We start from the raw sequence: 72,089 nt of genomic DNA, 5'->3' as shown, positions 1-72,089 counted from the left end.
ACAAACTGAAAGGCTAATATGCTGCTTCAGTTATTTTTCGTATCTTTTTCTTTCCCTTCTTTTCTCTTGCCTTTCATATAGTCAGTATTCTTTTCAAGTAGGACTTTTAAATTGCCCAGATTAGGGGTGGATGGTTTGAAGCAAAGAATAGATCGGTAAAGCCATAATTTCAGGTGTCATGAGAGATGAATATTGGGGTTAAGGGTATATGGAAAATATGCCTGAAAATTGACATGGGGGAATTTTTTTTTTGGTTGAAAGAGAAGTGAAAAACAAAAAGGCAGATGACAAAGGCTGGGGCACATGGAAAAGTCTAGGCAGTGACCTGATGTTGCCACTAATTCACGAAAAACACTGCTTTAATGCATTGAATCTGTCTTTGAAGAATCAGGCTCGATAGCTCCTTTCAATACCTGGGAGCTTACATCATCAGTGGCATTTTTTTCCATATATTTTTGAAAGATGCTCTCATATGGAATATAAAAGGGTTTAGAAATTCAATTTTATTTATGGGCAGCATTGTATTTTCTATACTCTTGCTGAAGAAACTTAGGGTAAATGGAGGGTCAAGTTCATCATTTTTTTTTTTTTAACCAAAAGTGCACATCACTCAGCAGAGTGCTTAGTTGTTATGAGACTGAAAAAACGTTCCTCCAGCATGAGGTGTGGGGAACTTATTGAATTAGAAAGGATAATAAGCTTTCTTCTTGAAATAGGCCTTATCAATCTACTTTATTGTACTTTATTGGGGTCATTCATCAATAATGAATCAAACACTAGGCAAAACTTTTCCTGAGAGAGTTAGAAACTCTCTGGTTGGAGCTGAACCCTGGGATCTGGGGTTGTGTCTATGAACGCTATTTATTCTGCAAAATGCTCTGAGCACTTTCCATGGGCCCAAATGCAAAGCATTACTGGGTCCTGAAAATGTACTTGCTTGGGGCCCATGTAAATATCTCTGCTGGAACAAGGGCCGCATAATCACTTTACTGTAGAGGGAGCGGGGATGCGCTCTCATGGAGTGCAGGATTGTTTCTAAGCCGAGTTTTTAAGAATAATGAAGGCTGGTTCCTCAGGTTCTAACTGCGAGTGAACAAGTTGGAGTTTGGTTGATAGTTGGTGGAGGTGGCTCGGTTAGAAGCTTGCAGAGCTCACCTGTGGTAACAAAGGATAACAAGACTATTTGGGCGTGGATGCTGGTAAGTGCGTGGATGTGCAGTGGGTGCGTGTAGAAGTCCTTTTAAATGGAATTTGTTTCAATGAAAGAAGGAGACCATTGATTAAGAACAAATGTCAGATAGTAGATGTTGAAAGTATGAGGGGGAAAATAAGGAAGACATAGTTATCCTTAAGTCTTTCAGTGGAAGAATTCTTGGATTCTTTCCATCTAAGTTATACTTATCAGTTTTCCCCACTGTACCTCGTATCTATCTCTAGCATCCCAATGATCAATATTAAATAGAAACCAGTAAAGAAAGAGCAGAGACAAGATGAACAAGAGACGGATGTCATAGGGGATTGACATGCAAGACAAACACTGATTAAGCTTAGTATTGATTCTACTAAGCGCTATGATGCTGAGAGAGAGCTCTGTTTCTGCCACTTAAAATCTTGTTAGCATCAACTCACCAATCTTTATGTCCATCCCAGTGCCCCTAGTTTCAGGGCTGAGGGTTGAGACAGAGGCTCTGTTCTTGTCTAGATAGAATGCCTGCCTGAGAGTATTCTGAACTGATTTATTGTGATAGGCATCCAGGGATTCTGGAGCTCAAAAAGACTCAGTATGGGTCCAAAGTTATTTTCCTTCTTTTCAGGGCTTCTAGTAGAGAAATGTGAGGTAGAATTTCTAGGTACTGAATTAGGAGTATAAAGAAGCAATATACTGTAACCAGAGAGAAAGCAGGGCACATTGGTTCAGTGGAGGTGTGTGGAAGTTTCTCTCATGATTCAGTTGTCTCAGTGAGGTAAAGAAGAAAGTTATTACCAGATACTGAGTTTGTGGAAACAAGTTTAGAAAAAGAAGCATGAAATAGGGTGACTAAGACCAGGCAAAGTAGTGTGATTATCATTTAGCCCTGGAGGTTCATGGTCATCAATTTAAAGTAAGACCAATCACAGGGTACAGGAGGAAAATAGGCAGAGTGAATTTAACAAGGGTTGTGATTTTGACATATATTTTAGGGATAATTGATGGGGTGGAATGGAGGCGAATTGGCAAGGGTAGTTTTGATTGTAGGAATCCAAGAATTCTTACAGTGAAAGACATGTGGATAACTGTTCCATCCGTCCAATCATAAGGACATGTATTTGTAGCTCTTATATTTGCATAAAAGAAACATTGAAAGGATACCCCAAACAAATAGAAATTGTTACTTATACAATTGCTTACTAATAGGAGGGTAAGGAGACAGAGATGGAGTCTTTCCAATCCTTCACAAACTTTTCCCAAAAATAGAAGAGGAGGGAACATGTTCCAACTCTCTCTAGGAGGCCAGTATTACTCTGATATGAAAAGCAGAGAAAGATATAACAAGAAAAGAAAGCTACAGAGTCATATCCCCTGTTAGTATAGACACAAGTTTCCTCAGGAAAATACTAGTATACTGAATCTACCAAATATAAAAAGGATTATATACCATGGCCAAGGGCTTCCCTTGTGGCTCAGCTGGTAAAGAATCCGCCTGCAATGCGGGAGACCTGGGTTCAATCCCTGGGTTAGGAAGATCTCCTGGAGAAGGGAAAGGCTACCCACTCCAGTGTTCTGGCCTGGAGAATTCCATGGACTGTATAGTCTGTGGGGTCACAAAGAGTTGGACATGACTGAGCGAATTTCACACACAAACACACACACACACACACACACACACACACACCATGGCCAAATGAGGGTTTATTCCAGGAATGCAAGGTTAATTCAACATATGGACATCAATCAAGGTAATAGATCATATTAAATGAATAAAGGACAGACAACCCACAATCTTCTCAACAGATACAGAAAAAACTTTTGAGGATGTGGAGAATCAAAACCTTCACACGTTGTTGGTGGGAATGTAAAATGATGCAGCTGTTTTTAAAAACAGTTTGGTAGTTCTTCAAAATGTTAAGCAAAGAGTTACCATATGACCCAGTAATTCTATACTTAGGAGTAGTCTCAAAAGACTTGGAGACATGTGTCCATATGAAAACTTCTATAGGAGTGTTCACAGCAACATTATTTATAACAGCCTGAAAGTGAAACAACTCAAACGTCTATCAACTGATGAATAGATAAACAAAACACATCACAGCCATAGAATATTATTCAGCTATAAAAATGAATGAAGTACTGATATATACCATAACATGGGTGAATATTAAAAACATTATGCTAAGTGAAAGTGAGATACAAAAGTCACATATTGTATGATTCTATTTATATAAAATGTCAGAAAAGTAAATCCATGGAGGCAGAAAATACATTGGTGGTTTCCAGGAGCTACAGGTTGTGGAAAATGAGAAGTGAATGCTAATGATTACAGGACTTCTAAAATAGTGGTGATGGTTTCACACACAAGTGAATATTTTTTAAACCACTGAATTATACACTTTGAAAGGGTGAGTTGTAGTTCAGATAGTAAAGAATCTGCTTGCAATGCAGAGACTCAAGTTTGATCCTTGGGTCGGGAAGATCCCGTGGAGAAGGGAATGGCTACCCACTCCAGTATTTTTGCCTGGAGAATCCCATGGACAGAGGACCCTGGCAGGCTGCAGTCCATGGGGTCGCAAAGAGTCAGACTTGACTAAGTGACTAACACTTTCAAGTGAGAATACCCAACAAGAATATGGAGTAAGAGAAATGGAGGGCTTAGCTGTACACTAACAGTAGAAAAGAATGAAGGAATGTATAACTCAGAGGTACATTCTATAGAACTTGTTGACTAATTGGGTGTGGGAGACAGTGAGAAGGAAGAAAAAGTCTAGAATGATTCAGGGGTGTCTTATCACCTTGTATTGCACTGATACGTATTTCTCAAACTATTCTGGCACCCATTAAAATATGTGTTTCTCAAACTACTCTGGCCAAAAACACAAGGTCTATTCTGGGGAAGGAGAAGTAAGGGACACACTTTAGATAAAAATCAACTGTATGCCCATTTTCATGAGTCTGTTTTATACAGTTAAAGAGTGTTGCACAATTTCCCCAGTGAACTGAGAGGTTACTTCCTGTGTTTGCAAAATGTTGAAAGGCTGCTTCCCAATTTGAGGTTTCCCCACTTTAGTCTTGGGCTTCCCTGGTGGCTCAGGTGGTAAAGAATCTTCCTGAAATGCAGGAGACCTGGGTTAGATCCAAGGGTTGGGAAGGTCCCCTGGAGGAGGGAATGGCTACCCATTCCAGCATTCTTGCCTGGAGAATCCCCTGTACAAAGGAGCAAGCTACAGTCCATGGGGTTGCAGAGTCGGACACGACTGAACACACACACACACACACACACACTTTATAGTCTTGATGGGAGAAGCCATTAACCTTTACTGACTTTATGTTAAGCGCTAAACATTCTGCCAAGTTCTTCCTGATGTTTTCTCAAATAAGGTGCCTTCTTCATTTCACCCTGCATTGAGCCACGTGTTTTGAAAAATTCTTTTGGACAATAAAAGCACTTACTAACAACTGGTTTCACTTTTTGCCTCATCAAAGTTACAATAATGCAACTGTCAAGAGGACTTTCTCATTGGGTGAGCTATACCATCACTATCGCAATGCTTGTTGCTTTAATTTCAATCTAAAGGAAAGGATCTCGACACTTGGTTAAGCCTGTACTTTCTTATTTTAAATCATATCAACTTAGACCTGTAAAATAGCACTGGGTTCCCCAATGACTATTTTCACACACCCATAAGAATCTAATGTTAGATAGCTGGTAATCTCCCTGGAAATTGTTAATCAGGTTCCTCTTGAACTGAGTGTTTCTAAGTTGATTTGATTGTTCTCAGGAAGTTTGGCACCCAAACTTGATCTTATTGGAGGAATATCTTTGGATCAACTGTTTTGCTAAAATTTCTTTGGCTCACATTTGCTTATGCGTATATTTAAGAAAGCAAAGTGTTAGCCCTGTAGTCGTGTCCAACTCTTTGTGACCCCATCAACTGCAGTCCACCAGGCTCCTCTGTCCATGGAATTCTCCAGGCAAGAATTCTGGAGTAGGTTGCCATTTCCTTCTCCATGGGAATCTTCCCTACCCAGGGATCAAACCCAGGCCTCCTGCACTGCAGGCAGATTCGTTACTATCTGAGCCACCGGGGAAGCCCGGCATATATTAAAAAAAAAACAACTCACTTATTGCCCATTGCCTGTGTGTGTTCAAGATGCTGCAGTGTGTATTTTATACATCCGGAATTTCATTGACCCTGTAAAGAAGTTTTCACTATCCTTTAAGTAAGAAAATTGAGGCCTAACAGAATAACACAGATAGCAAAGATAAAGTCTACATTTGAGACAAAATTTGTCTGATACTCTTTCTGGCGAGCCACATTTTCTCCCAAGAAGCAGGCCCATACCAGTAGAAGCTGAAAAAGGAGCAGGAAGAGAGTGAAACTGATTTATTTATGGATATGAGTAACTTATTATATCTATGTGTGTGTGTGTAAGTGTATTTGTTTATTTGGCTTGTGCTAGGTTTTAGTCGTGACCTGCAAACTCTTAGTTGTGGCTCTAGTTCCCAGAGCAAGGATTGAATCTGGGGCCCCTGCATTGGGAGCTCAGAGTCTTAGCCATTGGATCACCAGGAAAGTCCCTATATGTATATTTAAATACACACAATCACTGCCCTTCATGCATGCGCTCCCTGTTAAAGAGCATACACTGGAAACACGGTAAATATCAAGGAAATAGACCAGCAGTGCACTAACGTGAAGATCTAGAAATCACTAGATCTGCCTTGGACCCAGGTCATCCTTTTGACCCTGGTGCCCATGAACCATTTCAGTAAGATTCCTGCTTCTATCATGGCTGTGTGCATCCCCACCACATACCCCAGTTCCTTCAAATGTATGAAGAAACAAGTGTGCCACTGGTGGTAAAGAACTTGCTTACCAGTGCAGGAGACTTAAGAGACATGGCTTCATTCCCTGAGTCAGACAGAGCCCCTGAATGAGGGCATGGCAACCCACTTCAGTATTCTTGCCTGAAGAATCCCATGGACAGAGGAACTGGTGGGCTACAGTCCTCGGGGTTGCAAAGAGTTGGACACAACTGAAGTGACTTAGCATGCATGCATGAATGAAAAAGTAATACAAGCTAACAAAATAAAATTAAATACTTTAAAATTTCTTTTGTGAACAGGTAATTCATTCATCAACATAGTAAATATATATACTAATGTGAGGTATAAAGCCTCAGTCCCATCTCTTTTTCAGTCTAACCTGTTTCTGCCTTTTCACTTTGTGGATGAAAAACATTGCCTGCCATATCAGTAAAACAGGATTCTGCAGCTAGAAGCCAGCAGCCCCTGCAGTCACCCCCAACTGTACACCCTGAGGGATTCAGGATGGAGAAAAGCAAGATACTGGCTCTAGATAGCTAGGTGTATATCAAAGGAATGATTTCAATGAGCCCAGACTCTTGAATCTTCCCATACACAGAACAGAGCTAAATTCAATAACTTGAGATGTCTGGTTTTCTTTAACAGTAATCTTTGACAGTTCCAGCTACCTGGTTTGTATTGCAGGACTCCTATATATCCTCCCCTACCTCTTTGGAGCAGTTCCTCAGAGCCATCTGAGAGGCTGCCTTCCAGGCTTAAGTCCTTAGAAAATCCTGAATAGAACATAATTCTCAAATTTTAGTTTTTGTAATTTTTTTTTCAGTCGACAACTTAGTCCTTGTTTCTATGCATCCCTGGTCAGATCATAATTTTTATTAGTTTCTTGTATATCCTTTCAGAGTTTCTTCATGCAAATACAAACATGTATGTAAATATATTTTTTTAAGAAAATTATTCTTTTAAAATTAATTAGTTGTTTAAAATATCCTTTTTTCTTCTGTTTTATTAAGATATAATTGATATAAAGCACTGTATGAGTTTAGGGCTTCCCAGGTGGTAAAGAATGCTCAGTGGTAAAGAATCTGCCTGCCAATGCAAGGAGACACAGGTTCCATCTCTGGGTGGAGAAGATCCCCTGGAGGAGGAAATGGCAATCCACTCCAGTATTCTTGCCTGGAGAATGCCATGGACAGAGGAGCCTGGTGGGCTACAGTCCATGGAGTTGCAAAGAATTGGACGTGACTGAGCGTCTGAGCACACACACAGCATACAGGTTTAAGGAGTATGGCACATGATTTGATTTACATACGTCATGAAATGATTATCACAAAAAATTTCGTGAACATCCCTCATCTCATACAGATAAAAAGTAAAGAAGTAGAAAATATATTTTTTCCTAGTGATGAGAACTCTTAGGATTTACTTTCTTAACAACTCTCATATATAGCAAGCAGCAGTGATGATGATCGAAGAGGGTAACCACCCAAGGTAGATGAAAATCATCTGGGTACATAGAATAAACTGAAGCACAGCCCACGTCCACAGCGGTGCGGAGCTCTGCTCCTGACTCTTCCTGGGCGCTCAGTGAGCCTCACACACCCAGAGAACAGCATTGCTCCGGGGATGTGCAGAGACTCCCATCCCAAGATACTCTTATTCTCCTTCCTCCTTTTAACCCCAAAGTAACTTATTGTTCTGTATCTTTCTTTTTCTTCTTGTGCATTTTGTAGATCTTTCCATATCATTGCATAGGAAACTTCTTTAATAGCTGCAAAATATTTCATTTAATATGTATGCTATGAATTATTTAACAAATCCACTGCTGATGAATATTTGGCTTGTTTCTAATCTATTGTATGCTAGCTTACGTTTATTTGGACTCAGTTTACTATATTCCAGACGCAGTGCTGATTGCTTTATTTGGATTCATTTAATATAGCAACTCTTTGAGTTAGATAATATTATTTCCACTGTTTGGATAAGGAAGCAAGAGGATCAAGGAGGCTAAACAACTTGCTCAAGATTTGAACACAGACCGTCAGCCCTTAGAGCACACACTTGTACTAGTGAAACACAAATTAGTACCTTTTATTGCTTTCAGGAAAATCCCTACTTTTTAAGTCTCTAGTTACACGTTTATAACTGTTTTCCATTGGTTTCTAAGATTTTATTACAAACATTTGAAAAATTTTTACAATTCAGGATTTTATTCCTTTTCATCACTCATCCTTTTATTCTTTCTTAACCTGTGGAGTATGTAATGATGACTCTGATATAAAATTACATCTTTTTAAAGACTGTTTAAAGGACTTCCCCAGTGGTCCAGTGGTTAAGGCTCCCTGCTCCCAATGTTTGATCCCTGGTCAGGGAACTAGATCCCACATCCAGCAGGCCACAACTAAGACTCATTCTATCCAGATAAATGAATAAATATTAAAAAAATAAAGACAGTTTAAGGAAGTAATGTTTAAAATTACGGGATAGATTGACATTTTCTGAAAGTGATTGACTTTCACTTTAGGGCATAATATGCTGAACTCTTGGTCTGAAAAAAAACCTTTTTTACTTGGGCACCACAAGTTTAAAGTGAAGATCAAAAAATGACCTTGTCCTTTGATATTCACCCTTAATCTGCAGGATTTTACACAGTAGAGCCACGAAAATCTTTTTCTTCTTTTAAAAAATTTTTTGAAATTACTTTTATTGTTAAATGAAATGCATGTACAGAAAATCAGCATATGACATAATACATTTTATGAGTTGTTACCCTATAACCTCTATCCAGGCAAAAAAATTCAGTCATCCAGTAGCCACTCCATGTGTCCATCTCAGTCATACCTGCCTCACCCACCAATGCAACCTCCAACTGATTTCTTAACAATCTCACCTGCATTTCTCTATAGCTTTATCACTTAAAGGGCATCCCTGGACATTATGATTTAGTCTCATTCTTCCTGCATTGTACGATTCACAATCTGTTAAAGGTTCTGGGTGTTTTTTAAAAATTAATTTGTTTTTTATTGAAGGATAATTGCTTTACAGAATTTTGCTGTTTTCTGTCAGATCTCAACATGATTGAAACTCCCTCCCATCTCTGTTCTCATCCTACCCCTCTAGGTTGATGCAGTTGCTGTATGGCTCGGAAACTCAAATGGTCTCTGGGTCCCGGGTGTTTGACTTGTAGTTTCTTCTAGTCTGCATGTTGCTGTTTGCATATTGCGGTGCTGTTTTGCCTGCTTCTCTATCATCAGAGCTTTCTGCAAACTCGTTGAGAGGCTTGATCAGATTCAGGTTTGGTCCCTCCAGCAGGAACATGGACGGTGGTGGTATATTCCTTCATTAGGAGGCACCTCATGCCTAATTTGTCTTTTGTGATATTAGCAGCTGTATCAGCTGTGGATCACGGAGATCTTTGCATTTCATATCATCTTTCTTAGCGCTGTTTGATTTAATTCAAATTTAAACCGAATGAAATGTTTTTTAGACTTGCAGGCTCTTGCCACGTACTGCAGAGAACTGGAAACTCCAGATGACTACTAGAAGTCAGAGAAATACAGGTCCTCTTCTAAATTCAGCAAGTGCTGAAAACCATCATGACAAAATGTCTCATCACCTCCTGACTGTTATTTTGATCCTGGCCATTTGCAGTCATTGGGACCACCAGAGCAAAGATCTGTCCAGTGTTGTAGGGTCAGAACCTCTCTTCCAAAAGGGAGGTGTGAAGTCCTATTCATACTCTTAATCTACTTAAAGCTTAACATCCTTATGAAGGACTTGATACCAACAGAGGAGATTATCTCGTGACCTCACTTTTATGAACAAATCACAGTATTTAGGTGTAATGATAAAGCATTTAACAGTAAATATTTTGCTGAAATCCTCCTTTAGCTAGGGCATTGACTAGCAATCATTTTCCATTCTCAGAGTATTCACATAGTGAAACTGTAATGGAAAAACAGATTTTATTAGGCTTTATTAGATTTTATTAGGCTCCTATTAGGAGTACTTATTAGGCTTCACAAGCCGGTGACTTAGAGCCTAAGAAGATTCAGTTTCTCATTCCCTGTGAATGGTTTAACTCCGGAGCCTAATGTTATTGTTCAACTCCAGGGACTGGAGCATGCTTGCCACTAGGGGATGCTGTTGCTTCTTTATGCCCATCTCTGGCAATTTCCATTCTGACCTTATCAGGCTTAACAGAAAAAAAGGAGGCTTTATTCTTCCACAGTGAGTTTGTTCTCCAGAGTAAGTGGAATCTGTTGGAACAATACAGAACAAAACAAAATGGCTAGTAAATGAAACATGCTTGTTAAAATGTTTTCCAGTATCTCTCTGAGATGGAGCAGAACCGCTTCTTGATATCATCAGTGGTCTAATATTAATAGTTTCATGAGGATTTGGGGATAATAACAGATTTTAAAGTGCCACCTCAGAAACTGGGGGCTAGTGGGGGACAGAACACAAGCTAACTCCTGTGTTTAGCAGGAGAAGGGGAGAGATGTCTGCAAGTGTGACTTGCAGACTCTTCCATAGTCTGGCAAAAGTCTGCTTTCCCTTCTATCAATTCAGTGTTGGCTCAGACACAATTTTGCCAAAGCCTGTCACATTTACCAGCTTTGAGTGTTGTTAGAAATACATGTTCTGTGGTCACATGAATTTGGGAAATTCTAGTTTGAAAAAGTTTTAAAAAGTTTTACTTGGTGTCAGACTTTTAGAACACTTGACATTACCCTGGGCATGGCACGTTGTGAATCTAGGGCTAAGCACTTGCTAGGGGTAGACACTAACAGTGGTTCTCAGTGGAGGGTGGTGGTTTTGCCTCCTGGGGACATCTGACATTGCCTGGAGACATTTTTGATTGTCATGACTGGGGAAGGGTGTTATGACCATTGAGTGGGAAGAGACCAGGTTAGCTGTTGTCTTCCAATGCACAAGACGGATCCCTCACCTCCCTCCACTAACAAAGAATGATCAAGCTCCAAAGGTCAACAATTCAGAGATTGAGAAGCCATGCTCTATAATAGACATGTGACTGATAAGTTGCTTTAGTCATGTCTGACTCTGTGTGACTCTATGGACTGCAGACTGCCAGGCTCCTCTGTCCATGGAATTCTCCAGGCAAGAATACCGGAGCGGGTTGCCATTCCTTACTCCAGGGGATCTCCACCCAGGGATGGAACCCACATCTCTTACATCTAACCTGCATTGGCAGGTGGTTTCTTTACCACTAGCGCCACCTGGGAAGCCCATAATATACACAGCTTGTTACATTCAGCTGCAAAATTATTTTTTCTGAATGTGTTTTGTAGCACTAGAGGGTAAAATGTGTGGGGAAACTCTCCCTTCAGTTTATCCACAGTTTCCATTATGTTTTAATTGCTGAGCAGTGTGGTCTTCCCTTAATACTCCTTCTGTTTGACCTCCATATGGCACTTGTCTTCATTGACTGGCCTGACCTTGAAATCACCCTCAACTTGACAATGAGTTGTTTGGTTTTCCTTTTCCTTCTGTAACCTCTCTCCCTCTGGTTTTGGCTTTTCTCCTTCTTCTTGCTCCAGAATAGGGGCATTTCTTGTTGTTTTATTCTTCATTGGGATGAGTTTCCTATGACTTTAGTTATGTACACTCTGCCAAGACACTTTTTTCCCAAAGACATCTACATTTCCAGTTCTGTGTTGCATACGTTCTCCAAAATAAAAAAAAATGTCCTTTTTCCAAAACCACTTTTTTCTCTTCAATTTTCTATTTCCCTCCTTCCTTAATTTGTTCTTAAATTCTTCCAATTTTCTCAGTCAATCAGACACAAGATTATTTTCAATCACTAAGCCCTGTGAAACCTCTGGTCCTTTGTCTTTCTCTTCTCAAAAGAGGCCTCGATTGCCCCTTGTCTGATTACTGAAATAAATTCCAAATCACACTTTCTGCTTCTCCTGCTTATCCTTTCCATGTAGCCTGCACACTACCAGTGTTTAAATCATCCTAAAACATCACTTTTATTCTTTTCTTAAAACTTCCAAAGGGTGAGTTCCCATTATTCTTTGAATAAAGTCCATACAACTTTTGCTGGTAATCAAATTTCCCACAGTGTGGCTTCCACCTATACTTAAAACTTTTGTTCCAATGGCTCTCCACTGAAACTCTAGAAAGAAAAAACACTGTTCATATGACAGCAAAGCTGTGGAAATGGGCGAGCGCAAAGCCCTTGGTGAGAGGAAGTTTTTGTAAAGTTTTTACATTTAATTTCTGCAATACGTTGTCTGGAAACTGAACAATGCGAATTCTAGGTTATTGCAGATGCATTTGTATTTATGGACTCATCCTCTGTACTAAGGATACGCTATGAAGATAAAGAAGGATGTTACTCAAGGCTTCCATCTGTCAAAGCCCCTAGCCTGTATTATGCAGCCTTTGTAAATATTTGTTGAATTTAGAATAAACAAATGAATGAATGCATGTATGAATGAATGGAAAAGCTACTTTGGCAGGTGCGGTTGATATTCTGCAAATACCTGCAAAACTCAAGCTAAGACAGCCACTGAGCTTGGAAATGTACATTGCGTGCTTAAGGAGAGTCCACATTTGGAATTCATGCACTTGGAGCTGAATTAAAAAAAGATCTTTCAGGAATCAGCCTTCTCTTCTCTGTGGCAAAAATTTTTTTCCACACAAATCACTAATGGCTTGAACAAAAGATGGGAAAGTTTTGTCTCTCGAAGACCACCATTAATTTATAAAAGGAGAGTGTGGGGGGGGGCATTTATTATTCAGACATGTTGGATATAAAAAGAAAAAAATATTAAAACTGGAAAATAGTCACTAAAGGGATATTTAATTATAAAATTACTCTAAATTAAAATTTCCTTTCCCACTTCATGCTTATGTCTCTTCTCCCTATAATGTCCTAACAGCAAGCATCAGAATATTTGGCCAAATCATGCAAATAAAACTGTAGCTCAACTTTAAGAGAAAATCTGAAATCTTGCAAAAATGCAGCCTTTCATGAAATCTATGAAAATGATGTTGGAGAACTGCTAGAATCAATGCAAAGCCATGGAAAGTGAGGATCTGGCACAATAAGACAAGACAACTGAAGAAGACAAAGTAGACATAAATGACGACTGTGACGAGAACTTTCCAAAGGAGTGATCTGAATATCATGGGGTTAAGGGGAATTCTTGGGCGTAATTAGTGATGCCTTCAAATATGTTTGCAAAACACAATGCTCTTTTTGATCATTCTTCACATGAAGAAATGTATATTATATTGTGTAAGGCCACACACACACACACACGATTCCATTCCAGAATTTCCATTTCCATTTTGAGTGACAGAATGGCATGTAAGTTTTTTCTAACACAGTGTCTAATCTCAAATTCTGCGGTATAACCCCCTTTTAGAGAATCATGAAAACATCTGCTTTGTGTGATAAATTGAAACAGGAAGGACGTTTATTCCTTGCCTTACACAGAGTCTCCTTTGGTTGAAAACCACTTAAACATTGAAGTGAGAATATTTTCTGTTTTTCTTGATTTACAGATGTTTCCTCAGAACTATGCTTCCAAACAGTCCCAGCTGACTGTAGCTAAGGCCTGTGCAAATTGATAAGATGCATCTGGTTTCAAGACACAGACGAAGTACAAGGGCAGGTTCTCAGTGTCCCCAGAGAACCCGGTTGGGGTCGGAGCAAAGTCTCGGAACTGCTTGCTCTATATATGAATGCCAAGTGAATCCCCAGCAGGCAGAGACAGGCGGGGAGTAGACTGCTGGCCTCTTCCTGCTGTTGAAAATTCACTGGGCACTGGAGGAGGACATTTTCCTTCTCTCTGCTGCCCTGAATGTTTTTCCAAACATGAAGGTAAGATAATAACTTCATTACTTTTGTGAACAGAGCTAATTCTAAAGGGAGCAAGGTTTCACTTAAGTAACAAATAAAAAAAAAAAAGAAAAGAAAAGACATGGGAAAATAGAAAAGAGAAAGTTCTGAGGGTGACTTTTAAGAAATCCTTAATTAAATATATTTAACAATTCAGCTGAAGTGAATTTCTTTTTCTTTTCTTGTAGTTTAGTTTGTTGGTTTAGAGGTCTGGGAATCGGAGATTGGAAGCCATGTTTATGAAAGTCCCAAGAAAGCCATTAAGAAATACAATAACACAACTGTTATTTCTTAGGGAAAAATTTCCTCCAGTGTATTTTGTTTGTTTGAATTGGAGTCATGCAACGAATCCCTGTGATTTGACTTATCTAACAGCTTTATAGAAGAGTGAAGTTGGAAACTTGGAACTTTAGAATTTGGAATCTGGATGAAAGGATCAGGATTTTAAGAGCAGAAGATACAGATAAATGGAATGAAGCTAAAGAGTTACCAAAAACACATATTGGCCTAATGCAATATGGCCGAATGTTAAGAAAAAAAAAAATCTAGGACCAAAGACAGATGTAGCTATCATAAACTATGTTTCTGGGATGTAAACATAAGTTGAACCTGCTACTGCAATTTTATTATTGTAAAGTTTTATATTTAAACTTTAAAAATTTTGCATCATAATGCTGGAGCAGTAATTTTTCAGCCCTGTCAGCTGCTAGATTGCTTTTGCTGTCACTATGCTACCTAACTACAATACTGAATCTGTGCTCACTTTCCAGGGGGATGGAGGAGGACTGAAACATGGGTCTTGAGTATTTTATGTGTGAAACTGCATTTAATTAAGTCATTGAAAATTAAACACAAATCACAAAGTTAATTTGTCAAATGTTATAGTGCTAGAGTGCCAAGTAACCATACAAAGTTAGAATTATGATATAATCTAATCTCTATCAGTCTGTTTTGTATTTTTATTAAAAAATTTAGAACATTTGCTCACTTAGAATAGGATGCCTTTCCTAGAGTCATCTAGCTAGTATACTTTCTCCTAATATTTGTATTAACTATCAAACAATTTCCTTACTTATTTTATGATGAGACATCTTAATAATTGTTTTATGTTTAAAGATGGGTTCACAGTCATTGATTATTATGATATTTTTCTAACAGGGTAATATATTTACTTTTATCTTTCAGTTGGTTGATAAAATATCAACAAATAAATGATTTCTTTGTGAGCTGCATTCAGAGTTCTCACCTATGTTTGAAAGCAGAAACTCATCTTTTTACAGTAAATCTGAAGGGTATGCTTTTGTGATACACTATGGTTTCCAAGTCCGGCCTTTAAGGAGGAATATTCTTTTGTCTCTTCCCCCATTCATGTGAACTGAATTCAGAGGGGTGGTCCCAGAATTCCACTGGTACTCTTTGTATCCCTTGGATAGGATATAACTGGTTCTGAAGTGTTTCAGGACTTTAGAGCAATAAGGATTTCCCTTTGATCTGACTGTGGCACAGACCTTCACTTTTTCATCCCTGGGCTGAGATGAACCTGGGGTTTGTAAACCTGAAGCGTGGTTCTCATGGGGCTGGGATGTGGTCAAGCACAATGATGTCTCAGATGACAGTCTCTCTGCTCCCTCACCACAGCCAGAGCTGACCTGACATTATCACCCATCTTCTACCAATTATACTGTGATGGTCTTTGTGTCTTTTAAAAATGTCCTTTTCCAGATTATAGTGCTACCATCTTGGTAATTAAGTTCAAAAAGAAGATAATATCTATTATTTCTCCACTTGGAGATAGCCATTGTTAACATTTTAATCTATTTCTTTTCAGACTTTAAAATGAATATGTATAGGATATATTTTATGACATTTTTATAAATCTAGATCTGAATCTTTTTACTCATTATATCATAAGCATGTTCTCCTGTCATTGATCAAGCTATAACATGCTTCAAATGGCTACTAAGTACTCAATCATATTATTATGTCATTTTGCATTTCTTTATTGCTAGTGTTACAAATTGATGTTCATCTCTAATAAAGACGTGAGAAGATTTATTTTAAAATCTACCTCCTTCTTCATCTGTATGGTGCCCTATGTTCTAAGTTTACTGATCAACATATTAATTAGGGTATGCTAAGACATTAGATTGAATTTTTCTGTTGTTTTTTCCTCTGGAATTTGGACATTTGGAACCCAGTGTATGCTACAGAAATTAGTGTTTTATTTTTACCCTAAATGGGTTCATGGTTCAACAGACAAATGTAAAAGGCCAGATGTGGAGAAATTAAAAGCATAGAGACAGTGGTTGTAGCTGGAAAATGTTGGAGGAAGGAGGCAGAACTAATGCTTATTCAGTCATAAAGAAGAAGAGAAGAGAACTCTGGGAAACGTGGCTCCAGCTTAGCTACATTACACACTTCCAGATACCATATCTTTTTTTTGTTTTCAAATTTTATTTATTTATTTATGGCTGTGCTGGGTCTTCCTTGCTGCATGAGGGCTTTCTCTAGTTGTGGTGCACCAGCTTAACCGCCCTTTAGCATGTGGGATCTTCCCAGAGCAGGGATTGAACTCATGTACCCTGCTTTGGCAGGCAGATTCTTAACCACTGGACCACCAGGGAAGTCCTGTATCTTTTCAACTAAGGAATTCTATTATAGAGTTAACTCAGATGTATGTCTATTTCTGTCATTAATTTGCTTATTAATTTGTAATTGTCTTATCATGTCCATTTGATGAGATACTCTTTCCAAAGGTAAGGAATGATAACTGCTTCATTTTCAGATACCCAGGTAGCCAATTTTCAAGAAATTCTTTTGGTTAAGAGATTCAGCTTGTATAACTCATGAACTAGTGATAAGCAGATCTTCATGGGTTATAATATGTATATGAGGAAAGGGGTTTCCCTGTGGTTCAGTTGGTAAAGAATCTGCCTTCAATGTGGGGGAACTGGGTTTGATCCCTGGGCTGGGAAGATCCCCTGGAGGAGGGCATGGCAACCCACTCCAGTATTCTTGCCTGGAGTATCCCCATAGACAGAGGAGCCTGGTGGGCTGCAATCCATGGGGTCACAAAGAGTTGAACATGACTGAGCACACAGCACATGTGGAATATAGTGGCAAAACTAGTTCTGATGAGAGTGAACACCCTAAAACTCCATTGACATTTAAAAAATACGTGGTCGAATGTTAAGATGGATTTTTTTTTTTTCATGATGCCTGTTTTGGCTGAGAGTCAAAGGCCAAGAATAAGAGGTGCTAAGTAGCCTCACATTTTAAAGTGAAATATTGCACATACAATGCAATGTTACCAAAAAGTAGCCCTAAATTTGTTTGGTGACCCTTTGGCCATCTCCATCCTCAAGAGTAGGCAAGTTTATGTCCATTGGAGGATGGGGGTGTACACCCTACTCATATTTGAGAAAATCTAAAAGAACAGACTGATTGACTGACCTGCATTTAGCAAAGTCAGCATAGCAGTATCAGTTACATCCTGCCAGGACAAGAAGATATGCAGGTATCCCATGGATCAGATGTGGATTTTTGCAGAAGGGCTTGGCTTGGGATGTCAGGGGCTCCCTGAGAGATCCTTGCAGGATGAAGGAACCTCAATAGGTAGCGTCAGTAAGCAGACACTGGTGAGAGTCAAGGGAGGTGAACAAAGGGATGAATCATTTGTGGCAGAGGACAGTGGTTGTAGATGTCCAAAGGAGTGATATTCAAAGAATGACGAAAACACTGTGAGGGATAGACAACTGGCATTCAAACATCCAACACAGTCTGATTTACCATCACCAGACCCCAGCTGCATCGATCGAGCAAGATCCTTTTTTCTCTTGCCCTTTCACTCTTGCTGCTCTGACTCTGAGGAAGACAGAGGCATCCTGGGGAGGGGGGAAAGGGAAGCAGGAGAATAAAAAGGAGGTATTTTGAAGTGGATGCCACCCCTCCCACAGGAACTGGGGAATAGGAGAGAAATTTAAAATTGAATGATAAATTGAAATTTTACTATTAGATTGTTTCAGAATTTTTATTTTCTGAAAATGTGACGACATTAAAGACTGAAAGTGTTGGTTGCTTGGTTGTGTCTGACTCTGCTACCCCACCAGGCTCCTCTGTCCCTGGAATTCTCCAGGCAAGAATACTGGAGTGGGAGCCATTCCCTTCTTCAGAGGACCTTCCTGACTCAGGGATCAAACCTGGGTCTCCTGCATTGCAGGCAGATTCTTTGCTGTCTAAACCACCTGGGAAGCCCCTATTAGGGACTGGGAGTGACTAATAAAGTTGTGAGATAGACTTGCCCAAGGGCAGGAAAAATGAGTTGACACAGCACAAGTGAAGATGTAGTGTTGAAAAAGAAAAAAAGGTATAGTTAGAAATTAAAAACAAAAGAACCTTTTAAAGGTGTTGGTTTACATTATGTGCTTCACATATTTGTTGAAAAGTCAGAAAAGTGTCTATAGCCTCTCCATTGCTCACATTTCTGGGGTGCTCTCGGCTGTGTTACTTCTCAACCTTTATGGTTATGCTAATCAGAATATAAGCTAAAATGTTTACTACTGCTAAGTCACTTCAGTTGTGTCTGACTCTGTGCGACCCCGTCCCTGGGGTTCTCCAGGCAAGAACACTGGAGTGGGTTGCCATTTCCTTCTCCAATGCATAAAAGTGAAAAGTGAAAGTGAGTTTGTAGAACTATAAAAGGCAGAAGTAGGCAACTAGGATTTTATAACTGAAGGGAAGATACCTAAAAAGAGGATGAGTGATTTAAGAAGGTGAGTGGAAGGGTCTAGAAGAAATGCTGAGAAGCCATTCCACAGTTACTGAGAGAAAAGAGGTTTGGAGAGGTCAAGAGAAGAGAAAGAATACTGGCCTGTTAAAATGTGGGGTGAGATGATTTAAGGACTTTTATCCCAGGATATGGACCTCCCCAGTGGCTCAAGGGTAAAGAATCTGCCTGCAATGCAGGAGACGTCGGTTTGATCCTTGGGTTGGGACGATCCCCTGGAGGAGGGCGTGGCAACCCACTCCAGTGTTCTTGCCTGGAGAGTCCCATGGACAGAGGAGCCTGGACTGACTACAGTCCATTGGGTCACAAAGAGTTGGACACAACCAAAGCAACTGAGCACCAGACAGCACATATGAGGTTGTGAACTGAATGCATTTAATATTCTTAGAGTCTCTAGTACAAATTTAAATTGTATCCCCTTACACTTTCAGTTGTCAAAGTAGGAAAATACATAAAAGTAAAAATGAGGTAATGAAAGTCACCTATAATTTCACAACCGGGAATTATTTTCCTTTGTTATGTTTCTTTCTAGATTTGTTTTCAAGACACATTTGATTTTCAAATGAAATGTAATTACATTTTGCATACAATTTTGTAGCCTGTCAGATGCTCATTGTTTAGACTGCCCTATCACATAAAGATGATTATAAAAGGCCTCTGTCATGTTTGGGTGCCACCTATAGAACTAGGGATTGTGATGAGCATCTTGGTTCCTCTGGCTAGTGATGCACCTCCACTTTTGATTCTTCCATTTAGGAAACTGATTCCCTTTTACCTCCTCAACCCTTGGAACTGCTATTTCTAGGCTTTTTTTGCTCCAGTGTTCTCATGGTACCAAAGTTAGAGAGGAGAGTGGATTAAGGAATAAAAGATTATGGAACCCTAGAAAAATGTTTGTGAATATTTAACTTTTAGGGAGGCTTTTCAATTTGTCTATGACATCATCTAGTGCTTAGTGGTCTTTATAGAAATGAACAGTGGGAGGTGAGCTCAAGATAATTATATTAAACTTTTATTTAAGATGAAAAATTGTAAGATGAGGAGAATCATTGAGACTTCTCCATGATTCTTTCACTCTTTTTATTCCCAACTCACAAATCTTGATTTGTACAAATGTATTCACTTTTGACTCATTAAAACAATGCAAGCTTAAATATTGCTTTATTGTTTTTTTTTTCCCCTCCTAGGCAATAAGTTTATTCTTCTTGGTGGGATTTATAGGAGAGTTTCAAGTTTTTTCAAGGTGAGAATTTTTTTGGATTGTGTGTGGAAATCATTAACAGTTATTTCTTTTATTTTGAGGAAACTATGGTCTGATTTTTACATTGCAGTGTGAGCATGTTTTTCCCTCACACATTTTGTTTCTTTCCACATTTTCAGAAAAGACAACGATATAATAAGCATGTTTTATTCTTATTCTTACTTTACTTTATTTTATTCCCTGTAAGGAAGAAACCTGAAGATTGAAAACCCCTCAAGATTTTCCGCATTGTAAGCATTGTGAAAGAGTCAGCTCACCATTTTCCACGTGTATTTTATCTGAGTGGAATTATTTGAGCTCAACTTGCCCCTGTTGTACTTGGGTGTGTGCTTGAGAAAGTGGCCTCAATAAACAGGGGGAGCGTGTAAAACTAAGTTCTCATCCATCTAGCCTTTGCCAGATTTTGGATTCCTACCTCTCATGTGGTCATTTTACAGCTTATTGTCTCTCAGTTAAATTTCTATATAACTCTTCATCATCCAGAATCACTTAAAGGCCATAACACCTTCCTTCCATATGTTCTCACTTATACCCCTCCTCTGGACACTCTCTAATTTGTATTTCCACAACACATCATAATGTGCACAATTCTGTTAGTAAGTTTATCTAATTAGCTATATCGTATTGTGATCATGGGGCTTCCCTGGTGGCTCTGTGGTAAAGAATCCATCTGTCAAGGCAGGAGACCGGGTTCGATCCCTGGGTTGGGGAGATTCCCTGGAGAAGGAAATGGCAACCCACTCCAGTATTCCTGGCTGAGAAATCCCATGGACAGAGAAGCCTGGCAGGCTGTGGTCCATGAGGTCACAGAGTGGGACTTGACTTAGTGACTGAGAACGTGCTGGTCACAGTCACATTGTGATCATATTATTGTGTTATAATTATTTGTTTACACATCTGTGTCTTCTTCCTTTCCTCTATCAATGGTCAGTATCCGATCTCATTTTAAGGCATTATTTATTTATTTATTTTATTTTTGTCTGCTCTGGGTCTTTGTTGACGCACACAGGCTTTCCCTAGTGGTGAGCAGGAGCTGCTCTTTTTTGGCGTGTTTAGACTTCTCATTCCGGTGGTTTCTCTCGTTTCAGAGCACAGGCTCTGGGCGCTCAGGCTTCAGCAGTTGCAGCACTCGGGCTCAGTTAGTTTTGGCTTGTGGGCCCAGTAGTTTCCCCTTGCAGGCTTAGTTGCTCAGAGGCAAATGGAATCTTCCCGGACCAGCGGTGGAACCCACTTCCCCTGCACGGACAGGTGGGTCCTTATCCACTGTACCATCAGGGATGTCCTATCCTATCTCTTTTATGTCTATAGCTCTAGGGTCTAAATAGTGCCTGGAACATTCTAGATATCTTATAAATGATATTTAATAAATCTCTGAAAAAGTGAGCCCTTCCTATATATTTTTTAATGTATTTTGAGATCCTTGTGGTGAAGAAAAAATTGCTTCACAATTTTTGACTGCTTTTGACTATTCTTGACTATTGTTTATGTCTTCTGTCTTACCTTTCTGTCGGCTTTATAATGGACAATTCAACACCATGACAGTGCCTCCTCGCCAGTCAACTGCCAGTGGGGTTCCTATGCTCCTTGGTCAGAATGCAATGGTTGTACCAAGACTCAGGTAGGACCATGTGAAAACTTAATATTTTTTATTCATATGCCAAAATAGCTTAGGTATGAACAAAATGACATTAACTTTTGAATGTTACTTTTTATGGTTTTTGAAAGTGTAATTAGTAATTCTGAAGGGCAAAAGTATGATTTATTTAAGAATTAATACTGTAGTAGAGTTTTTTTGCATTCTCGTTTTTCTTGAAGGACTTTTCTAAATACATTTGAGCCTAGAAATATACATGGGAGAGAAGCTAAAAGCTACTCACTTATTCTTTCATTATCAGAGAAATAGAATAGCTTGAAATGATGTCAGTAAATAATTCAAAATTTCATATTTCCTGGATCCAACTTTTCATTTGAAACAAACACTAAGAGTAGCAAAATCGTTGCTTCATTTAACCTAACAAATAGTGAATGACCATGGAAAGTCAAACATTTTTCAATGTTTTAAAGTTTAATACAAAAGTAATAAAAATAAAAAATCTGACTTGACTTGGAGCTTATAGAGCACCCCTAAAATGTCTACTTTTTCCTTATTATAAATTATTCATTGGAGAGAACATAGAAGAGTATAAAGAAAATGCTACTCATAATTCCACCATTTAGAAGAAACCAATATACTAGCATTTTAATATTTATTCTTTCAATTTATTCTTTCCATGTGCTAGTGATTTTTAAGATAGGATCATTTGTTCATGATTTTGTATTCTACTATTTTAACTTAATATTATGCTATCAGCACACATTTTAACAGCTGTATTATGTTCCATTATAGAATATACCAGTCTTCTTTATCCATTTTCTTATTGTTTGAGATTTAGTTTACTTACATATTTTGTGATTATGAATGAAACATTAATGAGCATTTTTATATATAGATATGTCTTTTTTCTGATAACCATCTTTAGTTCAGTTCAGTTCAGTTGCTCAGTCATGTCCGACTCTTTGTGACCCCATGAATCGCAGCACGCCAGGCCTCCCTGTCCATCACAAACTCCTGGAGTTTACTCAAACTCATGCCCATTGAGTCGGTGATGCCATCCAGCCATCTCATCCTCTGTTGTCCCCTTCTCCTCCTGCCCCCAATCCCTCCCAGCATCAGGGTCTTTTCCAATGAGTCAACTCTTCTCATCAGGTGGTCAAAGTACTGGAGTTTCAGCTTCAGCATCAGTCCTTCCAATGAATATCCAGGACTGATCTCCTTTAGGGTAAATTAAAAAAATATAATGCTGTTTCAAAGGTTCTGAACATTTGAATGGCTAATTTTTTTTTATTGAGATACAGTGACATATAACATTAATTTCAAGTATACAACATGATTTGATATTCATAAAGCATTTTAAAAGTAGTTCAGTTTAGATAAAAATGTGTGTTTAAAAATCATTTAGAAGCACTAAAAGAACCATATTATAGAAGATAATTTATGTTTGGAAGCATCATCATTATCACAATTTTCAAGCATTTATTTAGTATCTACATGAGGGGTATTTACAAAATAAATTACACAAGTGTAGAATTTGGCTTCTGGCAAATACAATAGATGACAACTCTGATTACAGGCAAACAGGTGCATGAATAACAAGATAAAATTCAAACAAACACCAACCTCAGAAAACATTTTTAGAATTTAAAAACAAGTTAAGAAAGAACATTAAATAGAGGTAGATAGAAGGTGCTTTTCATATGAGTAATTTTTTTGAGGGAAGGTCATTATGCTCAGATTATAAAAACAGAATTTTCATCCAGAAGGAGACAAGTGAAAATGAAAATAAGGTCATGAGATCAGAATTTGACAGGTGAGAATGAGACGCTGAGAGTAGGCAGCCATCAAGGTCATGCTGGTGTCTGTGGAGAAGGAAAACATTACTTACACGACAACACAATCTATGCTCTGGAACTTCAGAAAAGCACACATTTCTAAGCCATGTATAAGAGATGTCTTCAATTAAATACAGAAACCAAAAACTTAACTGGGAAACTACTGAGCTCCATTCCTCACTCATTCCTCCATGACTTCTCTGCTTAGATGCAATGAAATGTGCCAGAACCAGGCCCAGGCTGGTGCAAACCTGCTCAAAGTTCAAATTACATGTCGTCTCAATTTAGGATGAATGAATAGATGCAACCTTGGTTTATAAATAGATATAGTCTTCCCTGTTGGTCTTTGCTCAAGGTTTAAACTTTCTGGAATCTCAAATTTTGCCCATTTTTGTTAATGGGTAAGATTAATAAATGGATAAGAGGCTTAAAAGATGTACCTTTGATTGCCTTTGGAGAGGAAAAGGATTTTGTAGATCTTTCTTTTTGTTTAAACACTAGATACATGCCTTCATATTGAGTAAATGAAGTTTAGGTGAATTCGTTTTCACATTTGGCTTAGTGATTTCCCCTAATTTTTTTTACCCCCACCCCCAGCATGTGCATTTGATATATTTCTAATTTCATAGATCAGTGATTTTGGATTACCAGTGAAGTTTCATTGTAGATGTACCTTCATCTGTGGGCCACTTAGGCTTCTGTTTTGTAAATTTGACTTTCATGGTAGCCTATATCTATCTCTTTCTGGACTGTTTTGCCTTCCTGAAGAAGGCTTAAGGTTCAGCTCAAATCAATTTCCACCACTTTTCTAAAGGTTCCCCGAACTCCACTTCATCTTAGCTCCCCTTTCCAGTACCCTTACTTTTCCTCCAGCAAAATTCACTTCACCTTTTCTAGTTAACCTTTGGTACATTGCTTTGGAGAAAAATGAATCATTCTGTATTGTGATCTACTTGCTTATAGTTCTGTCCAGAATTCTTTCTTAAAGATTCACTATTTTTTTTTTTTCCACTCAACCCTAAGTGTAAATATAAACTGGGAGTGCTCTAGAAATAATAACCCGAGTGTCACCACACTCAAAGACAAGTGGGTTTCTGGATTCATTGATTTTGGACATTTTACTTCTGTAGTACACCAGAAAAATTTTATGAATGTCATTTCTCCAAGTGTATTAATTTATCTCAGATTTTATTTCTCAGATAAAGGAATCTGGAGATACTAGAAATCTATTTGTTTTGTATTTAGACTCGCAGGCGATCAATTGCTGTTTATGGACAGTATGGTGGCCATTCCTGTGTGGGAAGTGCTTTTGAAACACAACCGTGTAAACCTACTCGAGGATGTCCAACAGAAGAGGGATGTGGAGAACGTTTCAGGTGTTTCTCAGGTATTTGCTTCTCATAGGCTCAGCATGCAGAGGGTAAATTCAAATGCTATTTGTTAATCTTGCTCAGTATATACTTGTTGAGTTGTACTGCATTTATATTAGCCTATACCAGTTTTCACCCAAATTGGTTGGATTTTTATTGGCATATTATTTTCATTCTCAACTATCATCCTTTCAAATGCATGGGTGGCATCTGGTAATAAAGATGGGGATACTCTTTGAAAAGAAACATGGCTGTTGACAGACCCAAACAGTTATTGACATTGCATTTTTGGTTAAGATGTAGAAGGAGACTGGAATAAAGACTGAAGTCAGGCAAAAACAATATTACTGCCCAAATTATTTTTATGTTTACAAGAAAATTAACTCTAATTAGTTAATAAAGGAGTGATACAGGTCATCCCTATGCATAGGAGACTGAAACGTAGTTTGGGATTGAATATTATTTGACCTCTTGTCTTGGGCTTCCCAGGTGACACTAGTGGTGAAGAACCCTCCTGCATCTCCTGCAGGAGATGTAGGGCACATGGGTTCAATTCCTGATTTGGAAGGATTCCCTAGAGGAGGGGGCATGGCAACCCACTCCATTGTTCTTGCCTGGAGAATCCCGTGGACAGAGGAGCGTGGTGGACTATGGTCCATAGGGTCACAGAGAGTTGGACCCAACTGAAGCAACTTAGCAGGCATGCACTATATTGCATTTGTGCAGACAGGTTAATTCAACAACTTTTAGCAAGCATTTATTATTCTTGTTATGTTCAGATACAGAAATGAGGGTTATGGATGTAGAATGAAACAGCCTCTTCCCTCAAAATTCTTAGTTTTATGGGCAGAATAGTACATAAAAAATTCCTGTGTTAGAAGTGTTTCTCAACAATACCTCTCAAACTCCTATTTTAATTTCAAAACCCAAGTCAGATGATGCCTCCTTAGGGAAACCTTTCCTAAACACCCAACTGATAGAGCTACTTAACAAACTACTTTCCATGTTTTCCATGTGTGTTGTATTGTCTGTAATCTGAAGTATATGTTGCCCTGGGTGTCTCTTGGTAGACTGTGAAGTCCTTGAAGATGTGGATTCTACTTCTTTTGTTTTTTTCATCTGGAGTGTGTAGTACATAGTAGACTCTCAACAAATGTTTGTTGCATTGGATCAAATGACAGCATAGTGAGATGGGCTATCAGGACAGTTTTGTGTGATGCTTGCTATAAGGACACAGATGAAGGACATACATCAGTTTGTGGGGGAGGGGTGGTTTTTGAGAGAAGATAATATATGATCTGATGTTTGAAGGACAAGTAGGCAAGAGGTAGAGAGACCCCTTTGAGTTTGAGCAAACTATCTGCAAAGTAAGTGGAGATGGCAAAAAAGATTGACCTTTGATTTATGTAAGTGATCCAGTATGACTAAGGCCTAAGCAGCTGGTAAGAGAATGGCTGGAGATGATGCCGGGGAGGGAGGCAGGGGCTAGATCACCTGGTACCTCTAGTGTTTCCTCTCGTGCTTCTGGTACTCCCAGCTTGTGTCTATCATGACAGTTATACTGCTGAATTGCAATGATCTTCTTCACACGCTTTCCTGTTAGATTGTAAAGTGTATGAAAAGCCTGGTGAATCCCTTTTTACTTGCATCCTAACACCCAGGAGTGTCTAGAACAAAGAAGGTGCTAAATAAATGTTGAGTTTTATTCTTTTAATCCAGTCCCCATGCTCTCAAAGCATATATATTTAAAATACCAAGAAAGGCAGGACTTCGGCATCTTCGTCAGTGATTTCAGAAAAGAAATCAAAAGAAATCAAGTTGAAGAGCAGGAAGCAATCTGTCTTCCCAATGGTTGACCTTGTATGATTTTGGAGAATGCAGACCAAAGTGCTTGATGGTTGTGGATAAGAGCCTGGAATTAGAATTTGGGTTCTATTTTCAATATTATTGTTCATGCAAGGTCAGAATCAATTTTGCATGTTGCAAAATGAGGACCAAAATAATCGGCATTCCTTCCTTGGGCAGTGAGGATTTATCTTAAATTCGCACCACAGTATCAGTACTATGTTGGGAGCCCAGGCTGAAACCTTTTGATCCCAGGTAATGTTTTCCTTTTTTCCTCTTTTATTTTTGTGTGGGGGCTTGTCTTGTGCTCAGGTCAGTGCATCAGCAAATCTTTGGTTTGCAATGGGGATTCTGACTGTGAAGAGGACGGTGCTGATGAAGACAGATGCGAGGATGCAGAAAGCAGACCTGCCTGTGACCGTGATAAACCTCCTCCCAACATAGAGCTCACTGGACTTGGGTAAGGTGCTGGGCTACATCTACAGGATGTAGTTTTCATTTTGTTGTGTTTTATTCTGTGGTTTGGTAAATCTAATAGCAGATCAACTAATAGTCAACCTTTGCTTAGAACACTTTGCCACATCCTGAAACATTAAAAAAATTCCTACATATGCATCTGTAAGTATATGCGATAAAGTATAGAAGGACCAATTGTCCCTGGCATGTCCTGGTTTAGCACTGAGAATCCTGCATCCAAGGAAACCCCTCAGACCTGGGAAAACCTGGCCAGTGAGTCACCCTATGGGAGAGGGAGATGGGGAGAACTAATTCAATGATGTGGGCTATTTAAGGGAATTCAGAGACCACAGAATGAGAGCGGTGGAAGAAAAGAGAAAGTGTGCTGGGACCTTTGGGATGAAAAGTAATTGTCTCAGCTAGCTGGGAACTTTGAAGTGAAGTTAGAGTGATCCTGTTTGCCTTTTCAAAAAGAATTCTGAAAAACTTTTAAAGGTCAGGCTCAAGTTAAGTTTTCAAGGTTTTAAGATAATCTCTGAGACTGATAAGTGTGAAATTTGTTAACAAAAAAGTGGTAAAATTACTCCAAAGAGTATACCAGTTAGCATGTTCAAGGGCCAATTAGTTGAAATCCATTTGTAGCGAGTTCTGTCTCCTCAAGAGTAATCTTAATTGTATTGGTTTTATCTAAAGATGCAATTCAAAAGCAGCTGTTGCCATAGATACAAAAGAGCTGTGAGTTTCCTAGATCCGTTCTTAGGCTAAAAGGATCTTGGGTTTCCCCATCTATTAGTGTTAGCTATTATACCCGTCAGGGGGAGGTGGTAATGTATGGTGTGCTTTAGGAGGCTTTTATTTGAGATCACCCAGAGATGCTTAACTGTAATGTGTTTTAAGAATATCCAGAGTTCACTAATGATGCCTGTTTCAGCAACTGCTATTTCTGGTTTTTAACAGCCTTTTCTTCTTTGATTTTTTTTTTTTTAACAGTTACAATGCAGTAACGGGCCAGTTTAGAAACCAAGTCCTCAATACCAAAAGTTTTGGTGGTCAGTGCAGAAAGGTGTATAGTGTGGATGGGAGAGATTTCTACAGATTGAGTGGAAATATCCTCTCCTACACATTCCAGGTACTTAATTACAGATTTAATTTCTTTCTAGTCTGTAAATTGTTACCAGAGATCATTATTTATGATATTGATCTTTTTGATATTTTCTTGAGAGTTTACTTGTAGCCTCATATGCGATCAGTTCTTATAAATGTCTTATATGAGCTTAAAAAGAATACATTTTCCTTTTAAAAATGTTTTATTTATTCATAAACATTTAAAAATTTTTATACAGTTTTTAAAGGTTACTCCCCATTTACAGTTGTTAAAAAAGACACTGGCTATATTCCCTGTGTTTTACAATACATCCTTGAGTCTACCTTACACCTCCTACTAGTTTGTACCTCCTACTTTCCCCCTCCAGTTTTGCCCCCTCCCCCACCCCCTCCACTGGGAGCCCCCAGTTTGTTTTCCTTATCTGTGAGTTTACTTCTTTTATGCTATACACTCTAGTTTGTTAAGAACACATATTCTTTAACTCCGGGGTATAGGGCAATAATACTTTTAATTTGTGTCCTTCATGCTGAAATATCTATTGTCTCATTTTCAATTCCATGCTCCCACAACCTGATGGTCTGTCCCTGTGTGGGTGTTGAAACTCAAGACTCTGGTCATAATCAATTGTGATAATTTCCTAACCACTGCCATGGTTAAAAATGCATTTATTTTTTAATTTATTTTTTTACACAGATGTTCATAGCAGCTTTGTGATAACTAAAAACTGACAACAATCCAATTATAGATCAAAAGTGAATAGATATTACATCCATACAATACCATACTACCCAGCAGTGCAAAGGAATGAGCTACTCATACACACTACAACAGGGATGAATCACAAGTTATGCTGAATTAAAGGAGCCCACAAGTACATACTGTATGATACCACTTACATAATACTACTTAAAAATGCAGAATAAGGAATTCTCTGGTGGTCCTTTGGTTGGGACTCCATGCTTTCACTGTGGAGGTTGGGGGGAGATCAGTCCTTGGTGGGGCAACTATCTTTAGCTGCAGGGAACTATCTTTAACTCTGATATGGTAGATCCCAAATTACTTCTATATCTGCAGCCTCCATTTGGCCACCAGGGTAATGATGTCACCCAGTGGATTCTCTTCCACTGTTCAGAGTGCCAGGAGCACGTTCCCTGTGATATTCAGGATATCCTCTCCAAAACAGAGCACACACTCCAGGATGTCACTGATGTAATAACTCCTGAAGACCAGTAGGTCGGGAAGCAGCACTACCAATGGGGCCTCTGCTGGCCATAGAGTCTCCCCCTGGTGGTGGTGGGTCTGCTGGCCAAGTATGCTTTTATTTTTAAATTATGAAATATTTCATATGTACAGAAGAGTGTGAATAACATATACTTTCAGTTTGGAGAAAACTAATAAGATCAAACCAGTCAATACTAAAGGAAATCTATCTTGAATATTCATTGGAAGGAATGATGCTGAAGCTCCAATATTTGGCTACCTGATGCGAGGAGCTGACTCATTGGAAAAGAATCTGATGCTGGGAAAGATTGAGGGCGGGAGGAGAAGGGGACAACAGAGGATGAGATCGTTGGATGGCATCACCGACTTAATAGACTTGGGTTTGAGCAACCTCCAGGAGATAGTGGACAGGGAAGCTTGGTGTGCTGCAGTCGATGGGGTTGCAAACAGTTGGACACGATTTAGCAACTGGGCAACAAAGCAATTATACTAATAGGACTCATGTATGCCCAGGACCCACCTTAAGAAACAGAGTGTTGCCAGTGACTTAAAGGCTCCCATCTACCCCTCTCTGTCACATCCTCTCCACTGGTACAGCCCGTGTAGCCACTATCTTACATTTTGTGTTGATATTAATCACTTCCTTGTTTTCCTGTATATGTTTATTCTGTATGTCTTTGTCCTAAAGAAAAATTTGTGATTTAGTTTCGCTTATTCTTTGCCACTTACACAGATAAATCATGTAGTATGTTTTCTTCTGTGAATCGTTCTTTCACTCAAGATTAGTTTTGAAATTTATTCATGCTGACATAGATGGTATTTTTACTACTGTTTCCTTTTTTTTTTTTCTTATGAAAATGCCTTGAATGTTCTTGTGCATGAGTTGTTCCATGCCGATGAGCTAGAGTTTCTCTAGGGCAAACACTTGGAACTCAAATGGCTGCCTTGTAGGTTATGTATAGGTTATATTTTACTAAAGTTTCCAAAATGGATATATATATATGGTCCATCTATACTCCACCAGCAGTGTGGAAGAGAGACCTGTGCTCCACATCATTGCCAGCATCTGTATTCCAGGCTTTTAAACTTCATTTATGGTCTCGAGGTCTCCTCTGCTTCTTGCGGACTGTTTCTGTCATAGACACTACCTAAACTCATCCTGTTCCTTGATTTCCACACAAAATCTACTCAGACAAAAGCGTAATGGCTTTAGGGGAAATTCCTGAAGATTTAAAGCGAACATAGAGATTTTCTGCTGTAGCAATGCCAACTCATTCAACAACAACAGTTATGATCTTCCATCTTAAATTGTCTGTCCTTCCACAATCTCATGGAGAAGGCAATGGCACCCCACTCCAGTACTCTTGCCTGGAAAATCCCATGGACCGAGGAACCTGGTAGGCTGCAGTCCATGGGGTCACAAAGAGTCTGACACGACTGAGCAACTTCACTTTCACTTTTCACTTTCATGCACTGGAGAAGGAAATGGCAACCCACTCCAGTGTTCTTGCCTGGAGAATCCCAGGGACGGTGGAGCCTGGTGGGCTGCCGTCTATGGGGCTGCACAGAGTTGGACATGACTGAAGCGACTTAGCAGCAGCAGCCACAACCCCAACAAAAAGAAGTTTCTGGTCTCATCCTGTTTTAGCCTGTTTCTTGCTCTTCTTTTCCAAGGTTTCCTCTCTCATGCCTTTCCTTTCATCTTCCAAGAACTCAAAAATTTCCAGTTCAACCTTCTTTACTGATTACTCCCAAATTTGTAAAGGAAAACTATTAGAATGTTCAGAGGGAAGGGCCTTTAGTTTACCAAAATTAACCATCTTTAGAAAGCAGTTCTGATTATAAGGAGCAAATCCACCAACCTCCAACTTATAATGGAATTAAGTTACATTTAAAAATTATTGCATCATAAAAATGGAAAGTGGAACAGATCTGAAAAATGATCATAGCTACCAAGTTATGAATATCTCTGGTGGCATCTGCACTATTTTAAGAAATTTGTATAATTTTAATCACAATATCTTCACAATATCTATGGAAGGGAAGTAATATTTTACTGTTTTATATAAGTAGAAATCAAGGCTCAGAGAACTTCAACTGACTTGCTCTAAGTCACTAAATTAATAAGTAGTAGGGCTTAGGGCTTGGTTCCAGCATGTCCCAGGTGGTGCTAGTGGTAAAGAATTTGCCTGCTAATGCAGGAGATCTAAGAGACATGGGTTTGATCCCTGGGTTGGGAAGATCCCCTGGAGGAGGGCATGGCAACCCACTCCAGTATTCCTGCCTGGAGAATTCCTTGGACAGAGGAGACTGTCGGGCTACAGTCCAGAGGGTCGCATAGAGTTGGACATGGCTGAAGTGATTCAGCACACATGTCAGCATGTCAGACATCACAGCCCTTCACTTTTCCAGTATATTTTACTCTTCCTGTGCTGTGATTAGTTGCTCTTTGTGACCTCATGGACTGTAGCCCAGGAGGCTCCTCTGTCCATGGGGATTCTCCAAGCAAGAATACTGGAGTGGGGTGCCATGCCCTCCTCCAGGGGATCTTTCCAACCCAGGGATCGAACCCAGGTCTCCCACATTGCAGATTCTTTACCATCTGAGCCACCAGGGAAGCCCAAGAATACTGGAGTGGGTAGCCTATCCATTCTCCAGAGGATCTTCCCGACCCAGGAATCGAGCTGGAGTCTCCTGCATTGCATGTATATTCTTTACCAGCTGATCTACCAGGGAAGCCCATTTTACTCTTCCAATGTATTGTATTAAATGCTTTTTCAACTCTAGATGGTGAAAAACATGTATTGTAATTTATCCTTTGGCCTAAAGGGAGAATGTGAAGTAGATATATGCAGAGAGATTTTTCTCCCCTTATTCCTAGGGTAATGTGTTGATAATTCTTTCATTATTATAAGGGGAAAAGTGTGTGTGTGTGTGTGTGTGTGTGTTTGTGTGTGTGTGTATGTGTATACATACACATACAGAACAGAGGAAATAATAAGGGAGAGGACTTTTGACATGGTTGGAAGGAAGACATGTTGGAAGCCTGCCACTTCTGAAGAAGAAAAATAATTCAATAACAGCATAATCCTGCCATTCATTTTTCACAGCATGACTTGGTTTTTGGATTGACATCTGAAATGCCTTTTCAGTCGTTGAATTTGAAGGAATGTTTGTCAGAGGTAGAGGGAAATTATAGCCTGTTATTGAGTGAAGAGTAGAGATGTTTTGAGAATCCAGCCAGAGGGAAGTGAGGTGGAAGTAGCAGGCAGTGAGTCAGTCAGGCAAGCGCGAAACCCAGGTGCCAATATGGAGGTGGTCGACGTTCTCCTCAGTTCAGACAGACTGGGGGCCACTGTGGATTCAGCCCTCTTCAGGTAGAACATGACTTTTGGCTTGTTGGAACATAAACATTAGTAAATAAACAGAAAACAGAATTGGTCAGTCTCTCTTCTAATCTCTGTTTTGGAAATCAGCTTGATAGCTTATCCAGGACAAACCCCGTTTCTTACCGAGTAGGCCACTTACTTTGAAGCTGTGCATGTTCTCTGTTTGCTCATGTTTTTCATACTGCAAGGAAGCCTTTGAAACTCAAGCACATTCCTGCTCCATGGTCACTTTGGGAAGGTGCCACCCTGCTTAGTTCAGCTTGGGACATGCTGAAAGACAGTCCTGTTTATTCTCAGGATGTAATGAGTTTCAGATGGGAGTAAGCAAAGATCAGGATGGAGAAAATAACTTTCTGGATCTTCCTGTTTTGGTCTTGGATGTACTTCATAATATTAAAAATTTTATTGACATATAACTGATTTGCAATGTTGTGTTAATTTTTGGTGTATAGCAAAGTGAGTCTTTAAATATATATATATATAGGCATATTCTTTTCAGATTCTTTTCCATTATAGTTTACTACAAAATATTGAATAGAGTTCTCTGTGCTATATAGTTGGACTTTGATGTTTATCTGTTTTAACATTTAGTAGCTGATATCTGCTAATCCCCAATTCATTTATCGTCCCTTTCCTTACCTTTGGTAGCCATAAGTTTGTTTTCTATGTCTGTGAGTCTATTTCTGTCTTGTAAACAAGTTCATTTGTGTCATTTTTTTAGATTCCACACATAAGTGATATGTGATATTTGTCTTTGATTTACTTCACTTTGTTATTTAGAGATCAGATATGTCTGTCAAATTAATAGCAAAAACACCTTCTAAAGGCAATTTTAACTAATGCTTCGTTATCTGATCCTCTGCATCCTCTGAAGGTATGAGTCTAGTTGTCTGAGATTTCTAAATCTACTTTGTTAACAAAAAAATAATTTGAATAATGATAAAAATAGCTAACATATATTAAGAGCCCTTTGTATACTAAGCACTGTTTCAAGTGCTTTAAATGCACCTTATTTTTTCTTTATAATAACCTAAGTAGGCAGGTAGTACCATCTACTATTTTTACAGATGACAACTATAGAGTGTGAAGGCCAGAAGTGTGACTTTGGAGTCCTTGTAGTACCTTCTACTTTGGTAGGATTAGAGTGTGTGTGTGTGTGTGTGTGTGTGTGCGCGCGCGCGTGTGTGTGTGTGTGTGTGTGCTAAGTCACTTCAGTAGTGTCCAATTCTTTGCGACCCCATGGACTGTAGTCTGCTAGGCTCCTCTGTCCATGGGATTCTCCAGGCAAGAATACTGCAGTGGGTTGCCATGCCTTCCTCCAAGGGATCTTCCTTCCCAACCCAGGGATCAAACTCGTGTCTCTTATGTCTCCTGTACTGGCAGGCAAATTCTTTACCACTAGCACCACCTGGGAAGCCCCAGAATATGTATAAGTATTAATAGAAATGAGCCGGTAGAGAAAGAAAACTTGAAGTTGTAAGACAGGGAGTAATCGATCCTTTGGAGAGGTGGGAAGAAATGCAGTATAGAAAGAAGTCAGAGAAATTAGCCTTAGATAGGAGGAGGAAAGTGCAGAAAGGAAGTGAAGGTGTTCATAAGTTTGTAGATTTGTTAACCAGAAGTACAAGAAGTCTCTTGTCTGACAGAGGAAATATTTGTAAAGAAAGAGGTTAAGGTTCTCTTCTAAGAGTGAAAGAAATGGCTGTAAGAGTGAGGGATTGAGATGGGTGCAAAACTTTTGAAACCAATATTGTAGGGAATGGGAGAAAGAATTGGCTAGAGATTTGGGATTGCTGGCCTGTATTGAGGGTTCCACTGAAATTAGAAATCATGAATGAACTTATCATAACACCAGTTGATAGTTGTGTGATTTTTCTGTAGTAGTGCTAAGCTGCTTGGCTGTGAGGACTGAACTAGGGTTGGGTTTTTGCCTGGCAAATGCTGTGGCAGGACATACCTACACAAGGCTCATTGGCAAGAGTTAGGTTCATTGGCATGAGAGTGGTTGAAGTCATGAACCATGAAGCTTACCTACAACAAGAAGAGAGTGAAAAAGTGAGGGTGCTGATAGGGAAAGACAAGGGGAAGTAACTTGCAGAGCTTCTTTCTAGGAAGTTGAATAATAAGCTATGGCAATACTAGAATGAGAGTCAAAAGAGTAAAAAAGTCAGAGTGTAGGATGTTTGAATTGTGATTTCAGAGGAAAACTGAGTCTGGGGGAATTCAGGATCTTAGCCAAAATGAAGAGGGTATTGATTGAAGCAAATTTAAGATCACACTACCTTGAGGAAAGATTCCTATGGCTATATGGAGAGTGCACAGGAGTGAGGAGATGCTGAATTCATGTTCTGAAGAAGCTTTTATGCATAGATCATGAATCAAGTATTTGAATTGTACATTTGAAGATAAGAAAAAATAGACTTTTTTTTTTTGCTTTGACATGAAGTTAGATAACTTTTCTTTCTTAAGAAAGGAAAAACTAACTTCTGTGTCTATCCAAGACCAAATATGACTGAGACACTATCTAATGACTCTAGAAATCTCTAATACATTTTTAATAATGTCCTTTTTGAGACTTGCCTGGTGGTCCAGTTGTTAAGACTCTGAGTGCTTCCATGGAAAGGGGCTCAGGTTCCATCCCTGGCTGGGGAACTAAGATCTCATATGCCAATGGTGCAGCCAAAAAAAATAATGTCCTCTTTATAGTCAATAATAAAAATGATAATATCCTCTTTGTAGTCAAGAATAATAGTGTATTCTTCATTTTGACTTGAGCTGAATTTTTGCACTTGAATTTTAAGCAAGTCAATTGCATAATATATTGAAAATACTGATGAAATAAAAGGTATAGCTAAATCCACTTTTTCTTCTCTTCTGGCATGTTTTTAGAAGGCATGCCTAATTTTTAACATGGGTAGTGACAAAAGTATTATAATATTTCCTGGCATTCTTCTGCTGAATTTCTTTCTAGTCTTTTTTTTTTTTGACTGAGCATATACTTACATATTTGTAGTTAACTGGATTTCTAAATATCACATTTATACTTGCTTTTTCATTTAACATGAATAGTTTGTCTTCACAAGCATCATTTACGATGGCTACATAATATTGTATTTTATTTTTAGCTTTGTTTTAAAAATGTATCATGAAAAGTGAAAGTGAAGTAGCTCATTCGTGTCTGACTCTGCGACGCCATGGACTGTAGCCTGCCAGGCTCCTCCATCCATGGGAATTTCCAGGAAAGAATACTGGAGTGGGTTGCCGTTTCCTTCTCCAAAAAATGTATCATATTCATCATTTAAGTTTTCTCTGCATTTTTTATACCTTGATTTTAAATACAGATGTATATAAACAGATAATAAAAGACAAATACTTGTGAAAGGAGAGTTACTGATTTGAATGTTCATACAGAACAGACTGAGAGTCATATTGCTTGTTTTGTTTTATTCTCCTGGTGACTCACATTTTTAGCAAGTTAGTTGCCTATGATTTAAAAAATTACAGTTTTTTTATGAAGATTTATATATATATATATATATATATATATATATATATATATTTTCCTGAGACATCAGGTATCTGTCAATACTAGAACTTGTAGTAACATACAAGACTGTCTGATCGGTTTGAATGTTTAGACCCTCTTAGATGGGATGTATGCTCACTTCTTCATTACCCTACCTTCCACTGGATGCTTCCAACATTTATATTACTTGACGGCCCTCATTTTGACTCTTGATCTAGGACAAAATAAAGGATAAAGAAATGATAGTCTTCTCCATGAATGCTGGAGCTGTCACTTCTCAGACACACGTGACTATCCTGTTGTCGGTTTTAAAATTCTTCTGGGATGGCTTTTTCTTCTACCATCTAGCAAAGGAAAAGCAATTCCAATCTTAGCATTAATTTAAGTCTAACAGAAGTAGAAATTTAAATCCACTATGGATCATATAGAACATTTCAAAAACCAAGTCCCAAAGATCTAACTAGTTCATATCACCTGTTTGCATCTCTGTGTCCGTCTATTGGATGAAAAGTCAAGAGCCAGCTGCTTCGTAGGTCTCTGTTAGTGTAATTCTGGTAATTTGCTCACTTCTGGGCTAAATGCTGGCATTAAAGGAAAATGCAAGATGTTTGTACACAAACATATTTTGTGAATCACATGGGATTGCTGTTATTAATACTATGTCTCCTGCTTGACAAGGAGTAATTCTAATAATGCACTAATTGTTGTAATAATGGACTAAGTAATTATTATAATGAACTCTATTTTTTTACAGTTGTATAGGCCTGGTCTTAGAATCACTGTTGTTTTACATTAATGAGGAGCTTTGTCTTTTGGAGAAGATCATGTGAAGAAAGTATCCATGTTAAGGGATCCATGATGAAAGGTTCTTGGTTCCATCTAAGGCCTTAATTTGATCATAGCAAAATTTTTCATTTTCTTTATGGTACATATTTAAGGTGTGGTGGTTGTAGTTTAGTCACTAAGTCATGTCTGACTTACACAACCCCAAGAATTGTAGCCTGCCAGGCTCCTGTGTCCTTGAAATTTCCTAGGCAAGAGTACGAGAGTGGATTGTCATTTCCTTTTCCAGGGGATCTTCCCAAACCAGGGATCAAACCCAGTTCTTCTACATTGCAGGAAAATTCTTTACCCTCTGCACCACCAGGGAAGCCATGACAAATTATTCTTGGTTACATCTAAGACCTTAATTTGCTCATAGCAAAAATTTTCATTTTCTTTATAGGTGAAAATAAATAATGATTTTAATAATGAATTTTACAATAGTACCTGGGCTTATGTAAAAGAAACATCAACAGAACATTCATCATCTAGTAAAGGACGTTTTCTCTTTTTTGGTTCTTCATCTTCTTCACACAGTTACTCTTCAAATGTGAATACACTCATTAAGAAAAAGGTTAGTGTGAAATATTCATTAACTTTTCCATATTTTGCTGGTTTAAGTATTTCTAACATTAACAAAAATGTATTTACCAAAAGAATCAGCTATCATTTTTTAATTAGGGCATAGTATCTTCTTCAAAGAGATAATCCAATATACTTCTTTAAAAGGTATAGCTTTTGTCTTGTTAATTCTCTTTCGTATTGTATTTATTTACACTTTTTATTTTCTCATTACTTGTTCTTATTTAAAAATCTAAAAAAAACTTATAACTTTAAAATCTTCTAGTTAACACTAGCCTAAATTTCTAATTCATGATTACTGATGGTACTATAGGTGTTATATACAATTTCAAAAATCGAATGAAGATGTGCTTCTGAAACACTAATACTAAAGTTTTTCAGAGAGGTGTATTACAATAAAAGATGTTAAGATACCTTATTACTTTGGAAAGACCAACATTTTCATCTGAGGAGTTAAAAGACTTAACTTTAGATATTCTATTGTTTTGAGATACTAAGACTTTTGTCACGGGCAACCTGAACAGTTGAGATGAATTGTACTTATTGATACATACTTAGTGCTGAAGGATTTTTCAGGCTGATTATCATTCATAATACGCACAATTCATCTCATTCTTAAAGTCAGTAACTTGATAAATAAATCACATAAGCAAGGTATAAAGGAATATAGATATTGTTTGTTTTATGACTAAGTGCAAATATGAGTGTAAAAACATTTATCATATTCATATTATATTATTCATATAAGTGAGAATTTGGTGTAAGTTAACTCTGTCTTGGATATCATGAAAAGATGCCTAGGAAGGGTTTAAAAGATCTCATTATAAAGTGGCTTACCCTGTAAATACCCCACTATGAAAAGTAAATTAGATGATCACCCTACTGATAAAGTCATTGTCAAGATGTGGACTCTAAGGACATCATATCCCTAATTGTGAGATTATTTAGTAGTTAATGATGCTGATTCCTTTTTGCTAGCTGAGGAGAGCACAACAATTTTGTCTTGGGGTTTTAAAAGTTAGTTATAAAACAAGTTATGAAGTCATCACTCAGATGTTATTCCTGTTTGAGATTCCAAAAATTCCTTAGATTGCTTCAAGTGGGTGTGCTCAGAAGAGACCTCGTTATGCATTAAAAACAAAAATTCATAAAGTCTGCATTAATGTAGGTGACTGTTGATGGAGACATTGGACCAGAAAATATTTCCGTTGCCTTTTAATCTTCAACCTAAAACGCCTTTTACTCTTTTTTCTTCCTATAGAGTTATCAATTGTTGGTTCTTCGGAACACTGTTGAAGTGGCTCAGTTTATCAATAACAATCCGGAATTTTTACAACTGGCTGAGTCATTCTGGAAGGAACTCTCTTACCTTCCCTCTCTGTATGACTACAGCGCCTACCGAAGATTGATTGACCAGTATGGAACACATTATCTTCAGTCTGGGTCCTTAGGAGGAGAATACAAAGTTTTCTTCTACATGGACTCAGAAAAAGCCAAAAAATTTGGTAGAGTATTAAAAACATTGCTATATATAAGCATTGCAAGGATTTTAATGGGGGGAATAACCTATAGTTAACTTAAACTTTAGAGCTTTAAAATATGACAAATAGTGGCTAAATTGCAAAGGAATCCAAAATTGTATTAATCCATTATACTCTACACAAAACCTTCCAGGCCTTAAGAAAAAGCTTGCCTACTCTTTTGGATAGTATCCTGAAATGAGAGTTAAGTTGTTACCATTGTTGTTATCTCTAGAGGATGTTGGTTGGGTTTTTATAATACTTTTTGATCTCCCCATTTCTCAGATTAAGTAATATTCCTTGAGGAAAACTGATGAGGATTTTAACTAATATTTCAGAAATCAAAATGTTTCAATGAAATATTTTTTTATTTGCCTTTACCACTCACATGCCTTTAAAAACAAATCTGCTCTGAATATCACAAGTTTGTTTACTACCTAAGACTTGTAACAATAGCTTAAATTTATTGATTCCTTCTCAACAGGTGAGTTTTCTATGTCAGCAATGGTCCTCACTGCTACCCAGTGAGATGTCCACTCTGGCTCCTGCCCCACAGGCTGAGAAATGGAGACTCAGTGCTGTGAAGAGACTCATCTCAAGGCATATAGATTGTAAGGAGGTCTAACTAGCTCCAGCATCAGCTTAGCTTTATCCTTATGTTATGTTGCTGCTGGAATTGCCTGATTCTTGTTAGAAACTGGGCACACTACTGAGTTCATGCTTGGTTGACTCCACAGTGAGAGGATATTCCTCACCAGCTACCGCCATGTTGGAGGAGCATGTGAGTCTTAAGATCCGTTCCTCCTCTCCAAAGACCTTTTGGCCCTGGCTGGTGGCTCAGAGGGTAAAGCATCTGCCTACAGTGCGGGAGACCTGGGTTCGATCCCTGAGTCGGGAAGATTCCCTGGAGAAGGAAATGGCAACCTACTCCAGTACTCTTGCCTGAAAAATCCCATGGATGGAGAAGCCTGGTAGGCTACAGTCCATGGGGTCCCCAAGAGTCGGACACAATTGAGAAACTTCACTTATTTATGGGCCAAGTCCAAACTTCTTCCCAGTTTTGTCCTGAAGCTCATGGCCACACTTGCTTCTCTATCCAAATTCACCTCTTCAGTGCCTTATTCTTCAGTCAAGACTTTCTTACCACCTTGGAGGAGAGTAAGACTTTTCAGATGAGATTCAGAGGAGGAATATAACCTTGTCTTGTGGGTAAACCACAATATTTTCTGTTTCCATTGACTATTTTCCCCCCTAGGGCTTAATTTTTTTTTTTTTTTACCAATTATGATTCAATTAGAATGTGAACTTCTCCAGCCTCAACAGGTTGGAAATGAATGCACAAGTACAGGTTTTTGTAGCAACAACAGAGGCAATATTTCTTTGGGGAATTAATCCAGAAAATGGCTTGATCTAAACTCAGTTTCATGATCATTTTTTTTTCTTTAACACTTAAAAGAAATGAAGAGGATTTTAAAAAAAGCCTTCTGAGTTGGTAAAAATTTTGAGTAAAAATTTTACTCGAGCAGTTTCTGTTCCTCCCAAAAGTTTTAATTGAAATTAATCAAGACTCCTGGGATATGATACATACAAGTGTTCTTTAAGAAATATTGTGTTTATTATAATATTGTTAGTAAAATAAAAATGTATTTCTATTCTTTATTATTTTCTATCCTCTTTTTAAAAATTACATTGGCAAAATTCCAATTGATAATGAATAGAAATTATAACCATCTAAGATGTCATTGGAAGAAAATGTAGAAACCAGAGATGTTAAAGATGGAGAGACTGAGGCACTAGAACTAGGGTTTTAGGAATTAATTACTGTAGAACCACACCCAGTTTTTGGCATCTCCAGTAGGTGGGCTGGAGGCCATTGCATATTGATTTTTACCTATTTGCCTTGTGCCTGAGAAGCTGACTGTGGTTGGGTGAAAGATATTAAACTCTGAGGTGTTCAATTTTAGTTCCCTCCACTATTTCATATAGAAATCATCCATGTAACCCCACCCTCTGGTCAAAGACATTAGAAGTCAATATTGGCTGAATCATTTGAAAGTGAGACAAACAGTTGATGTCTTATCCCTAAATATATGCATGTATCTTATTTTGTTTATAACAAAGATCAAATATTGCTTTTTCTGACCCTTGATCCTCCTAGAGTACTTGAAAATATACACATCATATCATTTTTGATTATATGGCCACAGTGGTAGGAAACAACCTCTTCTCCCACTCTCACACCTGGCATCTCAAAGGAGATTTTCAACAAATGTGGAAACTAAGCATGTTTAAAATTTTTTCCCCCAGATTTCCATTCAGAGGATAAGAAGAAATGTGCTTCCTCACATTTCCAGTTTTTGTTTACATTATCAAAACAAAAATGCACAACGATGGATGATGCCTTAAAATCGGTTTCAGGTAAATGAGAAGCGGGTAATTTTCATTACAAGTTTACCTCCATCCCCCTTGTGGTTAATTCCTGGTCTCCAAGGGACTTTGACATTTCAGCAGGCATTCTATTTTGCGTTTTTCAAACACTTGGCTATTGTACCTGTGATCTTTCTGTCGGATGTCATGGCAGTGATCCATCATGCAGAACAGAAGGTTCACTGAGTATGTCCTGGGCACTGTAACTATGTCCTCTGTGTACACCACCCCTGTCTCCTGTGAGGATGGTTGGCAAACCAATCTAGAAAAATGACACCAAGAGGGGACGCTTCAGTTCCACTCTGTAACATGGATGTTCAGTGCAGGCAAAGATTTGGTGATGGTGGTGGCAGAGTAGGGTAGGTGGTGTGTTAGTCTTTGAGTGATTGAAGAAGGAACTGGAAGGGTAAGACTGTCTAGACTGTCTAGACACTGTGTCAGGGAGTTTGGGTTTCATCCTGATGGCGAGGGATGCCATTAAAGGATTCAATACAGGGAGCGAATAAATGAAAGATGACAAATATAAAGTTGTAGTGAAACAAGAGGGATTGAAAGGGAATAATCTGATAGGATAAAAACCAGAAGAGATGAGTAAAATGGAAGGTAGAGAAGAAGCTGATAGTGAGAAGTGCTAGAGTGAAGTTAAGTAAGAGAAAGTCTGAAGATTCTTCATTGGATTTGGCAATTAAGACTTAATTGCCTAACATGAAGAGATTTTTAGTGTGGTAGGGATGGGAATGAGACTGTGCCATGAAATGTGTCAGGCCATGGAGTGATATTGGGGCTCAAGCTCTCTTGGGATGATGGCAGAAATTGGGATGAGGGGAAGACTGCTGCAGGTGCTAAGGTCCTCATCAAGGAAGTGAGGATTCTTCAGCAGATAAATGCAAGGAGGAGGGAGACACTGTTAAGCCAGGCTTTAATTCCTCATTTACTTACTGTATTCATCAACTGTTGATGGAACCTATAGTGTCTGCAGAAATTGTTCTAGGCACTGGTGAGGCAGCAGTGAACATGCTAGAGAGAGAGCCTGTCTTCTTAGAGCGGACAGGACAAAAGAGAAGGACAAGTAGTTGAACAAGGTGGAAATACAATGATCTGGAAATAGAAATGAAAGTGGGAGCTTTGAAAAGATGTTAATATCAGCTATCAGCTGGGTTGGTGGTCAGAAGTGGCTCATCAATTTTATTTTGTGTTATTATTTCTTTCAGGCTTAACAAACAGGTAGCACTTATGATGTGCCCAGCACCATTTTAAGTGATTTATAAGAATTAACCAATATACTCCCACCTAAGAGTTGGATATTATTCCATATCTCCATTTTACCGACAAGGGCACAAGCCACAGAGAGGTTACCTAAGACTACAGTTGGTGTCGGGCTTGAGATTCCAATGTCTGGCTTCATAGTCTGGACCCTTTGCTGTTGTCCTGGGCCGATTGTCTAGGGGAAGAGGGCCAGCTGAGCAGAGAGTTTACTGAAGTGTAGAGAGAGAAGCTACAGGCTTAAAAATAAATATGAAAGCCGATTTCTTATACTCTGTATTTTGTAAACAAGCTTATCAGTTAAGGTGGTAATTCTCACACTCTGGTATGCATGAGGATTACCTGGTTAGCCTGATCAGCTGCTCAGGCCATGGCTTTTCTCCCAGCTATTTCCTTCTAGATATCCGTCTGATATGAGAAATCTGCAGTCGTTCCAGGTGATTCTGGTAGTTCAGGGACTGAACTTAGCAATACATTGCTTTAAAAGTGGTTCTATTTGTATATTAAAAATGTAACTAACAAGGAAGATGAGGACGCACTCAGGTATTTTTATTAAAAATATGAACTTCTGATTATAAAACTGTAATTTTTAAATTTGTAAAATTGGATGAAATTGTAAAATTTGATTAAAAAAAGGAAATGAAAATCAACCTCTGATCAGCAAGTTAGGAATTTCCGGTCATGATCAGTGTAGAAATCAGCTACACAAGGAGATGAAAATATTTCTGAAATTATAAGGCACAGATATGAAAAAAAAAAAGGGATTTGATTAGTATTTGAGTTTTTTAAGACACTTTTTATGTGTTAATGTATGCCTGTTAATTAACAGCATTTTGCTTACTATAGTATTCCAGATGCAATGAACTTTCCCTCCCAACATTTTCTTATGAAAAATTTCTAACATACAGAAATGTTGAAAGAACAGAGTAATAAACACCTATGTACCCATCCATTATATGTAATAATTATTATTTGGATATATTTATATATATATATCTATGTATAGTATTTATAATGTTGACTGTCAGCAATACAAAAATATGTATTTAAAATATATGAATATTTGCTGAACCACTTGGAAGTTTCAAACAACATGATGTTTCATCCCTAAGTATATACATGTATTTTCTAAGAAGCAAGACAGTCACCTGTATAACAAATATTCTTATTACACTAAGAACATTAAGAATATGAATAATAATCTCTTAATAATCATCTACTATTAGGGAATGATTGTGTCTGTTTTCTTTTCTCTCTTAATAGATACTGTTTTTAGAGTAATTTTAGGTTCACTAAGTGATTGAGCAAAAAGTACAGAGAATCCCTATATCCCCAATCACGGGCACAGCCTCCTCCACTATGAACATCCAGGCCACAGTGGTTCATTTGTTACAGCTGATGCACCCATATCGGCACAGAATAGTCACTCAGAGCCCATAGTTTACATGAGGGTTCTGTATACTCAGTGGGTTCGGGCAAATACATAATGACATGTAAACATCATAGTGGGCTTCCCCGGTGACTCAGTGGTAAACAATCTGCCTGCCAATGCAGGAGATATAGGTTCCATCCCTGGATTGGGAAGATCCCCTGGAGTAGGAAACGGCAACCCACTTCAGTATATTTGCCTGGGAAATCCCATGAACAGAGAAGACTGACGGGCTGCAGTCCATGGGATCGAAAAAGAATCAGACACGACTCAGCAACTCAATAACAATCCATTATAGTTTCATGTACAGCAATTTCACTGCTCTAGAAATCCTTTAACGATCTTAAAAATCCCTCCTACTTGGCAATCACAGGTATTTTTGCTGTCTCCATAGTTTTTCCTTTCCCAGAATGTCATACAGTTGAATGGGTTGTGTTAAAATACTTGATAGACTTTCAATTTCATTTTCTCATTCTCTTTTCATTTGTACATCTGAACTTATTTGATTTTTCCTTGAGTAGAAAGCGGGGACAATGTGTTGCGAGGGGTCCCATTTGTCAGAGGGGGACGTTCTGGCTTAATGGCTGGCCTTAGTTACCTGGACCTGGACAATCCTGCTGGAAACAAACAACGATATTCTCGCTGGGCAGGATCTGTACCTGATCTTCCAGAAGTCATAAAACAAAAGGTATGTGATGTTCAGTGCTATGTGGCGGCCTGGATGGGAGGGGAGTTTGGGGGAGAATGGAGACGTGTTTATGTAGGGCTGAGTCCCTTTGCTGTGCATCTGAGACTGTTACAACATTGTTAATCATCTGTACTCCAATAAAAAACTAAAAAAAAAAAAAAAAAGAAAGAAAAAAAAGAAGAAAGCACCAGAAAGCAGTCATGTTTATTTGCACTGGGAGAGTGAGATTAAATCAAGGTGGTTAAACAGAGAAGGTTGTAATTAGTGTTTTCTGTATCCCAGTTATGGCTTGTATAGTGAAATGAATGCATACCTAATTGGAAACAGAAGCTTCATTATCCTGTATGTCCATATTTCAGTTGTAAAGGTTAAATGTCTTGTAAATCCCAAGAGAAATTAATGCTAAAATTTGCACTTATAGCATTTGACCTAATTTTGGTTATGCTTTCCTGGTCCCTGATTCAGAGGAGTTATAGATTCTTTCAATAGGAAGGTACTTAGGTTTGTCTAGTATTAGGTTTGTCAGGTCATCTTTCTTCCTGTGCCCATGGCTTAGCAGTTTCTGGAGTCATGCAGGTTAGTTCTAAAAAGATAGAATCAATTTGACTGGCAGAATTTTAGGATGTTTTATTGGTACAGTCAGTTCTTGTATAACACAACATATGTGTTCCTAAAAATCAGAGAGTTAGGCAAAACTGTGCAATAAAGACCACAGGGCTTATGGGGAAAATGGTGTTAGGAATATAACACACAAAAACTTGATCTGTGACACTCATTAAAAAAAAAAAAGACAGGCACCAATAAAAACAGCTGCAGATTTATACATGTTAAATTGTTAAATGCATAGTCTACAACAAATGTGGCACATCACCTTGAAGAGAACCTGAATCTTGCAAGGGTGGAAATGTGTGGTCTTCAAAATAATCTTTTAATAACTAGAAAATGAAGGTCCTATTGGTTTTAAAAAATTTTATGCATTCACACAAAATGCAAAAAAGATTCCTTCCTTATCTGGTTCTAGTTTTCCCTAGGTTTGTCTTGTGAAGAAAGTGGGTTGCTTTCTTTTTTTATTTGAACCAGAAATAGTTGGAATGAAGATGAGTGGCTTTTGATTTTGTTTTCATAGCGGTGAGCCAAAATGCTGGAAGGAAAATATTCTTACTAAAACTCTGATTCCTGACCATGTGATGTCTTCATCTGTGTAGCTAACACCTTTGTATGAACTGGTCAAGGAAGTACCTTGCGCCTCTGTGAAAAAGCTGTACCTGAAACGGGCCTTCGAGGAGTATCTGGATGAATTTGACCCCTGCCATTGCCGGCCTTGTCAAAACGGTGGCATGGCCACTGTTCAGGGAACCCAGTGTCAATGTTACTGCAAACCAAACACGTCTGGTGTGGCGTGTGAGCAAGGAGTCCTCTTAGGGGATCAAGCAGGTCAGTGTGCTGCATTTATGGTGGCCACTTTCCCTCTCGCTTCTGAGATTGTGCTTCTTCATGTATGGATAGGGGGAAGTCTCATCAGGTTTTGAATCTGACTCTCCCTCTCTATTCCACCTCCAGATTATAGCTACTGGGGTCAGGGCCCTTTGCTGTCTCACTGAGTTCCCCATCTGAACTAACAGAAAGTTAGTTGCTTCAGTTGTGTCTGATTCTTTGTGATCCCATGAACCGGCCTTCCGGGCTCCTCTGTCCATGGGATTCTCCAGGCAAGAATACTGGAATGGGTTGCCAATTCCCTTCTCCAGGGGATCTTTCTGACCCAGGGAATGAACCCAGGTCTTCTGCATTGCAGGCAGATTCTTTACCATCTGAGCCACCAGGGAAGCCCCTGAACTAACAGACCTGCCTTCAATTCTCCACTCTCTATTAGAATAGATTTATTGCCTGAAACATGTTCCATCCTTCCATGGTCATCTCAGTAAAGTTTTGTCTTAACTTAGGCCTACAGAGCTTTTGTCTGAACTCACTAACCTTTCTGGTGGCAAGCCTTTGGAAACACCACTGTTTCTATTTTCCATTATGTCCCCACCAATTAATCATTCATTCACAAATATTTGTTGAACAACAGCTGTGTGCTCAACAGAGCGTTTGGTGCTTGAAGTCAACATGAAGTTGACTTTATGAGTAGGCAAAGTATGAGACGATTTGTGTATACTTGTTTTTATATTTATTTATGTGGATCTTTCATCTCGAAAGCTCATTTCTTAAGGTCAGAACTGTTTGCTTCCTTTATTCCTGGAGCCTGATATAGGGCTTGATTCATAAAGTCACTTAATAAATAAATGTTTGATAAATGAATGAATAGATGACTAAACCATGGTTGCTTATAGACAAGCATCAAGAAAGCATCTTTGCCTCCTAATATCTTCCCAAGTGACTAGTATTGATAAATTAAAATACCATCTCTGTGATTGATTCCTTTGAAGGTTTGATTTACAGCTATTTGCTAAACTGGAAGCTCCCCCTGCTGGTGAGGAATGGAGTAGCAATCATAAAACATCAAGCTCTTATTACCTACTATTAATACTGAGGGCTCAGATGGTAAAGAATCCGCCTGCAATGCGGGAGACTGGGCTCGATCCCCGGGTTGGGAAGATCCCCTGGATGAGGGCATGGCAACCCACTCCAGTATTCTTGCCTGGAGAATCCCCAGGGACTGAGGAGACTGGTGGGCTACATTCCGTGGGGTGGCAAAGAGTCGGACACGACTGAGCGACTGAGCACACACATACACACAACTTCTAACTGTGGAAGAAAGAGTAAGGAAGATTGGGGGAAATTATTATACAAATTATTTTCGTTTCGGTGTGTACAATACTGAGGAGTGAGTGTTGGGGGCGAGAGGGGAAGAGGGATGTAGGTCCTGCAGTGGAAATAGCTAAGGAGCAGTAAACACCCCCTTCTATTAGCAGAAAATAATGCTGTGAGGTGGTGGTTCCTGATTAGTTTCTAACTAGGAAAGAAAAGTTCTTAGAATATGCTTCAAATTCTCTCTTACCTCCCCCAAGGACCATGATGGGGAAAATACTAAAAACTGTGAGACAGGAACCAGCCCTGAGGTGGAAGGTGGCCAGAGTGAGTGAGGAGGTGCCTGCAGGTTAAGAAGGATGCTGACAGAAGGTAGACACATTTCTCCTACTTGCATATTTCCTCATGTTATCCAGCTCCAACCCTAGGGTTGGCAACCTGGGTACCCAAAGGACTATGTTCTTCTCAGGCCTAATCACTGCTTTAACAATAGGACCTTATGGGCCTTTATTGAGAGACTGTGAGGTGATAAAAAAAGAACCTGGATTCAGCTGTAAGACCGAGTTACAGTCAGGATGTGGCACTCGGCTGCCAGTACAGCACTGGACGTAGCATTTAACCATTTAGTCTTGGATTCCATGCCTATCAAATGAAAATGTTAACAGACCTCTTGGCCACCTCCATTCATTTTTGTGAGAAGTAAATGAATGAAAAAATGCACGTGGAAGTGCTTTGAAAATAGTTGTAAAATAATACACAAATTTAAGTTATTGTTGCAAGAAGTTTGTTAGTGCAGTCTTAATGTGGACAATCCTAGTCAGCGTGCAGGGACTGCCTGGCCATGGTGGAAGACCTCAGTAAACAGTGTGAAGGGAGTACACTCCGAATTGTCGCCACCCTCAATAACCACTTTGCAGAAAGCTTAGTATTAAGCTCAGAAATCTTTCTCTCTAAGTGCTCTCCAAAGAATCTTTCTCTTATTTGCAGGAGGGGTGGATGGAGGGTGGAACTGCTGGTCCTCTTGGGGTCCCTGTGTTCAAGGGAAGAAAACAAGGAGCCGAGAATGCAATAACCCACCTCCCAGTGGGGGTGGGAAATCCTGCATTGGAGAAACCTCAGAAACCAGGCAATGCGAAGACGAGGAGCTGGAGCATTTGCGGTAATGGAGACCAGACCTTCTGGCAATTACATAAAACTCAATGCCCTCTGCAGAAGCATGGAATACATGATGGCTGCTATTGAAAAATTTAAACCCTAAATGATGGTTTTATCAGGGAGTGCTTGGTTTTTGACACGGGTCAGCTGAACGGGAGAGGCATGTGGGAAGTGAGAATCACTGAGAGTGCCTTGACATGTAGATGCCTTTCCTCTATTCTTTGGTCTAGATGTGCTCAAGTTGCTCAGTTGTGTCTGACTCTGCAACCTTATGGACTGTAGCCCTCTGTCCATGGGGATTCTCCAGGCAAGAATACTGGAGTGTTTTGTATTTCCTACTCCAGGGGATCTTCCAGGCCCAGGGACTGAACCTGTATCTTTTGCATTGGCAGTAGGGCTCTTTACCACTAGCATCACCTGGGAAGTCCTCGTGTGTGCGCTTCAAGTTTTCCTGATGCAGCTGTTACAAAAGGTTGGGGAACTGGGAGGTGGTCTGGCTCAGTGGATGCAAGCAGCAGCTTTGGCGTCAAGCAGATATGCCACCTGCCTGCTCTGAGAACTTGAGCAAGTTACTTGCAGACCTTTAAAATCAGGATAAAAATAGTAGATACAGTGATAACCAAAAGTTGTCAGAATTAAATGATGTTAAGAACACAAAGTAATTAGTACAGTGCCAGGCACATAGTAGGTAGTCAATAACAGCTGCATTATTTTCAGATTTACCACCCCCTCTTATTTATTTTCTTTGGATGAAGCATCAAGAACATATTTGAGATGGCTAACATCTTCACTGGTTAACTCAGTTGTCTGATACTGACTTCCTATTGGTCAGGATCTTGCCAAAACTATCCTTAAAAATGCTTCATTGCTGAATTGTTCCCCTGGGTTGGAATTCTTTATGGCACACCCTATTCTTTAACACTGTCCTTATCAACCTTTTCTGATCAGAGATTAGCAAACATTCTACAGAGATAATTTGAAGGTCATGTGAGTTGACGAAAATGTAAGATGCTTGGGTGTGTGGTATTAGCATAGGGAAATGGAGTGCCTTATTCCCAGGTCTTGGGTGCCTCCAGCAAGAACACTGGAGTGTGTTGCCATGCTCTCCTCCAGGGGATCTTCCCGACCCAGGGATTGAACCTGCGCCTCTTACATCTCCTGCATTGGCAGGCAGGTTCTTTACCACTAGTGCCACCTGGGAAGTCCCATCTCTTGGCTGTGGCAGCTGGCAAACATATGAAATCTGGAAGGAGGAGAAAGCTGCATTCAGGGCACAGATTTCTGGGAAGGCAAGGGTCTCTGAGGGAGCCTTGGCCCCAGCGGGTGTGTTTCCTCACCTGCAGACATAAAACTGGATGGACATGAGCCTCCTATGGAAGCTCTGAGAGAATTCCCACTCTTCTTGGTACTCAGAAGAAAGAAGATATCCTCTTCCTCCTTAGTACAAAAAGGAAAATTATGCTTACTGCTTCACATTTCTGAGTTTCCTCAGTTGTGACAAGAATATAAGGAACTTAGCTCAGAAGGAGGTGACATTCAGAGGCTATTTAATGTAAGGCTTCCCTTCAGATTTCGTGTTTCTGGAGTGGAGTTAATATTGGTGGAAGAGTGACCTCAGAGGCACCACTGATAATCATTGCCTAATGATGGATGCCAATGTTACCATGATTATGATGCCGAAAGCTCAGCCTCGCTGTGCGGGTGCCGAATTAAATCTCGGAGACAGTGTTTTGGGTGAAGTAGAAAAGAATAGCTTTATTACTGTGCCAGGCAAAGGAGGACGTAGCAGGCTCCTGCCTCAAGAAACTAAGTGTCCCAAGCCCAGAGGATCTGCTGAGGGGGTTTTATAACAAATGCCCAAGGGTGGGGTCTCTGACAAGATCAGGGTGTGTACCCAGCTGGCACTCTCTTCATCTCATCTCCATGATGGGTCTCTTTAGTCTGGCCTCAGCTGTTTTCTTGGTTGCTTTTCCCTTGATTAGCAACTATTTAAATCTGCCCTTAGGGAAGGTCATGGAGGCTGGAGTCTTGCCTATAAGAAACAGGGGACAAGAATAGGCCTCCCTGCCTGGGAGCCCCACAGGGACCTGCTTGAATTCAATTATTTTGAGCCCTGCTGGAGATTGCCTTGTGAGAGGTAGAAAGATCCTAAGTTTCAGGAGCCTACAGCGGCTGAGATGGTTGGATGGCATCAGTGGGCATGAGTTTGGGCAAACCTCGGGAGATGGTGAAGGACAGGAAAACCTGGCGTGCTACAGTTCATGGGGTTGCAAAGAGTTGGACATGACTGAGCGATTGAACAACAACTGGCTAGATGTGAATCTAGTCCTGGTATTTTTTACTCTATAACCTTGGACAAGTTACTCAGACTTTCTGAGACTTTTCCCACATATCTCAGGGGGTTACTGTGCATGTGAATTGAGCTGAGGCACATTTGTAGAACATCTGCCATGGTGCTTAGCACATAGCGAGTGCTCAGTCAAAAGTGGTTATTGTGTGTTACCACTCTTCCAGGATCATGAACTTGAATTGCCTTATTTTCAATAGAGAAGTAGTTCTGTGTTTAAAGTATTTAAGAGACAGACAGCAGGAGAAAAAGTAGTGTTAGGTGGATGTCCTCTAGAAGTCATATAAAGATGTGTGCTGTCCAATCACTTTTCTTTCTTTCTCTTTTCTTTATGCTTATTTTCTGCACTACTGACCTGGTTGTTATCTTTTGGAAGCTCAAGTTTGTGTTTGGGTTTTCTGTCATGGATGTGATCAGATGTTTGGTTCTGAGAATGGCAAAAACATCACATCAGCTTACTTACATGATGGAGTCCCTTCAGATGCAAATGAAAAATTCACTGTAGTGTAAAATATTTATTAGCAGTGGAAAATTCATCACATTAATTATGTTTTATTTCCTTTTCCTTTCAGATTGCTCGAACCACATTGCTTTCCCTTGTCTTTGGTTCCAACAAAATTCTGTTCGTCACCTCCTGCCTTGAAAGATGGATTTGTTCAAGTTGGTTATGAAAGAGATTTTTTTTCTTTACATATCCTTTTTGCTCCAAGTTCTAGCTCTCTACTGATGTTCATAATCTATTTCCTCCTCCTGTGATGAAGCAGTGCTAAAAACATTTTATGTGTGCATTTTAGTTTTTATCGGTAAGGATTTTAGTTTGTGACTTTTCTTCTTTGGCCCAAGGTGATTAGAATTCTGCAGAAGGCAGTGTATCTCCCATGGTAAGGGAAATCAATATCACCACCCAATGAATCAGAAATGTAATCATGCCAGAGGGCTGCTAAACATTTCCATTCTGAACATGAAAGTAGGAATCTATAAGCGAGGTTTTCAATAGAGAGAACTTTCCATATTTTTATCACTGAAAGGAGTTGTTTAAAGTTGTTCATAACTACCGGGGCTGGGGTGAAGCATGCCATTTATTCCAGGAGCCAGTGAGACATTTAGCCGGTGTCTGGTGAGATATGGGTCATAGTACTTTGAGCAGTTTTCTTGTTCAGGAAGGAACACGAGTCATCTGCCACTGTCATTCTGGAGAACTTTCTTGCCTTTGGGGCCATATTAATTTGTGTTCTTCTCACTCCTTGTTATGATGAGACTTTGGTTCCAAACCCCAGTAAGTGTCTCTTTGTGCTCACATAGGAGTTACTGTTCATCAGGATTTTCTCAGTACCACCAGCCTGGCTTTCTCCATGACAGTTTCTGTCTCTCAAATGCCAGGCCCTTGAACATATACTCACTGAGCGTTTGCTGAAATTTCCCCAAATGTAGGTACTCTTCAGAGGTGTATGTGCTGTCTTCAGCTTCTGTGCATGTGGTGTCCTGTAAAGAACTGCAGGTTCTAAGCCCTGTCCTGTGGACTGGCTACCTCACAGGCACCCGTGGAACTGAACAATGGATTATTACTTGACCTTTCTTCCCGCCGCCCCCCCCCCCCCATTTTGTAAATTTGGGGTAGAGCCTGAGAATCTTTTTTCTTTGTTTTAAAATTGCTGCTAGTGATTCTGACAGAGATAGCCAGGTTTAGACACTGTTGAGTTCGACTTTCTCATATAGAGGTCCCTTCTGCAAGAAAGAGGAAGGCTTAGGGACTAGAACTAAAGCAGATCAAGTATCTTTCCCCATTTTCTGCAAATCTTAATGCCAATCTGGGTGCTGTGTTTCCTACCAACTCCCATAATGGAGCCAGAATGGATTAGGATGAGTAGGACTGTGAGAAGCAGGCTCCATAGAATTTTGCTCTAATGCCAACAGCAAAGCTGTTCCAGCTGCAAGTCCTTTTCCAGGCTGATTTTCTTTATCATCCCCTTGAGTAGCAGAGAAGTAAAAGGATAAGGAAAGGCAACAATAGAGAAACCAAACAAGCATGATGACTCCCTCAAGGCTCAGACTCTAGATTCTTCCTTGCTTCACCATGAAATCTCACCTCTTGGCATTATAGGCTAATAACATGTCCTCAAACCTGATTCAGCTCCAGCAACACTTCCCTTACAGGATGGGGCAGAGGAGGGTGGTGGGCGAAGAGCAACATTATGCTTCTCTTAAAAGTCATCAGTGGGAAACTCAGACTCCCATGAACATGCTGATAAGATGTAAACATTTCTCCCTGTTCATAATGGCTTTTGTTGGGCATGATTGCCAGTGGACAGCCCATAACACCTCACTAGGAAGAGTTGACTGACAAAGACATTTCTAAAATCTGATAACAGACTTTCCTGAAAGTATAAAAGCAGTTACTTGGGCAGTATCCACTAAAATAATTTTGATAAAATGTTTAATACAGTGCTTCATTTGGGGAGCAGTCAATAAATTATAGTACAGTGGCATTAATATGTTTATTTCAATAAATGATGGTATCAGTGTTGTTAATTAGGACTGTACAGGAAAAAATGATTTTATGGACAGTTTTCAAAGTGAGCTATTTGAATGTAGGTTGCCTAATGATTAAAGAAGTCATGGTTTATAGGCTGAATATATCTAAAGAAACAATTTATTAAAAGAGATGTATTCTTCCTCTTTCCATCTTTTATTTCTGTTTAGGATGAAGGTGCCACATTTCCTGTTGGGAAAAACATAATGTATACTTGCAATGAAGGATACTCTCTGGTTGGAGACCCTCTTGCCAGATGTGGAGAAGATTTGCAGTGGCTTGTTGGGAAAATGCATTGTCAGAGTGAGTGACCTTGGTTGTGGTATTTCATTTAAGATGAGTGGAAGGGAATAAATCAGAATAAATAGCTACTCATCATATGCTCTTGTCTTGATCTTTTTCTTTCTGAAAGGCTCATATGATACCATTCAGGTTTCAGGAGTACCTTGAAAAATCCTCAGCTTTCTCTAGTTGCTAGTGGTCCTGTTAAGTGAGGCAGGTTTTACTACATTTTTATTCCTTTTTATTTTTCCAAATTTTTTTTTGGCTGCACCACATGGCATGTGGGATCTAATCCAGTATCGCTTGCATTGGCAGCATGTGACTACTGGAGTTTTAACTACTAGACCATCAGGGAAATCCTAATTGCAATTTTAAAGTTTCTGGGGTAAATCAGAATAGCTCAGGGAGCTCAGTTCTAACCAGTTCTCAGTTCTACTCAAGACATTCTTCAGAGTTCAATTAGCAGGGATTTACTACAATCTACTTCCTCAAATGCTTTGGATCCTAGTCTGTTTAGATGTAGGTATCTGAGTAAGTGCTTTTGCATGTTGTATCACCCTAACACTGTTCTCTGGTTTCCATCTCAGCTGTACTACAATGTAAGATTCTGCAGCAGATGGATAGACAGCACTACTGGGATGTATTTTACCTATGTTGATTGTTCTGTGCTATGTGAGGAAAGTCTGAGTGCACACACATACATTTTACTCTCTTGGGTACATACCTATTAGTGAAATATCTGAGTTATCAGGCGTACACATGTTTAGATTTGGTATGCTACCAGTTTTGGTGAAGAATCCACTTGCAAGCCAGGAGACCACTTGTAATGCAGGAGATGTGAATTCAATCCCTGCGTCAGAAAGATCCCCTGGAGAAGGAAACGGCAACCCACTCCAGTATTCTTGCCTGGGAAATCCCATGGATACAGGATCCTGGCAGACTATAGTCCTCGGGATTGCAAGAGTCGGACATGACTTAGGGACTAAACCATCACACCAGTTTTCCAAGTGGTTGTACCAATTTACGTCTTGGACAGAATCCAAGAAGTCAAGATTGCTCTGTGATACAGATGTTACACTTGATAACATCTATTTAAAAAAAATTTTTTTAGCCATAGTGGTGAGTGTGTAGCAGTATCTTGTTTTTTAATTTGTGTTTTAAAATTTGTATTTCTTCTGATGACTAATGTTGTTAAGCCTGTTTTCATATGTTTATTGCCATTTGGATACTTTTTATGATGAAGTGGCTGTCTAATCTTTTGGGCATTTTTTTCTGGTGGTTTGTTAGCCTTTTTCTTAATGACTTGGAAAGTCTCCTGTTTTCTTTGTCTCCATCTCTCTGTCTCTCCACCCTAGAGTTTTTCAGAATAGGATATCAATATTACTGAATAGAATGTATTAATAAATATTCCCTAGCTAGGAGTAATAAAGCTAAAAGTTGGTTCTTTGAAAAGATTACTTTGCTTGAAGAGCTTCTTTTTCTTTATTGTGTGTCTGCTGGTGAGGAATTGTTCCACTCTTTGTTCATCTGAAACATTCTTGTTTTATCTTTACTTTTGAAAGATATTTTTACTAGGTAAGGAATTCTAGGTTAGCAGTTATTGTCCTTAAACCCTTTAAAGATTTTTTCACATTGCCTTCTGACTTCATTATTTTCTAGTAAGAAGTCAACTTTCAGGTTTCTTGTTTCTCCTTTGGAAATAATATACAATTTTGGTCTAGATGTTTCTAAGAATTTTTTTTTTTTTTAGAAGCAACTCTGATATGCCTAAGTGTGATTTTCTTTGTCCTGGTTGATCTTCAAGGCAGTTTTTAACCTATCCTTTAATGTCTTTTGTCAGTTTTAGAAAATTATTCACCTTTGTTCTTAAATATTGCAGTCTGATTCTTGCCCACCTCTGCTCATGAGACATAGATGAGACATTTTTTACAATGTATACACATATACATATGTGTATATATATGTGTGTATGTGCTACATTTCTTTCTTTTTTTGCTTATTTTGGGATCTTAATTACTTGAAAGTGAAAATGTTAGTCACTCAGTTGTGTCCGACTCTTTGTGACCCCATGGACTGTAGCCTGCTAGTCTCCTCTGTCCATGGGATTTTCCAGGCAAGAATACTGGAGTGTGTTGCTATTCCCTTCTCCAGGGGATCTTCTTGACCCATGGATCAAACCTGAATCTCCCGCATTGCAGGCAGATTCTTTACCATCTGAGCCACCAGGGAAGCCGAAGCCCCTTAGTTCCCTGACCGGGGATCAAATCCAGGCCCATGGCAATGAAAGCACACAGTCTCAAGCCTTGGACCATGAGGGAATTCCCTATATTTCTTTGCTTTACATCAATTTTCCTCTTTCTGTTTCATTCTAAGTATGTTCTGTTGATCTATATTCTAGTTTATTAATTTTCGGTACCCTTGTTATAATCTGCTTTCAAGAGCTCTACTGAATTAATTTCATTTTCCAATTCCAGATAAACCATTTGTCCACTTTTCTATATTTTCTAGTTCTCTGTTGAAACTCTCCCTGTTCTAATTTAATTTTTTCCAACATACTAATCATAGTTATTTCATGGTTCATGTCTGTTAGCCCCATCATCTGGATCTGCTGTAGATGTTTCTATTGTATTTTTGAATATTAGATTAGCTTTGATTGAATGCCAGATTTTATTTGTAAAAAAATAAATAATTTGAGACTTTGCATGATGTTATCCTTCTCTAGAAAAAATTTAGGTTTGTTTCTGGCAAGAACAAGGCTGATTTATGTCCAGTTTATCTTTATCCTAGGTTATAACCATTAAGGGATCATAAGGGAAAGTATTGGATTTCTACTGAGGCTCCTCTTTTGAAACAGGACTGGACTGTAATTTTTGATCTCCTAGCCCTGTGAGACTGCTAAAAACTCTCTGCAGCTATTCAGCCTCTGATCTGCAGCTTTCTCCTTAGTTTAGCAGCCCTTCAGCACATTAAAAATAAAAAAGTTTTTTTTTTTTTTTTTCAAATTCACAAATAGCCTTAAGGACAAAAGCATTACCAAATTTTGTAATCACTGCTTTAGACTTTCCTTTTTCTAGAGTCTTATACCTTGGGATTTCTACTGCTCTGATTGTTCTCTGATGTTCTCAGAAATAGTTTTTCTTATAACTTTTACAGCCTTCCTATATGTCTTAGTGGGAGCAGTAGTGTGAAACCAGCAAATGTATCATGGCCAGAAATAAACAGTTCTGATGCTCGATTATTAGCTATTTGAAGGCAGAATATGTGACCAGTATTTTGTGTCCTTAGCAGCATTCAACATACTTGGCCAAATGTAGGCCCTCAATAAATGCTGATTTTGAATGAATGAATGAATGGATTTTCTGATAAAAATGGTGCAGAAATAGAGCAGGACTTTGCAGGATATTGTCCAAAATCCCACTAGAAAGGTTTTTTTTTTAAGTCATGAATTCTGACTTGCTTTCTACCATTATGCATGTTTTTAATTTTTTTCCTTTTTTTTTTTTAAGTAGAATATATGAACTAATAACTATAATAGAATAAGGAAAGATAGAAATGGGAAACCAAGAAAGATTTAACACTTTTATGGTTGCAAGGTTAAAGGTGGTTCTTTAAAAATTTCAGATAGCAAAATATCTAATTGGATATATACAATGATATGCAAATGAACACAGCTCTTGGGAAAATTTTGGTGAGACGTCACCGGATGAGAGAGAGAAATGGCAGCTGTAAAAAGTCTGGTTTTGACAGCAGGCTGGACTTGGGGACCTTATAATGCTTATTCATTTTAAGTTGTCATATGACTTTGAGGGCAGGGGTGAGAGGGTGGGAACTGTTTTGGTTTTCAGTCGTTTACATCACTACATGACAGGCATGGTGGGACATGTCTTTCAGGGCCCCCTAAGAGTGAACTCACCTCTTCTACCTTGTCCTCTAATTTGAAAAAGCAGAATATGTGTATCAGCACCATTCAGGGCTGTCATTTTTAAAAAGATGGTCTAGGAAAGCAAGGAACCTTGTATTCTGCTCTCTTTTCTCTTCAGAAATTGCCTGTGTTCTGCCTGCATTGATGGATGGCATACAGAGTCATCCCCACAAACCTTTCTACACTATTGGCGAGAAGGTGACCATTTCCTGTTCAGGCGGCAGATCCTTAGAAGGTCCTTCGACATTTCTCTGTGGTTCCAGCCTTAAGTGGAGCCCTGAGATAAAGAATGTCCAGTGTGTGCAGAAAGGTGAGTGGCTCCTGAGTCTGTCCAAGGACACGTGGACTCAGGGAGTGAGAATTCCTATGGCTGTTCTTCAAGGCACTGAACTGCTGCAATGGAATCATTCCCTCCATGCAGACCCCACTATGAGAATGAGGTCTAGACTGGGCAACTAGACTTTTTTGCACATAGCACATAGACTCACAGAATTTAAGGAAAGGCAAGAATAGCCCAGGTGATTCTCAAATTTTAACTTAAATCCTTCATATCCATGATTAGCTTTATATTTGTAGGATACCAAGAAAACAAAGAATTTCTAAAAGCTGATTTCTGGCTTCCTCCTGGCTTTTTAAAAATGTACTTTTATGAAATACAGAGTTGAGACCACAATTTATATAAAGTTCTGCCTATTTCAATTTTGGGCTCTTACAGTTTATTAGTGTTATTGAAATTGAATATTTAAAAGCATTTACATTTAAGCCTGCAAAGCAGAAGTTATGAAAGGAAGAGTATTGTGGTTTGTGAAATTATTCTTAATAGTAGAAATCCAGATAGTCAATATTTTGAACACGTGGCAAATTAAAATGGCCTTTTAAAATATTTTTAATTTTTATTGGAGTATAGTTGATTTATAATGTTGTGTTAGGTGTACAACAAAATGAATATGCATATACATGTATCCACTCTTTTTTAGATTCTTTGCCCATGTAGGCCTTTATAGAGTATTGAGTGGAGTTTCTGTACTATACAGTAAGTCCTTATTAGTACCTGTTTTATATATCATAATGTGTATATGTCCGTCCCAACCTCCCAATTTAACTCTTCCCCTCTTACCTTCTGGTAACCATAGGTTTGTTTTCTACATCTGTGATTCCATTTCTGTTTTGTAAATAAATCCACTTGTATAAAATGGTCCAAACTATTTCTTTTCAGAGATACTTAAGATGGATTGGATTTGTTTTCAAAATAAACTCCTCTTTCTTTTTTGTTTACATTTTCTAATAAATGGACTTGCCTGGTAGCTCAGCTGGTAAATAATCTGCTTGCAATGTGGGAGACCTGGGTTCAATCTCTAGGTTGGGAAGATCTCCCGGAGAAGGGAACTGCTACCCACTCCAGTATTCTGGCCTGGAGAATTCTATGGACTGTATGGAGTCACAAAGAGTCGGACACAATTGAGTGACTTTCACTTTAATAAATGGAAAATACTATGCTTGCAACAGTTAAAACAAGGAAGAAATCATACTTGCATTCTATTTTATATGATATTATTTCTTGAGTATATGATTTAAATTTTTTTTTAATTGGAGGATAATTGCTTTACAATGTTGTATTGGTTTTTGCTGTACATGAGTACATGATTTTTAATTTGATGTTGAAGTTTGTCTTCTATGGCAAAGATGAAATAGTTGATTCCATAAGTAATAATAATATTCCATGGTGACGCAGATGATAAAAAGTCCGCCTGGCAGTGCAGAGCTCTGTTCAATCCCTGGATTGGGAAAATCCCATGGAGAAGGGAACGGCAACTCACTCCAATCTTCTTGCTTGGAGAATACCATGGACAGAGGAGCCTGGTGGGCTACAGTCCATGGGGTTGCAAAGAGTCGGACACGACTGAGCAACTTTTAGTTTGAAGTTTGTCATCTATGGTGAAGATGAAGTAGTTGATTCCATGAGTAATGATATTGGGCAGATTAGATATGCACAACTGAAAAGAGAGTAGGTTGCCTGGAGGGTTCTATGGCTGATGGGAGACCTGGGCTGTGGTATTAAATAGACCGCAGAGGACAATAGGAGGCCAGCATGTTCAATGGAATGGCCTCCATGCCCATCCCACGTGCTCTGTGGCTGTCAGAGGACCCAGCAGAGATGACAGCTTTGTTTTCCACACGCACTGAAGCATAACTGTGATTTATTTGGGATAAAGTAAGGGACCTGTACCAATATTGCTAAAATTAAAGAGAACAATGTACAGTTGATGAGGTTTCTCTTTTCCTCTAAATGAGATTATATACTTTTTTTTTTTCTGAAATGTCTTTTTCAGTCACTTTATAGCACAATTTGGTATGAATTTTCTCCCCCTCAGCAAATTCTATCAAGGCTTTAATTAAGGATGTTTTCCAAACCTGTGTATTTTTTGAAAGATGTGGATAACAATAATAACTACCCTTAAAATAAGCCTATAACAAACAAAAAAAGGCCAGGTTTGTTAGCCTCCAGAGTTTTAAAATACCTGCTGTCTAAGTAATCTTTTTTTTTCTTAATTGTAGTAAAATACACACAACGTTTTCCATTTTAACCATTTAAAAATGTGCAATTCAGTAGCATTAAATACATTCCCATTATTGTTCAACCATCACTGTCATCCAACATTCCATCTTCCCAAACTGAAACTCTACCCATTAAACAAATGTCTCTCATTTATCTCCACCCCCAGTGGTATTTACCCTTGATGTGAAAATATTTGATTTTAAAATAGTGAAGGTACATTCTGTAGGTGGGCCCTAAGAGTGGGTTTACTTGGTTAATTACGCTATGAAGATGACAAAGCCGTGTTTTTTCTACATGCAAGTCTCTTGTCTAGGTAATTCCACAAGTGATTTTTCACAAAGCAGTTACGAGAACTTTTAGAAAATATGTAAAATCTAAAATTCCATCCTTAAGAATGATTAGCAAAAAAGCTGCTAATAATAATGCAGAATTCATTTACACAGCTTAATCATTGAACTTCAGCTTGGGTACATTTAGATCAGACTTTCTCAACCCCGACACTATTGGAATTTTGGGACCTGATGATTCTTTGTTGTGGGAGTCTGTCCTATATATTGTAACATGTTTGGCAGAATCCCTGGTCTCTGCTATCTCACAGGGGTGACAACTGAAAATGTCCCTTGACATTGCCCAATGTCCCCTGGGGAGCAAAACTGTCCCTGGTTGAGAAGCATTGATCTAACTAATACCATTAAAGTATTTTATTTTGGAATCCATTTAAGATTTCAGAAAAGTTGCAAGTATAGTTTCCATATACCCTTTACCCATCTTCCCATACTATTAACATCTCACATACCTTGACATATTTTAGTTGGTCAAAACCAAGGCATTAATATTAATTATTACAACACTGTCAACTAAACTACAGACTCTTCATTCATCATGTTTTTCCACGGATGTAATTTTCATGGTCTGGGATCCAATTCAGGATAATGCATCGCATTTAAGATAATACCATCTTAAAGAAAAATGCTTAAAGAATAAATACTTGCTACAGACAATGCTGGACATGACAGACATACTTCACCTTGCTACCATTTTTATAAGTTTATGACTTCCTTGTTCATGAGATTTTCCTGTCATGTCTAAAGCTTCTACGTTTTCCAAAAGTAAGGAAGCATTCTACAGTTTGTGCATCCATAAAAACATGACCTTCAGACAAATGACCTTTATAGGTATATCTAACAGGTAACTAGTTTAATGATGAAGAAGTATATGCCACAGAATTCCATTGTAATGGAGCTGCCAGGAAGTGGAAATGGCAAGGTGGTGTACACTCTTCACTTTGTAGTCAGGCCTAGCTGTGGCCATGGCAAATTAAGCTCTTGCAAGTTGGACCAAGGTGTTTCCCTGACAAAACGGGAATGGTAATTGGCTTTCTATCAGTTTGTAGAAAACATGAAGGAAAGGATTTTATCGATGTGAATACCTCCAGACATTTACTCACTGTTGAGGGGAGACCACTTGGACATTTACATGTAAGAGATTATTATAGTCATCCTTGAGATACTGAGAGTTCTTCTTGTATAGGTCAGGTTGTGGTCTGCTTTTTGTCTTCTGACAGGCACAGTAGGCAAAACATACCCAAATAACACACGGATTTTAAACCCCACCTTCCTTTTTAAAATTTTTAATTGGAGGATAATTGCTTTACAGTGTATTGGTTTCTGCCATACAAAAAATGTGAATCAGCCATAAGTATGTATATGTCCCCTCCCCTTGAACTTCCTTCCCACTCCCCACACCATCCCATACCTCTGGATTGTCACAGAGAACCGGGTTGAGCTACCTGCATCATACGGCAAATTCCCAGTAGCTATCTATTTTACATATGTAATGTTTATGTTTCAGTGCTACGCTCTTAATATGATATTTTAAACTCCACCTTTTTGAAGAAAGGGAGCCTATACCAAGGGACTTCAGACAAACATGGACTTAAATCCTGGCTTGGCCAATTTGTTAACTAGCAGGAATTTCTTAACTTTTCTGACTCTTTGTTTCCTCATCTCTCTTAAATGGCAATTTATTAAGGAGAATTAATATCATATAAAAAGGGCAGGACCAACAGTCAGTGCTCAAGAAATTGTGGCTATTATGACCAAAGATGTTTTTTGTTGGGTCTGTGATGCTGTATCTCTTGTAAAATGCTTTATAACTTTATTAATTTATTGATTATAAGAATTTGTTGCCTGGCTCAACAATTGAAATAATCCTTGTTTACTACAAAGAAGCTCTTCTCCTAATGGTCACATCTCCATTATTCTTTTCTTTTAGAAGCGCCTTTGGCACCGAAAGTGCCTGAATGTCAGCCCTGGGAGAAACTGCAGAATTCAAGATGTGTTTGTAAAATGCCCTATGAATGTGGGTAAGCTCTGTTTTCTTCTCTGTTTTATTTTATTCAAAATAGATTGAATGATTTCTTAGATGCTAGTCTCTGTTGGATCGAAGGTGTTACTGACCAAGGATCAAAGCCCTTTGCATTTCAATCCAGTCCATTTGCTGCTTGGTTTTGCCTGGATCACCAGGGCTGACCATTGGTGGTGTCAGGCAGTGTTCTAGTCTGGCTGGTGAGAAAGGCTGAAGGATTGCTTGAGGCTGCTTGTTTTCTGTATAAAATGGGACAAAATGACAAAACCCTCACCTGAGGATTTAGAGTTTGAGGAGATTAGGGCTGAAATTCCCTTGAGACATAAACTTTTTTTTTTTTTAATCATTTTATTTATTTTTGGCTGTGCTGGGTCTTCCTTGCTGCAGGCGGGGGCTCCTCTCTAGTCGCGGTGTACACGTTTCTCTTTGCCATGGCTTCTCTTGTTGCAGAGCATGACCTTTAGGGCACGCAGGCTCAGCAGTTTCCGCTCCCAGGCTCTAGAGCACAAGCTCAATAGTTGTGATGCATGGGCTTAGCTATGCGTAGCATGTGGGATCTTCCTGGATTGGAGATTGAACCTGTCTCTCTTGCATTGGAAGGCTGATTCTTTACCACTGAGCTACCAGGGAAGCCCCACAGACATACACTCTGAAAGCAATACCGACAGAGAAGAAAGCAGCTGCTTTTCTAATTCTTGAAATATGTTTCTAGATTTGCATTCCAAGAACACCATCCCACTTGAAATCACTCCATTGTAGAAATATAGCTGAAGTAATTACTACATGTTGGATACAGATGGCATGATTAAATTAGGACAAGAGGAGGTTTATTGGTGGGACTATTTACAGAAATGGGTCTAGTGAAGAAATCTGCACACCACAGTGCAGTATTCCTGAACGGGTAGAAGCTGAACTGAACTGGTTTACATTTTTTCCCATGCTTAAGTCAGAAGTTGTGAGAGAGGAGCATTTATGAAAACCTGTTGACAGAGGGTTAGTTGAGGAGGAATTGAGTCTCTCATTTTAGGGGCTTCAGAGATGCCTAGGAGTGAGCCAGGGGGATAAACACCCCAACTGTACTCTTTCCTCCCTCCTTTTCTGCCAGAACCCCACAATGATCAAACACCCCTGAAGCTAGAGGACAAGGAAGTCTATTGATGTGGTTCATACACTTCAGATTCCCAGGCAGGGTGGAGAAGAGAGGAGGGTGAATCTGGAGAGGCAAATGAGCAACATCCAGTCCCTAGGACTTAGTCTCTAAGGTTAAGAATAAAAATCTCTTAATCTCTAAGGTTAAGAATCAAAACACAAATTTACTGGCCAATTGCTTGGCTTTCAGTTAGTATGGTCATCAAGACACATATCTAACTCCTTGAACACCTACATTGGGTAGTGATTACTAAGGGGTATCCTATAAGAAGAAACTTCTTGTATGAAGGAGAATATACAGCTGAATAACATAAATGGAAATGGCAAAAAAAGAAAAAGGAGAAAAAGCAGACAAACACACAAAAAAGGGTCACCCCAGAATCTTCTGACTGTGCTGTTATTCTCTATTAATCATTGTTTACTTTGATTCACCTTCATCTTCAACTTCTTTGCTTCATTGAGTGTATCTGCAGCCTGTTGTTTATATACATGGTAAGAGTTTTAATGTCAGATATGGGCTTCCCAGATGGCCCAAGTGGTAAAGAATCCACCTGCCAATGCAGGAGATGCAAGAGACATGGGTTTGATCCCTGGGTGAGGAAGATCCCCTGGAGTAGGAAATGGCAATCTGCTCAAGTATTCTTGCCTGGAAAATTCCACGGACAGACAAGCCTGTCCTCTGGGCTCCTCTGCAAAGAGTCAGACACAACTGAGCGACTGAATGTGCACTGATAACAAGGAAGGTAGCTTGTAAGGTCTTTGCCCTTTAAGCTGTTCTGAGCCCTTCTATTTAAAGTTTAAATAGACAGGTTAAAAAAAAGATACAAGGATTTGTTTCTGTTATGTATTTTCGTATTTCTTTGTCCAGACAAATTTAGCTCTTGGTTAGAGAAGAAAACATTAGAGCTAAATATATGTAAGTAAATATAGATTCTGTCTGTTATTCAAAAATGCCTTTTGTTGTCTAAGGTTTCACTACAGTAATGGCATCCTTACCCATCAGTATTCAGATGTGTGGTTGTTTTTATTAGTGACATTTCAAATACTGGCGCTATTTTAGCACCAATGAATAAGGAAAAAAAGTAACACATTTCAAGGAAATATTTCTAAACTATTTTGTAAACATAGATACTCTAAAAATAGCATTGAAAAATAGAATTCATCTTCCCTTGAGAATTCAGTCATCGGCTGGGGATAACGCTATCATGTGGACGTGAACTCTCAGGGCTGCTGGGCTGGGAAGAGCTGCTTTCTTCTGCAGTTAGTGGTCCCATTTTTTCAAAATTTATTTATTTTTTTAATTGAAGGATAGTTGGTTTACAGAAGTTAGTTGTTTTCTGTCAAACCTCAACATGAATCAGCCATAGGTATACATGGTCGCATTTGACTTCGGTCCCTCTGAGTCCGTGCGTGTGTGCTAAGTCGCTTCAGTTGTGTCTGACTCTTTGCGACCCTATGAACTGGTTCCTCTGCCTATAGCATTCTCCAGGCAAGAATACTGGAGTGGGTTGCCATGCCCTCCTCCAGTGATCTTTGCTAACTTTCTGTCTCCTCCTTTGTCATCAATCTACCAGCTGTTGCTAACAGACCATTGCCTTCTCTTTTAATTTGCTGTATCTGATCTGTTCTAAATGAAGCTAGATCGATAGCAGATATCTAAGATTATGAAACTTGTGAGCAAATAAAGAGCAAAATATGTTCATTTTGAAGACTGGAGGGGATTGGGCCCTAGCAATGTGGGGGATATGAGTTTCTGTCCCCTCATTTGGCTGTGGGAGACAACATCTGAGGCACTGAGCCCACAGCCTCACCTTTCACTTCTCATTCTCAGCTTTGAGGAAAGAAAATTTTGTAAAGGAAGTAATTTAAAAATTTTGTTTCAGGTCCTCCTTGGATGTATGTGCTCGAGATGAGAGAAGCAAAAGGATACTGCCTCTGACCGTTTGCAAGATGCACGTTCTCCGGTGCCAGGGTAGAAATTATACTGTGGCTGGTAGGGAGAGCTGCATTCTGCCTGCCTTAGCTGAAAAAGCTTGTGGTGTGTGTCCACTATGGGAAAAATGTGATGGTAAGGGACATTTCATATTTGTGATTATAAAAGTACTTCAGTAGTAGGAGTGAAGTCTAAAAAAATGTAGTTTGCTATTTTAGCAACAGATGAAAGCACATGCCTAAGTATGTCAAAGACTCAGACTGGTCTGAGTGTGAAGCCTGGCATCAGGCTTAGAACCTGCTTACTCTGGAGCGAAATGCCTCCTTTGCCCGGTGCTGTATACTTGAGCGGGTAGCCATTCCCTTCTTCAGGGGATCTTCCTGACCCAGGGATCGAACCCCAGTCTCCTGCTACCCCCACGATCCTCCCCCGCTGCCTTCCCTGGGGAGGGGGAGTGGTGGATGAAGAATCCTTCCTGGTAGTCTGAAATTGTTGGGTCACTCAATCGTGTCCGACTCCTTGAGACCCTGTGGATGGTAGCCTGCCAGGTTCCTCTGTCCATGGAATTCTCCAGGCAAGAATGCTGGAGTGGGTTGCCATTTCCTTCTACAGGCGATCTTCCTGACCCAGGGATTGAACCCAGGTTGCCTGCATTGTGGGTGGAGTTGTTAGTCTGAGCCACCAGGGAAGCGCTGCTAGTCTGAATGTCCTCCCAAAGATCACATTCCACCCTCATGATTTTTGCTCTGTCCTTGTATTATCCACATTATGTACTCATTAAAAAAAGAAACAGACTCACATAAAAATAGTTTTTAAAAGAGGAAACTTAATAGCACATCTTTAATAGGAAATATCACTTACCATAAATATTAGATAACCATAAAAATGTGTTCCCAGGTGGCTCAGTGGTAAAGAATCTGCCTGCAATGCAAGAGACAAGGGTTCGATCCCTGGGTTGGGAAGATCCCCTGGAGGAGGGCATGACAACCCACTTCAGTATTCTTGCCTGGAGAATCCCATGGACAGAGGACCCTGGAGGGCTACGGTCCATGGGGTTGCAAAGAGTCAGACACGACCTAGCAAGCTAGCAACAACAAAGGGGCATGTTGGAAGCACACCAGTGTCAGGCTGACACTTTCTTCTAGAAGCAATCAGAAGGATGTGATGGAAAAAGAGGTACTACTTGCTGGTCTCCTGTCCTGGTGTTCTGGTAGCACTTAACAGTGATCTTGACAACCACCACCAGGGGTCCCACCTCTGAGGGGGAAGAGCTGAGTTGCCCAAGCCAGGTCACGGTCCTCAGTTTCCCCATCTATAAATCTGGGAGCCTAATGGTGCTTTCTGGATCTGTAAGGTCTCTACCAGCTCCTCAGGGCCTCCCGCTCCTGGCTGGTACCCCCGGGCATCTTTCCCCTCACCCCTGAATCCCGTCTGCAGCAGAGACGGTGACACATACAACCCTACGGCCTGTCTGCATCACTTTCGGTTTGGCAGTCACCACAGTCTGCTGGCCAACCTGGTTACCCTCCTTCGGGGGATGCCTGGCCGGTGTATTCCAGCTTCGCCCCTTCAGCGCCCACACCACTTTCCTTTCCACTCGTTTCTGTTTGTTCTTTATGGGGTATAAGGCCTTTCGGGTTTCAGGGCCTCTCTCTCAAAGCAAGTTAGTTCTTTTCTTTGTCTCCCTCTGTTTGAGGCTTGCCGCCTAGCTCTTTGCTGAGGTCTCCGCCTTCGGTCTGGGTGTTGAGGGGTCACATCATGTTTGGGGACCCCCTGGGCAGCGCCTGAAGGAGAGAACCACCCCACGGGCGTCCAGTCGACAGGAAGCCTGGCACCAGCCTCAGAACCTGCTTACTCTGGAGCAAAATGCCTCCCTTGCCTGGTCCTGCATACTGGAGCAGGTTGCCATTCCCTGCTCCAGGGGGATCTTCCTGACCCAGGGATTGAACCCGGGTCTCCTGCGTTACAGGCAGATTCTTTACCTTCCGAGCCACCAGGGGCGGGGCGGGGAGTGGGTGACAGGAACACCCGTAGCTCGCCAGTCACCACTTGCATAACTTTAGAGGGGATGCGCCTGGCCTCCCCCACCTCCGCCAGGTGCCATCAAGCCTCTCTCGCTTCTTTTTCCAGCGGAGGGCAGCAAATGTGTCTGCAGAGCCGCCTCGGAGTGCGAGGAAGCAGGATTTAGCGTCTGCGTGGAGGTGAACGGCAGGGAGCAGACGATGACGGAGTGCGAGGCCGGCGTCCTGAGGTGCAGGGGATTGAGCATCTCCGTCACCAGCATCTGGCCCTGCGCCGCCGAGGCCGCATAGTTCCGGGAGCCCGAGGGGCCGGCTCGGAGTCCCGCAGGCGCTGTGGCTGAACTAAAGCTCTGCCCAGCTGCGCTGCAGACGGCTTCCCAGCACGCAGGCCCATTCTTTCTCCTCCCGCTCCGTGTCCCCTCCCCCCAACTTGTACCCCTGCATAATCCCACAGCCCTTTGTCCTCCCAAACCTGAATTCAGATCTTCTTTCTCTTCTCTTTCTAAAAAATGTCAGTCTGAAGGATATTGATGAACCTTTGCAGATGTTTTGTACTTCTCTGGACCTTGCCTTTTTTTTTTTTAATCTGAAAATTAGAGTGTTAGACTAGAGAAATGTCAAAGCTCTATGATTCTTTTAAGTATGATTGACTCGCTCATGAGCCAGAATACATTCTACAAATTGATTAGGAAAACAGAAAGATTAGAGAGGCTGGCTTCACTCAGTGAAACCGAATACAAAGGGGACCTGGAGTGGAGGAAGATGGATACAATTATTCTATCCCAAATGGTAATCCCAGGCTTCACCCCGTTGACCCAGGCAGGACACCTGGAGATCCCTAATCTTATCAGGAGGTTGAATCACCCATCATCAAAGTGGAATCCATTACGTGATGGCCACAGGAGCACCTTCTTGTCTGAGAACAAATATGATTCAGGCTTCTCTCTGGAGCTTTCCTTTAGTATGTGCCAAATTCAAGATCTGCAATTTGCCTTCCTCCTCTCTCTCTCTCTTTTTTGGTAGGAAACATCATTTATGCTTGAGGTATTGAGTGATTGCATATTTGGGTGATAATATGGATATAGACCTAGATTTTTCCGGGCACTCTACAGGTAGATCCGTTTGAAAGCATAAATAGCTTTCTATTTATCCCCTATTCATCTTTCATCAAAACAAAATAGCAGCTGTAGGAGGTTAAATGAGTGGGCTTCAATGGGATTTAAAATATGCGTTTATATACAAATAATATCTGCATTTTCTGATACATTTTAATAAAACTTTAAATGACAATTATTTAAAAACTCATTAAAGATACCATTCTTTGGAATTTAAAAAAAATCTGTGTTATGTTTAATTTTAAAGAATCTTGCCATGAAGAATGGCTAATGTGCTCTTTTTTATATTTAAAACATTTTAAATTACTTTGTTGAGGTATGATTGACATGTAAAGAGCTGTACATGAGTTTGGGGATAAGTATACATCTGTGAGAAACTTCCTAGGTAGCGCTAGTGGTTAAGAGCCCGCCTGCCAATGCAGGAGACATAAGAGATGTGGGTTCGATCCCTGGGTAAGGAAGATCCCTGGGAGGAGGGCATGGCAACCCACTCCAGTATTCTTGCCTGGAGAATCCCATGGACAGAGGAGCCTGGTGGGCTACAGTCCAAACAGTCAGACATGACTGAATCGACTTAGCACTCGTGCATGCATACATGTGTGAAAACATCACCACCATCAAGACCATAAACATATCACCTCCCAAAGTTCTCTCCCACCCCCATTGTAATATTATTATCATCATAATAAGAACAGAAAGAACACTTAACATAAGATCTTTCCTCTTAGAAAATTTAAATATACATTACAACATTTTTAGCTATAGGCACTGTGTTGTATAGGAGGTCTCTAGAACTCATTTATCTTGTATAACTGAAACTTGATATACTTTGACCATCACCTCCCCATTTTCCCTGCCCCTATTCCTAGGCAACCACCATTCTACTCTCTGTTTCCATGAGTTTGACTGTTTTAGATACCTTGTATAAGTGAGATCATGCTGTATTTATCTTTTTGTGTCTGGCTTATTTCATTTAGCATAATATCCTCCAGGTCTATCCTGGATGAGTGAATAACTCGTGGCTAAACAGGGACCAGTGAATGAGATTGGACAGAGATGCTGTCTTGAAATACTAAATTTCATGTTTTTTTTTTTTTCCCCTTTTCTGAACATCCTTATCCTTGGCTTTCTCTCTAGTTGGGCAGAGACATTCACAATTGTCTATGAGAGAATTAGGATCATGGCAGCAGGGCTGCAGGAAGAAAGTAACTTACAGCATTAAAAATCTTTTGAGATTTCCAAAATGAGTTCCTGAACATCTAAGGGGAAGGCTTTAGGAAAGCTGGAAGGACTGTTTATGTCATGAAAACTGATGCAAGGCAAACAGAGGCAGTGGGAGAATGCCCTTGTCTGCCCCTCCCTCTGCCTCAGACCAGGCGAGAGGGACCGGGCTGGGATCTAGCCTTGGAGGAGAAGGCAGAACATGCTGAAGTGGAAGCTGTCTGCACCTACTTGGGGACAGAGGGAGAGAAGGGAATCGGCTCAGGCATTAGCTAGCTGCAGGGAGCTCCGTGGGAGCCCAGTCACATCCTGCCGGCCATCACTCACAATTTCAGTGGACCCTGTGAGTCACCTGGGCAGAGAAGCTGCTTTGGAAGTTCTCCTAATTGCACTGGACTGGGTCTTCTTGTGACACTCCACACATTTCCTAACAATTGACCAACTGAAGTGCTGTTTATCAATGCCCTGAGATTTAATGAGCCCCATCCTAACTGCTCTGTTTGGAACTTCCCTCCCAGCAGCAACAGTCCAGGATGGTTGTAATCCCCCTGAAACAGAGGGAAGGCTCTTGGTATTCACGTGGGGTATGGTGGGGATGCAGAATGGCAAGGGGGATGTCTGACAAATGTCCCCTGGAACTCTGAGTTTCCTAACAACAAGCCAGGTGACTGGCTCATTGGATTGAAGCTCCCCCAACCCCCACCTCAGCTGGGCAGGTCATGGCTAATCTCAGCTTCCCGTGGGACTTGCGAGCCCATCCTGTTGGTGAGTAGCAGTTCAGAGCTGCAGGTGCCGAGCAGCTGATTTTCTCAGTGTTCCCTGAAACAGCTGCACCAGAGACTGTTAATTACTTTTGCTTTTGGTTAAGGTATGTATATTTATCAATATTTTTGGACCGACCCCACAGTTTATCATTTGCTCTATATTTTTTTCTGTACTACCAATATTTCTTACACCCTCATACCCGCACACATACTGACCTACCACAGGCATTTGGATTATTTGTAAGATGGGCATAATAGCTAGTGAAGGTGGTCATCATAAACGTGAAGATAAATGAAGGTCCTATATACTTAGGGCTTTCAAGTGTATCTATGACTCTTTCTTTGTCTGAGGTAGGATAGGAGGAGGAGACACAAGAGGAGAGAAGAGAAATGAAAAGAAGAGAGAGGAGAGAGAGAAAGAGGGAGGGAGGGAGAGAGAGAGAAAAAAAAAAGACTGGAGCATCCTTAGTACAGGAGTAGCAGAACTGAGCCACCACATTAATCCTGCTACCTACCAGCGTACCAGGACTTTTCTTCCTTGATGGACTAGTTAAAATGGATTCAATACTTCAGCTAGAAACGGAATGACCTGTTCTCTTTCAGAACACTGAGCCAGAAAGCAACCGCAGTAGGAGGCAATTTCCTCCTAATATCTGAGAAACCCGAGGTATATGCATGCTTTTCAATTACCTTGGTCTTTCAGGCAGTTCACACATTTGGGGACAAGAAAGCTGATGGCATGATAGGAGTCCCTGCTGTGACAACCAAAGCACTTGCAATTTGCCTTTTTATTTATTCCTGTCATGCAAAGCTCCAGATTGATTCTCAAAACATCAATCACATAACAAAAAATTTGCTTTTTTAGCCAAGGGTTAACAAGACCAGATGAGAAGACTGTTGATTCAGAAAGGGTGGGCTGAAGGTGGAAAGGTGGGCAGAAGAAAGAACAATAAAGTGCTTTTC

General features: G+C 39.6%; 1 protein-coding gene across 1 annotated transcript; it reads left to right on the top strand.

Annotated features, from left to right (window-relative positions):
• The first annotated feature begins 13,686 nt into the window (after positions 1–13,686).
• On the top strand, positions 13,687–69,364 carry C7 (complement C7). Its single transcript, XM_043488923.1, has 18 exons — positions 13,687–13,878; positions 19,870–19,925; positions 21,486–21,561; positions 24,618–24,759; positions 26,900–27,047; positions 28,034–28,172; positions 37,510–37,680; positions 38,950–39,193; positions 41,516–41,626; positions 44,849–45,015; positions 46,221–46,449; positions 48,751–48,922; positions 51,838–51,925; positions 53,966–54,098; positions 58,118–58,309; positions 62,831–62,921; positions 65,956–66,140; positions 68,136–69,364. The coding sequence occupies exons 1-18, from the start codon at positions 13,873–13,875 to the stop codon at positions 68,315–68,317; spliced, it is 2,532 nt and encodes an 843-aa protein (XP_043344858.1). The 5' UTR covers positions 13,687–13,872; the 3' UTR covers positions 68,318–69,364.
• Positions 69,365–72,089: the final 2,725 nt, after the last annotated feature.

This window comes from Cervus canadensis, chromosome 16, assembly GCF_019320065.1.
Source record: "Cervus canadensis isolate Bull #8, Minnesota chromosome 16, ASM1932006v1, whole genome shotgun sequence".
Lineage (NCBI taxonomy): Eukaryota > Metazoa > Chordata > Mammalia > Artiodactyla > Cervidae > Cervus > Cervus canadensis.
Note: the sequence above shows the minus strand (reverse complement) of the source record. Positions and strands in the feature narration are given on the sequence as shown.

Bases quoted from the DNA above. Each gene is read 5' to 3' on its own strand.
- C7 (XM_043488923.1), top strand. The intron at 54,099-58,117 runs GTGAGTGACCTT...TTTTCTCTTCAG, and splicing joins TGGGAAAATGCATTGTCAGA to AAATTGCCTGTGTTCTGCCT. The intron at 66,141-68,135 runs GTAAGGGACATT...TTCTTTTTCCAG, and splicing joins ACTATGGGAAAAATGTGATG to CGGAGGGCAGCAAATGTGTC.